Source organism: Sminthopsis crassicaudata, chromosome 3 (assembly GCF_048593235.1).
Source record: "Sminthopsis crassicaudata isolate SCR6 chromosome 3, ASM4859323v1, whole genome shotgun sequence".
Lineage (NCBI taxonomy): Eukaryota > Metazoa > Chordata > Mammalia > Dasyuromorphia > Dasyuridae > Sminthopsis > Sminthopsis crassicaudata.
This window is the reverse complement of record NC_133619.1, coordinates 347,582,674-347,654,762: the sequence shown is the minus strand read 5'-3', so window position 1 is coordinate 347,654,762 and position 72,089 is coordinate 347,582,674. Positions and strand designations below refer to the sequence as shown.

The 72,089-nt window shown below is 35.3% G+C and overlaps 1 protein-coding gene across 2 annotated transcripts; it reads right to left on the bottom strand.

The window, feature by feature from the left end:
- Positions 1 to 12,639: 12,639 nt before the first annotated feature.
- Positions 12,640 to 67,517, bottom strand: TRIM42 (tripartite motif containing 42). 2 transcript variants are annotated; one of them, XR_012488137.1, is made up of 5 exons: positions 67,077 to 67,517; positions 48,181 to 48,875; positions 41,205 to 42,058; positions 32,893 to 33,037; positions 12,640 to 12,877 (listed from the first exon to the last, which is right to left on the bottom strand). XR_012488137.1 is itself a non-coding variant. In XM_074301666.1 (5 exons), the coding sequence occupies exons 1-5, from the start codon at positions 67,418 to 67,420 to the stop codon at positions 12,791 to 12,793; spliced, it is 2,205 nt and encodes a 734-aa protein (XP_074157767.1). In that variant the 5' UTR covers positions 67,421 to 67,508; the 3' UTR covers positions 12,640 to 12,790. The 2 variants fall into 2 exon arrangements, 1 of the variants encoding a protein (XP_074157767.1); XM_074301666.1 differs by having other exon boundaries at positions 32,893 to 33,117; positions 67,077 to 67,508.
- Positions 67,518 to 72,089: the final 4,572 nt, after the last annotated feature.

Genomic DNA, 72,089 nt, shown 5'->3' with positions numbered 1-72,089 from the left:
AAGGATAATATTCTAAAACATCCATATACCACAATTTACCCAACCATTCTCCAATTGATGGGTAGTCATTCATTTTCCAGTTTCTAATCACTACGAAAAAGAGCTGCCACGAACATTTTGGCACATACAGGTCCCTTTCCCTTCTTTAGGATCTCTTTGGGATATAAGCCCAGTAGTAGCACTGCTGGATCAAAGGATATGCACAGTTTGATAACTTTTTGGTCATAATTCCATTTTGCTCTCCAGAATGGTTGGATTCGTTCACAATTCCACCAACAATGCATCAGTGTCCCAGCTTTCCCAAATCCTCTCTAACATTTGTCATTATCTTTTCCTGTCATCTTAGCCAATCTGACAAGTGTGTAGTAGTATCTCAGAGTTGCCTTAATTTGCATTTCTCTGATCAGTAGTGATGTTTCAAATCACTCTTTCATATGAGCAGAAATAGTTTCAATTTAATCATCTGAAAATTGTCTGTTCATATCCTTTGACCATTTATAAATTGGAGAATGGTTTGATTTCTTATAAATTATAGTCAATTATATATTTTGGAAATGAGGCCTTTATCAAAACCTTTGACTATAAAAATGTTTTCCCAGTTTATTGCTTCCCTTCTGATCTTGTTTGCATGATCAAACAAATCAATTTGCATTGTTTGAACAAAGGCTTTTTAATTTGATGTAATCAAAATTTTCTATTTTATGATCAATAATGATCTCTAGTTCTTCTTTGGTTACAAATTCCTTCCTCCTCCACAAGTCTGAGAGATAAACTATCCTATGATCCTCTAATTTATTTATAATTTCGTTCTTTATGCCTAAATCATGAACCCATTTTGATCTTGTCTTGGTGTACAAAATTAAGTGTGGGTCCATGCCTAGTTTCTGGCATACTAATTTCCAGTTTTCCCATCAGTTTTTGTCAGATAGTGAATTCTTATCCCAAAATTTGGGATCTTTGGATTTGTCAAACACTAGATTGCTATAGTTATTGACTATTTTGTCCTGTGAACCTAACCTATTCCACTGATCAGCTAGTCTATTTCTTAGCCAATACCAAATGGTTTTGGTGACCACTACTTTATAATATAGTTTTAGATCAGGTACAGCTAGGCCACCTTTATTTGATTTTTCTTTCATTAGTTCCCTTGAAATTCTTGACCTTTTGTTCTTCCAGATGAATTTTGTTATTTTTTCTAGGTCATTAAAATACTTTTTGGGAGTCTGGTTGGTATAGCACTAAATAAATAGATTAGCTTAGAGAGTATTGTCATCTTTATTATATTCTCTTGGCCTATCCAAGAGCATTTAATATTTTTCCAATTGTTTAAATCTGACTTTGTGTGGAAAGTGTTTTGTAGTTTTGTTCATATAATTCCTGACTTTCCTTTGGCAGATAGATTCCCAAATATTTCATGCTATCAACAGTTATTTTGAATTGAATTTTTCTTTGTATCTCTTGCTGTTGGATTTTTGTTGGTGATGTATAAAAATGATGAGGATTTATGTAGACTTACTTTATATCCTGCAACTTTGCTAAAGTTGTGGAATATATTATTTCTAATAGCCTTTTAGTAGAATCTCTGGGGTTCCCTAAGTATACCATCATATCATCTGCAAAGAGTGATAATTTGGTTTCCTCATTACATACTCTAATTCCTTTAATCTCTTTCTTAACTCTTATTGCCGAAGCTAATATTTCTAATACAATATGAACAGTAAAGGTGATAGTCGGCAACCTTATTTCACTCCTGATCTTATTGGGAAGAGTTCCAGTTTGTTCCCATTACATATGATGCTTACTGATGGCTTTAAATAGATGGTCCTGACTATTTTAAGGAAAAGTCCATTTATTCCTATACTCTCAAGTGTTTTTATTAGGAATGGATGTTGGATTTTATCAAATGCTTTTTCTGCATCTATTGAGATGATTATGATCATTACATGGTTTTTGTTAATTTGGTTATTAATATAGTCAATTAAGCTAATGGTTTTTCTAATATTGAACCAGCCCTGCATTCCTATTGGTCATGGTGTATTATCCTGGGGATGACTTTCTATAATCTTTTTGCTAATATTTTAATTTAAGATTTTTACATCAATATTCATTAGGGAGAGTGGTCTATAATTTTCTTTTTCTGTTTTTGTCCTACCTGGTTTAGGTGTCAGTACCATATCATAAAAGGAATTTGATAGGACTCTTTCAATCCCTATTTTTTCATTATTATTATTATTATTATTATTATTTATTTTTATTTTTTTGCTGAGGCAATTGGGGTTAATTGACTTGCCCAGGGTCACACAGCCAGGAAGTGTTAAGTGTCTCAGGTCAGATTTGAACTCAGGTCCTCCTGATTTCAGACCTGGTGCTCTATCCACTATGCCACCTAGCTGACCCTTTTATTTTTATTATTATTATTTTTTAAATTTTTATTTAATCCCTATTTTTCAAATAATTTATATAGTATTGGAGTTAATTGTTTTTTAAATGTTTGGTAGAATTCACATGTAAATCCATCTGGTTCTGGGAATTTTTTCTCAGGGAGTTGATTAATAGCTTGTTCTATTTCTTTTTCTAAAATAGGACTGTTTAACCAATTTACTTCTTCCGCTGTTAATCTGGGCAAGCTATATTTTTGAATTTAAGTTATAGAATTTATTGGCGTAAAGTTGGTCAAAGTAACTCCTAATTATTGCTCTAATTTCCTCTTCAATAGTGGTGAGTTCTCTCTTTTCATTTTAAAACCTAACAATTTGATTTTCCTCTTTCCTTTTTTAAATCAAATTTACTAAGGGTTTATCTATTTTGTTGATTTTTTTCATAAAACCAACTGAAAGGGACTGAAACTGAGTTGCACTGAGGTCTGAACACTTAAGGACAATTGGACATATTTTTGGAGAATGGTTCCGCCCAACTAATCTGTGCTGGCTCAATCTGTGGGTGTAAACAGAGAATTGTCAAAGGGATCAGAGGATAGAGTAAGCCAAGCGGGAGTCACTTTTTGGTGGTGGAGAGAGAGAAAGAAGGTGTGGCGATTCCTATGTCCATTCCTCTGACTGCTACCCAAAAAGACCAAGAATAAAGATCAAGGACTTTTGCTTATCCTGACTCTGGCTGATTCTAAGATATTCAGGGTGCTAACTTGGTCTTCACAACAAACTCTTAGTTTTATTTATTAATTCAATAGCTTTTTTTACTTTCAATTTTATTAATCTCTCCTTTTATTTTTAGAATTTTGTTTCATTTTTTTGGTTTTGCTTGACTGATTCTTGGTGTCTCCTTGAGTAATTCATTGCCATTTGTTCAATTCTGATTTTTAATGAATTATTTTCTTCACTCACTTAAAAAATTTTTTTTTCTAATTGTCCAATTAAGTTTTTAAGTGAGTTGTTTTGTTCTATAGAATTTGTTTTTCCATTTCACCAATTTTATTTTTTAGAGAGCTATTTTCTTTTTCCAATTCACTAATTCTGTTTTCCTTAAGTATATATACAGCACCTACGGTGTGACTCTTGTTTCTTGACTGTTCCAAGAGTAAGACCCTATATCTCTCAACTCCTAAGCCTATAATACTCTTCATCTGTTCCACATACTGATCTCCCTGGCTTTCTTTAAATTCCAATTCACATCTTGTCTTTTATTGGAAACTTTCCTCAACTTCTATTAATTCTATTGCCTTCCCACTGTTATTTATTTCCTATTTAGTCTGTATATAACTTGTTTTGTATATATTTGTTTGCATATTGTTATCTCTATTAAATGGGAAGCTCTTTGCCTTTTTCCACTTTTTGTATATCAGCATTCAGTAGAATGTCTGGAACATACTTGGCATCTAATAAGTGTTTTATTGATTAATTGATTTCTAGACACAGTGCTAAACCTTTTACAAATTTTATCTCATTTGATCTTTTCAACAATAATCCTACAAATAGGTTGCATTATTACCTTATTTTATAGTTGAGGAAACTAAAGAAACTATAGAAATTAAATGATTTCCCAAGATCATACAGATTGAGTCTGAAACTGGATTTAAATTTAGATCTTCTGGATTTCAAACTCTCTATCTATTGTGCCATCTACCTGGGATCTGAATACTTCCCTTTTGCAGTAGTTTCTGGAAGTTTTTGTTCTCCATTTCTCCATTTTCCTGAAAAATTCAAAACAATGGCAACAACTAATTTGAATATAATTTAATTTAATTTTGAGTAGCCACATGATGTTATTAGACCTAGAACACCTGGTTTCAAGACCCACTCCCCAAATACTAACTTTATTAACTTCTCAGTATTTTAGACTAACCTCTTATAGAAAAGGTACTGACCTGCATTGGTAGGTGCAGTTCACTATTCCTAATGAAATCATAGGCCTTGTCTCCATCCTCACTTTATATTTTTTGGGTAATTTTATTTATAAGGGGAATTTAGAAGAAATCAGGATTGCATTACAATATTTGTATTACAATATTAAATTGTTAGGGTTAATTTTCCATATTAATGCTTCAAGGGAAGATGTTTCATTAAGAAAGTTAATGACACGAAGCCAGTTGGAGGACATGCTAGCAAAGACAGAGAAATGTTCATTTTAATACTAATTTCTATGGCTAATGATTGCATAAAATAGATGAGCTTTAGATCCATAGAAAAGATCCATATTACCTCTCTTTCTCCACATTTTCTTTATAATATCATTTATTAATAAAAAACTTAGATACAGAGACGGAGAAGATTGATAATCTTTTTGAGACGTTAGTATAACTTTATTTAAAATTTTTTAATTGATGCTTTAAAAAATCAACTAACCAATACTGTCATTATTTCTTAAGATTCTTTCCTTACTATTTCACCTTTGTTGTAACAAAGAAAAGCAGTCAAGTAAAACTAACCAGTAGAATTCTTATATCTGTCAGTTTATGAAATACACAGCCTTGGCCTCTCACCTCTTTTTTTTTTTAAAGTATAGAAGTATATTTCATCATTTTTTCTCCAGAATCAAATTTGGTTATTGGTTGTTAATCTAAGGAATTATTTTATTTGCATTATTGTCATTAGTGTGCTTTATTCTCCTATTTCTGATTACTTTGTACTATATCAGCTAATATAATTTTTTTCATGTCTCAGCTTTTCTCATCTTAGTAGTTTCTTACAATGTGATAATATTTGAATACATTTATGTCACAATTTGTTCAGTTATCCCAACAGTTATCCCAATGAAATGATACTTATTTCAACCCTTCCTTTTTTTTTTTTTTTGCTATGACTATCAGTATATATATTAGCCTTTTCCCTATTTCTTTGACCTTCTTAGAATATATTCCCATCTTATACTTCCTGGTACAAGAGCTTAATATGAAATTACTTTTAGAATAGCAACCATCTCAGAAACAAGTATTTCCAGCCTTAAGGAAACAAAAGAAAAAAATAGTTGAATAAACTAGTGTTGTTTAGATAACAAACACTTCTGGTGCACTTAGAAAAATTCAATTTACATGTGATTTTCAGAAACACCTCTATAATATTTAGAGAGAAGGACTGCTATAATGAACCTATGACAGGAAGGGCTGATTTGTTGCTCAGTGCTCCAGGATCATAAGGATGCTCCCAAATCTGATAAATCCTCAAACAGAAAGCCTGTTTCTTAAAATAAGATATGTGACACCACATGTAGTTTGCCAAGGGAGCAATGATGAATCATTTTGAACTCATTATAGGAAAATACAGCTGAAGGACTTATTGGACTCCTTATATAGTTGCAATAGCTCTCCCAATGATGATAGTAGCTAAAGAAAAATACCATAGTAAGTGGTGTGTGTGTGTGTGTGTGTGTGTGTGAAAACATTCTAGTGACTGACTTCATAAAATGTCAGAATGGAAGGTGAATATCAGCAAAAAACAATTGTGTATCAATTAGTGATTATTTTTTGATAATTTTGTTTTAGTTTTTTCGAGTTTGCCAAGATCCTTATAGTATCATATAGTAAACATCATTATCCCTAAGTAATTAAAGATTTTTTCTTTAGCCATATACTTGAAAGTTATTCTTTTTTCCTTTAAAATTTTTTATGATGTCACACTTTTTATTTAGTCCCATATCTAAATGGAATTTATTGTGGTATGTGGTATGAGTTCTTCATTTAAACATTTTTGACCAAGCTGTTCTTGAGTTTCCCTATCAAGTTCTTATTGAACGGGGACTCCAGTAGTTTAAATTCTTGAGTTTATTAAGCACTTTGCTACTATGCTGAATTGATTCTGAGTTTTGCTTATTTAGTCTGAGGGAAATAGAAATATCAAAAGATTGTTTTCAACAAGGCTGATATTACATGTCAAAGAACAACCTGTAATTTAAGGGAATCAAGAAAAAGATCTTCTCCTCACCAAACTTCCCCTACCAGCTCCTTTTGCTGAAAATCTTTTTGAAAGGGACAGAACTCTTAACTCTACAAATAGATTCATGGAATTTCAAAGGTGAATGCAGTATCAAAGATCAACTAATTCTAAACCTAATCTTTAACTTCTACAATATTGCAAAGAAGTGGTCATCCAATTTTCTCTTGAAGACCTCTAGTGAGGGAGAATTCACTACTTCCTAAGGCATCCCATCCCATAATTAGACAGCTCTGATTGTTAGGAAGTTTTTCTTTATATCCAACATATAGACCTACCTCTGCATTTGACAACTATTGTTCCTAGTTCAGATTTCTGAAGCTAAATTGAGAGAGGGATGATAATGTGAACCTCCTGGGAGAATCATAGATTTATTGAATATTAGAACTGTGAGGGTTTTGTATATAGAGCAAGAATTCCTTCTACGAAAGCTGCATCATGTGGTCAGCTAGACGCTTTTTGAATTTTTATAGTGATGGGGAATACATTACCTTCTGAAACGGCTTAATTCCACTATTGGTTATCTCTAATTTTATGAAAAATTCCCTTCTATTGAATTGAAATCTGTCTCCTTAGAACTTCCATCAATTACTCCTAATTTATTTTTGAGGCTAAGGAGAAAAAAAAATGCAGTCTGTATTTCTCATTATGGCTATTGGAATATTGTGACTTTAATCAATTAATCAATAAATCTTTATTTGTTATTGTTCAGTTGTTTCATACTCTTCATGCCCCATTTGGAATTTTCTTGGCAAAGACACTGGATTGATTTGCCATTTCCTTCTCCAGCTCATTTTACAGATGAGAAACTGAGGCAAACAGGGTGAGGTGAGTTGCCCAGAGTCACTCAGCTAGTCATTCTCTGAGGTTGAATTTGAATTTAGGAGTGTCCTGACTTCAGGCCTGGTGCTGTGTCACCTAGTTACTCCAAATTTTTATTAAGAAATTACTATTTGTGGGGCAGCTAGGTGGCGAAGTGGATAGAGCACCAGCCCTGAATTCAGGAGGACCCGAGTTCAAATCTGATCTCAGACACTTAACACTTCCTAGCTGTGTGACCCTGGGCAAGTCACTTAACCCCAGACTCAGGAAAAAAAAAAAAAGAAATTATTATTTGTGCTAGGTACAATGTTGGGCTTGTGAATGGTATGAGGCATCATACTTCATATATGTATGTATATGAATATTAATTATATCCATATGCATTTATGGCTATTAATTATATCCTTTCCTGAGAGTTAGATTTAAATAATTGAAAGGTAGGGAAGGCAGTGAGGAAATAAATATTTAGTAACCAACTACTATGTGCCAACCATTGTCTTATATGTTTTACAAATAATACAAAATTTTATCTAACAATCCTGTTATCATCATCCCTATTTTATAATTGAAGAAATTGAGGCACACAGAGGTTTAACGTTTGTCCATTTGTCTGAGGCCTGCTTTGAACTCAGGTTTTCCTGTCTCCAGGTCAACAATCTATCCACACCTTCACCTAGCTTCCTCTAGGCAGGGTTGAAAGAATAGCAGGACTGAAGCCTCTAAAGGATGGTTTGGGGCATTGTCAATGGTTAAAAGGAACAAAAAGGTAAAGGTACATGAAGGCATCTTTCTCTGACTTTTGTGTTTCATTTAAGGCTGATTTTGTGATTACAGATTACGATCTTTTGGACATCTGGAGGTGATATTCAGAATTTTGCTGTTTTTGGAGGAACTGGGGTCTTTCTGATTCTTGAGAGCAGTGAAGTGAAGGGTAAATGAAAGCCCTGAGATTTACATATATATTAACATAAATTCATCCCAACTGAATGACTTTGCCAACATTAAAAATGCCAAAGAACATTGGGACCTTGAATTTAATGAGGCTTTGGGGAATACTTTCTTGCTGAGTGACCAACGCCTCTTTCACTGTACCCAGAGGGGTAAAATCAATTTGCTTTTGAAGAGATAGGAGCAGCTTTGGAAGGCCAGTTTGCCAGCTATGGCAGCATGCCAGCTCAGGTCTAAACAGTTAAGAGTTATTCAGCTTCTCCAAGCAACTTTTCCTGAAGCCACCTTAGGATGACATACAAGAGCTGGACTGCATTGTGATTGAAACATGTTCAACGATGAACACATTTGTATGGCTTCAGTATACACTTTAAGGCAAAATTGAAAAGTCCAAAAATTTTGTCTTTGGTATCTTTTCTTTTCTGAGCTCTTTTCTGTCTTTTTTTTATCCTTCTTCCCCCCTCAGTGGTGCTTCTAAGCAATTTGTGACAATAAACCACCAGACTTTTAAAAAACCCAGTGGGATGGGATTGATAGGCCCTCATGAGTCATCAAAAGATGCACATTCTCTGAAGCAGTGTGTTCACTTGTTGCAATTAATCAGTTATCTGACTACTCATATATTTACCTATTTAGGTTCTCCCTTAGTTAACCCAGTCCTTTTTTCACTTATCTGAACAAATCCTGGAGCTCTGAGTCCCATGGCGCTTTGTTTCTCCCTCTCTGCTCCCTGTTCCAACTCTTTAATTTTGCTGGATAATTTAGTATTTGACTTATATATGAGACCAATGTCCTTGCTCCTTCACTAATATTCCTTGCTAAAAGTCATTCACTTGTTTCCAACACTGAACAAGGACACTGTTGTTCTAAACTGATGCTAATGGAATTCGTAGACTTTCAGCTCTCCTCTGTTCTACTTTATATACACGTTTTCTAGTTCTGATTGGAGTTTTATTGGGTGAGAACTTTCTACAGCTCCTATTTCTCTTCTATCTTGGTTCCCCTCTCTGTTTTTTAATTATCTCTCCCCAAAACTATTTCCTTTTCTAGAATCCTATCACTATCAATTTATATTAGCAAGTTATGCTATACCTAAAGTGCTAATAATCTGATAATTTCCAAATAATAGTAAGAGAATAATTTTTCTCATAAGCTTCTGATTTGACCCAGTCCCTAACTCCAAGGCACCAAATGCGTTCACTTTCTCCATAAACTTCCTATAGAATCTTACTCCTGAAAAAGGACCTGACAAATTTATTTGAGGCAAATGGGAGTGATAAAGCTTTTATATATTTGCATTTTGACAGCCCAAAAGATCTTTTTGTCTTAAGACAAAGGAACAAAAAGCTCTAGAGAGTGGAATTTAAGCTAGAAGTCAGTTCAATATTTTTATATGATAAAGTGATCTCCCTACCATTCTCGAATTCTTCTGAATTCTGCCTAGGTAGGCAGCTATCTGATTTGCTCCCTCAAACAACTTTCTTTGCGTTAAAGTGAAGATGGTTGACATTTATCTTGATAAGAAGGCCCAATGACCTTTGGTTTTTCCTACAAGCATGAAAAGGTACAGACTAGTAGTAGCTAGGGTGAGGGAATTTTTATTTTAAAATTAGGATTGAGGTAAAGCACAAGGTGTCTGGAAAAATTCTTCTCTAGGTCAGTGTTTCACAGATTCCATCGTTCATGGCATATACAGAGGTTTGAAATGTATTTATGGAACCCGCAAATATTGATCTAAGAGTCTAAAGTTATACCTGGAATAAAGAGGGAGGTGAAGAAATTTTTCAAGCAAAATAGGGAGGTTGGGGAATGCAGCATAAAAGAAAGCAGTAGTACCCATTTGGACAAAAGGTTGCTAAACTGGTGCTAAACACTATGCTAAACCCTGGGAGTATAATCCAAAAAAAAAAAAAAAAAGTAAGATCAGACCTTACCCACAAGGAACTTATATTTTAATATTCCTGATATCAGAAGGTAGGTTTAAAAAGGTTGGTACCATAGGGGTACCAGATTCTATGCTTTTTACTTATGTAGAAAATGGCTACAATTCTGGAATACAAAATGAACAAAACGAAATTAAATATGCTGATGAAATTATTAGAATGTCTCCCTTTGACCTGTATGTGCCAAAATGTTTGTGGCAGCTCTTTTCATAGTGGCTAGAAACTGGAAGATGAATGGATGTCCATCAATTGGAGAATGGTTGGGTAAATTATGGTATATGAAGGTTATGGAATATTATTGTTCTGTAAGAAATGACCAGCAGGAGGAATACAGAGAGGCTTGGAGAGACTTACATCAACTGATGCTGAGTGAAATGAGCAGAACCAGAAGATCGCTGTACACTTCAATGCTGTATGAAGATGTATTCTGATGGAAGTGGATGTCTTCAACATAAAGAAGATCCAACTCATTTCCAGCTGATTAATGATGGACAGAAACAACTACATCCAGAGAAGGAACACTGGGAAGTGAATGTAAATTGTTAGCACTACTGTCTATCTACCCAGGTTACTTATACCTTTGGAATCCAATACTTAACGTGCAACAAGAAAATTGGATTTACACACATATATTGTATCTAGGTTATACTGTAACACATGTAAAATGTATGGGATTACCTGTCATCTAGGGGAGGGAGTGGAAAATTTGGAAAAATGAATACAAAGGATAATGTTATAAAAAATTACTCATATATATATATATACTGTCAAAAATTTTATAAGTATAAAATTAAAAAAAAAAGAATGTCTCCCTTTTTTTATATTGTAGAAAGTAAGCATTTTTCCTACTTCCCCTTTTATATAAACTCATGGAAACTGAATAATGATAAATTAATTTTCTCCTTGTTGACTTATAATGAGTAGAGAATAGGATGACGTAAGAGACAAACCTATGAAACTAATTTATAAAAACTGCCAGACCAAGGAGTATATAGGGGAATGGCAGAAGATTTGTCAGGGATATGTGAGGGAGAACAGTGGTATTTTGTGTGAGTGACAAATGGTATGAGGGAGATTTATGGGGATTATATGTGTGTTCCTGTCCATGAGGTAGATTGACATTATGTCAAGGGAATCTATAGAAGTCTGTTTGATAGGATGTGAAAAGAAAGGACACACATGTGTGAGGGACATAGCATGTAAAAGAGATTGTACAGAACATGGACCAAACATGGCATTAAGGCTACAGTGAGGAAATGTATGTGATGTGGATCAGATACATAAAATGAAGGAAGTCCATGAGTTGGGTTTGTTTATATATCAAAGAAAGTTACGGAATTATAATGGCAGTGTGAGGAGAAACTCTCTGCTGTGATGGTGACACAGTGTTAATGAAAGAAGGTATTATGGATGTGGTAGATATTGGGACTTCCTGTGTGTGTTTCTCCACTTGTTCTGTGTGGATGAGAATATAGATGGGGAAAGGGATGGACCTGCAGTAGGTAGAAGGCAGGGGCTGAGCTACGTTGTAAGGGATGGATCGTGCACCTGGCTTGGAATTAGGTAAGTTTGGAGTTGTAACCTACACCTAGTACTTATGAGAGGTAGAATGTGTTTAGGAAGACACATACCTCTGCTGCCGAGACTTTTGGGGCTGCTTTCCACCTTCCTTCTGTGTCCACCTTATCACTTTATTCACCTATGCTCCATGAAGCTATAGGACGCACAGCAGCCACACCTAGTAAGGGTTTATCTGGGGTCTGAAATGCTAAGGTGAGTTAGAGGGATTCCTACCCCAACCATGTAAGCACTTCTTCTGGGGGAATGGGCAGATGAGAACAATTTATTCCAATGGTGATGAAGGCAGCTGAAATGGGTGCTGTGGGGTGCTTAGAGCTTAGCCACTGAAAACACTAAGATCATCCACTACATCTTGAGCCATCTTGAGCTTGCTTTTTGTCACTGGACAATGAGGTGTCTGGCAGAAAGAGTGAGTTTTATGTCTTCGTACAACTCTGCCTCACTTAATTCTAATTTACTCATGAGTCAAAAGACTGGGCACTTACATAATGGCCATCCCATGGAGAAAATAAGGTTTGTTTTCATTTTTGAATAAATACTTATTGATGGAATGAATTCTTCTTTTACTTGCTGCCGTCTGTTAAATCTTCAGTAGTACTAAGAATTTCTCAGCAATCTGTATTTATGTTGTGAAAAACTACCAGGCTTGCATGGACCAAAGTTTGGAAAATGTGGCACCAAGTCATTCTCTTCTATTTTCTTTAAATTGGGCTTGAATCTCAAAATAATAAAACTTATATTTATATGAAACCTTATAGATTATTTAGTCTAATCCCTTCAGCTTAAAAGATGTGCCAAAGAAGTGGTGTGTTTAAATATTACATACCTAGTTGGTGGCAGAATTAAGACAAGATCACTTACTATAATATATCCCTCAGTGTGAATACAAATAAACAATACCATCAACTCTTACAGATTTTAGTCATTTGTTAATCAATCTTATATTCAAGATAATTAACAAGTGATGGCTCAGTAGATATACTTTTTAATTAGTGAATTAGAAGACTTGTATTACAAGAGCTTAGAATCAGCCTTCAAGGAATTCCAACCTGAAAAAGGAATGCTGTGAGGAATATATATAATGTGCATCTTTTAAACTTTGCTGTTGGGAGCTCAAAAACGTTTTTGGAGGACACACTGAATATTCTTCAGCAGCCCCCATTTTGCTCTGGACTTCCCACGGCCATCTGGTGTCACTACCTGCAATCAAAAAACAGAGAAAACGATGATACAGGAAAGAGGAACCAAATAGAAGAGCTCTCAGACAAAAGGTTATATCTAAGGGAAACCAGAAGAGTCACAGATTTAGAGAAAATAGCTAAAGGAATTTTAGACATTATCACCCACTCAGAACCTAGTTTTGGAGATTAGAAAGCTGAGGTCTAGGAAAGTCAAGTGCTCAAAATCACAGGTAGTTTAGTGTGCAGACAGGAAGTAAACCCAGCACTACTTCAACCATTAACTTGCAACAAAACATAAATGAAGTTTATGGAAAGGAAATATTTTATTGTGTTTTCCATTTTCAGGGTACTTCAGATAGTTCTGGGTATTTATTTAAGTCATTTTTTTCCATTAATTGCCCAGTAAGAAAAAATGATCATTGAATTTATAAACTATTTATTCAGTTTGTTGTTCTTTTGTTGTGACTATTTGATTCTCTTTTTTAAAAAAAATTAGTGAGACTTAAACTATGCCTGAACTTAAATTCTAGTATAGAATAATAGAAATCTGAAATTAAATATAAATAAATTGATTTTATTAATTCTTGTATTTCACTTTTGAGAATCAAACTTAGCCAATGAGTGTTGATGCAGTCATAGAAATATAGGGATAGGGATAAGAACTGGACTTATAATTTCACTGCTAAGGAACTTCTGTGAGGAAACTTCCCTTACCAATGTAAGATGAGCATCTTCTCTGCAACTTTTAGTCATAGGGTTGTCTCTAATAGTGAGGTCAAATTTGATAGAAATGGAGTAGAGGCACTAAACTGTATTGGTTCTGGTCTCATTTGGGAGTGTTGTAGTGGTCTGAATGTTTGATACCTTTGGCACAAATCACAGAGAGGTTAAGCAATTTGCCAAGGGTTAAAATAATCAGATATATATCAAAAGTGCGATTTGAGCTCAGGTTTTCCAGACTTGAGGCTTTTTTTCTATATCCACTGTGCCTTTCTTTGAGAGATATGACCTTATTTGACCTCACATAAAAGGGATTGGTCAAGGCAGTAAATCCTTGATTAGTTTGATGAGTTCCCAGTCAACCTGATAAAATTACAAGGCATGGACCTTTTTTTTGGAGACCTCAGAGAAGCATATTCCTGTGGACTATAGGTAGGCTCTGGTGCATTGTTAATAAGAGGTAGAGAACTTCTAAGGATTGTCTGACTGAGACATCAGAAGAAAAGATCCTTTAAAAATTCACCTAACAGATCATTTCTTCTTTCTTCTCCACCCTACTTTTCTTCTCTCTTCTCTTCTATTTTTCCTCCCTGTTCCTGCCTCTTTCCCTTCTTCCTTCTCTCTTTCTTCCCCCTCCCCATCATCTTCCTCTATCTTCCCCTCCCTTTCTTAACAGAACATAAAAGAGTATATTTGCATTTTAGGGGAAAAGAAATTTGTACCCATGCATATTATATTCCAATCAGGAGCAATTGATGGATTGTGGTAAAAACATACAGTAAAATTGACATATGCACTCATGTGGTCTGATATGAGAAATCCTGAGAATGAAGCACATGACAGAGATAGACATGTGCATGTTTATTGGAAAAAGGATTTTGAATTCTTTAAGCCAAATGATTCTAGAATTTACCCTTTTCAGCCAGAGGAGAGAAATTTCCTGGACAGTGCTTTCTGGGTAATTCCAAATTTAATCATTTCTGAGTTTGAGAGTTCAGCATTTAGGCTTGTTAGAGAATAAAAGGTATTTCCTGATTTAGCATACTCCTTGGAAAAAGAAGAGGATTTCCTAACCAATGAAAAGTAAAATTTTTGAGTTTTTTAGATAGTATATGTCTTATAGGAAGGGGATTATTTGTTCAGCAGCCCTCAGAATGAAGGAATTTAAATCATAGGTTTAAACCCAGAATAGCGTGTGGTAGGGTCAGTAGGAAGGAGACTAGAATGTCAATGGGTTACTCTGTGTGTGTATGTACATGTGTGCATATATAGAGATATCCTCTATTTATCCCTTTCTAAGGGAGATGGTGAGCTTTGTGAGTGCTTCATATATTTTCTCTATGTTTATGGACTTCCATATGTCCTTTGCATCATATAAGTTTTCTCTGGGATGAAATAATGCCTATTCCATAGCTAATTTGCATTTGTTACCTTGATTGTTTCTAGGGACACTTTCACTCAAATTTGGGAAATAGATATACGCTCTAGGGGAGTTAGGTGGAATTAAGCTGGAGTTAAGATTGCTGATAGAGCACTGGGTCTGGAGTCAGGAAGATTTATCTTCTTGAGTTCAAATCTGGCCTGAAATACTTGTTAGCCATGTGAACCATGGCAAGTCATTTAACCTTGTTTGCCTTAGTTTCCTTATCTGTAAAACGAGCTGGAGAAGGAAATGGCAAACCACTTTAGTATCTGTGCCAAGAAAAACCCAAATAGCATCAAGAAAAACTGGGGTGAACAACAACAATGATGAAAGATATAAACTAACCTAAGTACAATTAGAAAATTTCCCTGTAGTGAATCCAAGTGGAGACAATAGGCAAAAATGAGAAAATGGCCCTTTGAGGTCAAATATCCAGGACAAGACTCATTCATTAACCCAGTGCCTTTTGTAGTGTAGGGTGGGCCACAGATAATACCAACAGGTTATTGGTCTTAATAAAAATCTGATCTACAGTTAGACATCCTGGAGAATAAGGTCAAGTGGCTCTTAGGAAGCATTGCTAACAGTAAGGCTAGTAGAAGTGATAGAATTCCATCTAAGCTAGATCCGAAGATGATGATGTTAAAGTGCTATACTCAAAATGCCAGAAAATTTAGAAAAATCAACTGGCCACTGAATTTGAAAAAATGTTTATTTCCTAATTTTTAAGAAAGACAATGTTTAATTAATGAACAATTATATTCATTTCACATTCAGCAAGGTTATACTTAAGATTGTGTAAGGTAGACTTCAACAATGCATAAACCAAGAATTACTAGAAGAGCAGGCTGGTTTTCAAAGAAGCAAATGAATTAGAGACCAAATTGCCAACGTTCCCACTGGATTATAGGGAAAACAAGAAAGGTCCAGAAAAAAAACAACCCAAGAGTTAACAAAAAACCTTCTACTTTTGCTTCGTTGACTACATTAAAGTCTTTGATTGCATAGATCACAACAAAATATGGCAAGTCCTCAAAGAGATAGGGGTATCAGATTATCTTATTTGTCTTCTTGAGGAACCTGTGTGCAAGCCAAAGAGCAACAGTTAGAACTGAACATGGAACAACTGATTGGTTTAAGATTGGAAAAGGAATATGGCAAGGCTGTATGTTGTCACCCTATTTATTTAACTTATATGCAGAACACATTATATAAAATACCAGGCTGGATGAATCAAAAGCTGGGATTTAAGGTTGCTGAGAGAAATATTTTAACAATCTCAGATGTGCAAGAGATATCATTCTCATGGCAGAAAGTGAAGAGAAATTAAGAAGCCTCTTGATAAGGGTGAAAGAAGAAAGTGTAAAAGCTGGATTGAAAATTAATATAAAAGAAACTAAGATCCTGGCAACTGGTACCATCACTTTTTGATAAATAGAGAAGAAATGGAAGAAATATCAGATTTATATTCTTGGACTCAGAGATCACTGAAGACTGTGATTGAAACCATGAAATTAAAAGATGTTTGCTTCTTGCAAGGAAAGCTATGGAAAATCTGGATAGCATACTAAAAAGCAGAGATATTACCTTGCTGACATAAGGCTGTTTAGTCAAAGCTATGATTTTTCCAGTAGCAATGTATGACTGTGAGAGTTGGAGTACAAAGAAAGCTGAGAACTGCAAAATTGATACTTTCAAATCATGGTGGTGAAGACTTGAGAATCTCTTATACAGTAAGGAGGTTAGATCAATCAATACCTAAATAAATTAGTACAGATTATTCATTGGAGGGTTGAAAACTGAAGCTTAAGGTTAAATACTTTGGCCACATAAATGAGAAAATGAGACTCATAAGAAAAAGACCCTGATGTTGGGAAATATTGAAGGCAAAAGGAAAAGGATATGTCAGAGGGTGACTTGGATAGATAGTGTCATGGAAACAATGAACATGAACTTGGACAGTACAAGAAGTTCTGGGAGATAGTGGAGGATAGAAGAGCCTGGTATACTATGGTCCATGGAGTGATGAAGTGATAGATTAAGATTGAACACTATTATCATAAAGAGAGATATGATAGACAAATGGAAGTCCTTTCATAAGTGGAATGAAGCCTTACATAGAATCTTGATGCATGTTGTTCATTTGGTTCACTTGAGTGTCACAACATTATGATTAGAAGTATGATAAAAATGAGTTTGGTCTGAGTGAACAGAAAATGAGCTTGGGGTGAATTTCATTTAATGACCTATGAATATAACTGGAGTCAGGGAGCTGAGGAAGTTGTGCTCAAGGAATAGGAAGCCAGTAAAGATACATACTTCTTCCATTCTGAGGTTATCTGTATATGACCCAATGTGGAAAAAGATGAAAATCTGGCTATAAGATTTACACAGAAGAGCTTACATTTTATTTTGTCTTCAAGTGTTGGGTTGTCTGAAAGATGTGGCAACATTTGGGCCATTATGGTTTTATCCACAGGATCATATTACAATCATGATTTTGTTTCTTCCTGAGAAAATTAACCATGAATTATAGTTCCCATATTTAAGAAAGTCTAGTAAGGAGTAATAATATGTACATAGGCACAGCAGGTACTTAAGTACTTATATATCTAATATCTATTTTCTGTAAGGTCATCAGATGAGGCAACTGAAGCAAAGAGAGAATAAATGGCTTTCCATCAACAATTAACCTGTGATAAAACTGGGACTAGAATTAATGTTTTCCTATTTCTAGTCAGTGCCCTTTTTACTACATAATACACTATTTTAACTTATCAACTAAATAGATCAAGAGTGGATGATGAAATGGGTGTGTGGGGGGGTGGGTGGGTAGGAGTGATATTCATCTTATAAGAAAAATCTTAGCCAAACAAAAACATCCATCTTTAAATTAAATTAAATTAAAATTAAATTTAAAAATTTAAAATTTAATTTAAATTAAATTAAAATGCTTTTAAATAGCAAAATCCTCTGCTAAAATAGTATTTCATGTCCATAACTTTTTAGGAACATATCTACTACTTAAAGTAATGCTTTGGAAACCTGAATGGAAGGAATATGTCAGAGCAGTAAGGGCTGGATTCCTTAGCATCTACAGGATGGGAGGCACACTGATTCTTCATTAATTTTTGCTAAGACGTACTAAATCTGTTCAACTCATGCTTCCAGGTCTGTGATGCACTGTGCTTATTTGCCTGAATGTTGAAGTATATGTTGCCTTTGTCTGTGTACCTCCTATCAGAGCCATAATTAACCAGGTGCAACTCAGGGCAATCCAATGTTGTTGTTATGTTTTTGCATTAAAATGGGATGGGGAGATTGAAGGATAAAAGTAAACCACTCCTGGGGAGATCTCATGGGAAGAATGGTGGGAAAGTAGTGTGAGGTAGGGCAAATTGTGGAGAAGTTCACAAGGGGTCCATCGGAACTAGTTAATCTTTCTAAGTAGGTCATATGCTCAATTGTTTGCTTACAGCAAAAGGAATGAAAGTGTTATGTGTCCATCCACTAATTTTAGGCATCTTAAGACATAACCCTAATGATTCCTAGTTGTTTCTCTGACTAAAGTAAATGAACTTTTGTTCCAAAGAGAATTCCTTAAAAACAACCACCAGATGTGAGATTGTTAATAATAGCAATTAAAAAAGTCATGCATTCTCATTTCTTTTTCATAAATCAAAAGTGATAGAAATATAGTAAATTCTGATAAACAATTCTGTACTCTCATTGCAGCATTTTCATAAAACCTTTCAGAAATATTTTTACAGTATTGATGCCAAGGTAAAATATCCTGACTGTAAGGGAAAGAACTGAAGTTGTTATTTGTAAGAAGCTTTATTAATGTCATTCAAACATCCCATCTTATTTTCATTTGCTATTGAATTCTTTACTTAAGCAAATCATGACAAATACTCTGGAAATTCTTGTTTCCATGGAATGCTAATAAAATCACAAAGATTGCAAGAGGAATTAGTTCTGAAAGAAAAATCTATATTGCATTTTGTTGTGTCAGATAAAAATGAAGCTACAGGAAAACCTCATTAATTTGGACTCAACTCATTGATAATTGATAATGGGAAACAGGACTGTGTGGGCTGATTGAGTTTCCTTCCTTCACAGAGAATACAGCAATTGCAGGAGAAATGTTTTTTATTGATTAATTATGTCTTAAATATTTAAGAGAACAAGCTGTTTACAAGTACCCTCTGGTCTTTTAGAAGAACTCATTTCTTCATTATTTTCATCTATGTTGTTGCACAATAGAAAAAAACAACAAACATAAGACTTACAAGATCTGAGTTTTATTCCTATCTTTCCTTAGATGGTTTTTTAATCCTTTAATTTGATGGATTTTTTAAGTCTCCTGAAAGACCTGTTCCTTTCTCTCATTATGCTATGGGATTGATTGTTCTTGAAGGCTATACCTGTAAGCCCATCTCTGATAGGTTCTACCATACAGGAGGGTTTTCAGTATGGTTCCAAAAAGTCACCGAGTGCTTTCCAAGAATCAGCCTAGCTAAGTACAACAAAGTTCACCATCAGTAGTCACTTGCTGATAAAAGACAACCTTTGAAAGAAAAATAAATATAAAATGACTTGCAGTCCTGTGTAGTTCTTTCTTACTTCTACAGAAATGATAGTAGAGTGGTAGAAGTGTAGGTAGTAAGAACTACAATATTTAGATCATCTATGGATTTTAACTTAGTTATTGGTAGTCTAAGAGTAAAATTTGAAATTACTTTTGTACACCAAATTGACATAATATTAGAGGAACTGAATAATGTCAATCTTGACTTTCTTAACAATAAATGAAATTAGAAGAAAGAAATTTTGCCTAAATGAAAAGATGTCTCACAGGTTCTCTTATGTAGCTAAAGTTTTATTATGTATGAAAAGGCAAAAAGAAACATCTCTTCATAGAACAGTTGGTGATCTTGTATTGCTTTGTTTATATTATATTCACAAAAATTTGCAAAAAGATGACCATGAAAATAATCATAGTTTATGCAGAGGATGAAGACAAAAAGAAATTCTATGGAAAATTCCACAAAACCCTCCACATGAAATTAATATATACTTGGAGGCAAGCAGGTAGGTGGGATAGTGGAGAGAGTGGCTGGCCAGTAGACAGGAAGACTCCTCTTCCTGAGTGTAATACATCCTCAAGACACTGACTACCTATGTGATAAACCACTTCAGAATCTTTGTTAAGAGAGTCCTAAATGGTCACAAAGGATTGGACACAACTGAAAATGACTCAAAAACAACAAAATATTTTGATGCTTAGTAATATCAACATGAAATATGGCAGGCAAAAGGACATCTGCTTTGAATATAAACTCATTTATAAAATCATATAGAGAAGACATACTCCAAAGAGGTCAATGGCTAAAAAGACAGGCTTCATATACACCCAAGATATTTATAGTCACAATTTTCGTATTATCAAAGAATAGGAAACAAAGCAGCTATCCATTGAATGGGGAATGGCTAACAAATAACAAAATATGAATGTAATAAGTTATTACTAGGTTATAAAATGCTGACTATGAATATAAAAAAGCATGTTAAGAGGAATATGAACTGAGGTAAAATGAAATAAGCAGAACTAGAAAACAATATAAACATTGGTCACAACAATATAATGGGAAAGAAAAATTATGAAAATCAATTGAAACTGTGAACTTATAATTATGAAGACTGGTTCCAAAGAAGATCTATGAGAAGATAAAACTGTATAAATTATCAGACTTTTCGGATATGTTGGTTAAGTTTTGCTGAATTTTTTTTTCTGTAGAAGTCTTAGATCTCCAAGATAGGTAGAGAGAAAAATTGGAAAATGTGAAGTAAAAAAAATTTATAAATTTTTATTTAAAATCTTATGGATATAAATGAAGAAAGATTATGAAGAATATTACTTCATAAAATATTGGAAAGAAGGGGAAAACAGTTTAAGAAAAGCTGGGTTGAAATATCCAACACTAAGCAAAGTTATTTTGAGAGTACTTAAGAATAAAAATTGAAGGATAATACACAGAAAAGATGGAGAAAATCTGAAAATATTTTATAACCAACTTTTTTACTATTGAAAACAGCAGAATCTTCACACTTGGATTCTAATATCACAATCCCAGATATGCTTTGAGAAGATGTAGAAATGGCATTAAACAGTACAAAAATATAGGAAAAACAGCTGGACTAGCTCATGTAGATAGAAGAGATCCAAACTGGAGGCAATGCAGTTGTGAGGACATTAATGGTGCTGAGGCAGGGAATGATGCCAAAGATGTGGAAAAAATCTGGTGCCTTGTAATCAAGAAAAAAGATGATCAAGAGAATATTAACAGCTACTTACTGGAATACCTGCTTTTCCCATATCTATTTTCAAATTACTTGTCTTTACAATGTTGCTTTTTATATCATCTGTTCTTATTGTATCATCTGTTCTCCTGGTCCTATTTCTTTTGTTAACAGCTCATACAAGTGTTCCTTGGTTTCTTTGAAAATATCTTTTTTATCATTTCTTTTGATATAAGAGGAAATGATTGATTTTGACTGAGGTAAACAGTCAACAGCTTCAGCATTGATAATGGTTTATTGAAAACATTATGGAAGTGTTCAGCTCATCTCTTTAGGATCATGTCCTTATCATTAGTCAGTGTGGTTCCATCAGTACTGAGTAGTTGAGATGCATCTTAAGACTTTGGCCCATAAATAGCCTTCAATGAATTATAGAAGTGCTTTGGATTGTTACTATCAACATAGAACAGAATTCATCTGCCTTCTTACTAAGCCAAAAGTCATGCATCTCTCTAAGTTTCTATTGCACTTATTACTTTTGATGAAATTGAATGCTACTTTCTTAGAGATGGATGCATTATCCTGCTGGTACACCCTGTGGACTTCTCGTTTTTCATTTAGCAGCTTCTGAATTTTCCCTTCATTTTTGTCAAACGAGTTTTGATGTTTGCTTGTGTTCTGACCCAGATGAGCAAATGCAGTGCTATATACTAGATCTCTGAAAGCTGGTCACTCCTTTTCTGCTCCATTGTTGCCAACTGTATATTTCCTCAACTTATCCTCAAAGTTGGCAACAAACTGTTCTCCTCTCTATTCTGTTGACATTAATTCTTCTGGTAATCTTTTTTTTTTTTTTTTTTTTTGCTTTGGGGCCTCCACTTTTGTTAGATGAGAATATTCAATCTGGAGAGAATGTCTAAGATCAGTCTAGCAACTCTGCACTACACTTTGCCTTCATCATTTTCATATCCTGTCTGTCTCCTTCTCACAATCACATAGTCTATTATGTGCCAATGTTTGCCGAGAGTGTATGTTTTATTGTATTTAGGTAAATGGAATTCATGCTATTTCTAACTAATCTTTCTAAGGACTTCCTGCCATATCTGGTAGTCTGACCCTATTCTAGCATTAACATCACTCATAATTATTAGCTTGTCCCTTTTGACATATTGATGATAAGGGTTTTTAGATCTTTATAAATTTTTTTTATCTCATCAGGGTTTGTCATGTGGGAATATAGGCACTGATACGGCATTTTCCTGCAAGTGGCAATCATATTGTCATGAGCCTATCGTTCACTTCTTTTGAAAGGCATACGTGCTTGTTTACTAGATTAGTTCCAGTTGAAGAAGTTTTGAATGCCATTAGACTACTTTTGTGAGGCAAAGCACCTGGTATTGATTCTATTCCAACTGAGGTTTACAAGGTGAGGGGTCCATTGCTCATATAAAATAAAAGTTGATTGAAATTTTCCAGGTGATATGGCAAGAAGAGTTCAAAGTCCCTAGGAGTTCAAAGATGACTCTATTATTCATCTCTATAAAGGTAAAGGGACAATCACACAGAGTCTCTTTCTTAGTCATTGTTAGCAAGATTCTTGCCAGAGTCTTCTTAATAAGCTGATCCTACACTTGGAAGGTCATCTACCTGAGAGTCTGTATGGCTTCAGAAGCAACTGAAGAGCAGTTGATATGTGTTTGCTGCCTGACAACTCCAGGAACAATGCGGGAGCAGAAGAGAGGTCTGTATATATTTGTGGAGCTGATCAAGGCCTTTGATACCATCAGTCATTAGGATTTGTGGGAAAATATGTCAAAAGTTGGTTGCCTAGAGAAGTTAATCAGTATAGCACATTAATTTCATGATGGTATGTTTGCCCGGGCTCTAGATAATGGATAAGGCTCTTAAACCTCCCCAGTCACTAATGGAATGAAACACAGCTGCGTGCCTGTCCCATGCTTTTTAGCATGATCTTTCTAGCCATGTTGTCAAATGCCTTCAATGAGGACCAGCATAATATAGAAATCAGCGACCGCACTGATGGAAACTTCTTTATTTGAAGAGGCTATAAGCCAAAACCAAAGTGGAGGAAGTGTTGGTGCATGACTTTTTGTTTGCAGATGATTTGGACTCAGTGAAGCATCTGAAGCAGAGACACAACAAAGTATGGGTCAATTCTCTGCTGCTGGTGCTAATTCTAACCTAACAATTAACATCAAGAAAACAGCTTATCCATCAGGCAGCACCACACCATCTATAGGCAGACTCAGAGCAAACGGAGTTTTGTCACTTATCTTTGTAACATGCTTTTCAGGGATGTCCACATTGTTAATGAAGTTGACACATGCATTGCCAGAGCTAGCTCAGTGTTTGGGAGAGAAGTTTTAGGATGGCTACCAAACTGAAGGTCTACAGAGCTCTGGTGCCGATCTCATTATCCTGTGAAACCTGGATACCAGTGCCATGCCAGGAAACTGAATTGCTTCCATTTGAATTGTCTGAGGAAGACTCTGAAGATCGCCTGGCAGGATAAGGTACTAGACACTAAGGATCTTTCTTGAACTAAACTGCCAAACATTCAAACTCTGCATCAAGGAGTGCAACGGCCACATTGTTCAAATGCCATATGTATGTTTGCCAAAAAGACAAATATATGGAGAATTCACATACAACTAGTATTCACAAGGTGGTCAGAAAAATCAATATAAGGACACTCTCAAGGTGTCTCTAACTTTAGAATTAATTGTATGACACAGGAGACACTGCACAGGACCTCCCAGGATGGCATGCTCTCATCAAGGAAGGCGCTGTGCTCTCTGAGCAAAGCAGAACTGAATTAGCTCAGAAGAAACATTAAATGGGAAAGGCTGGAGAAGCTACCCCAAATAATTCATTTTTGTGTCTGACCTGTGGCAGAGCATTCTGAACTCCTTTTGCTCTGATCAACCACAGAAAAACATACTAACTTGATTCTTAACATAGTGATGTCATTTTGGTCTTTTTTGAGAACAAAGGACAACAACCTGAGTCTTTCCCTTTTCTCACATCTGTTCCTATGTATAGGTTTCAAGACTGACAATAATCAGAATATTCGCATCCTTCCTAGTATCTTGGGCTCTCTATTTACAAAGTTAAAGAATCCACACCAAATGTACATAGAGATTATACCTTTGTGCTTGATTTATGGTGGAGCATTCTGAGCTCTTACTGGTCTGATCATCCACAGAATAACATACTAACTTGATTCTAACATAGTGATGTCATTTTGGTCTTCTTTGAGAATGAAGGACACAACCACCATAGGGCAATGCTATTCCATTCCATTCATAGATTATAATTTGTTCATCTTTCCCCCAAGGGATTGGGGTCTTCCTTTAAGTTTTCTGTTCTTTGCTGTCACAAAAAACACTCATCACATAATCTTGCGTTACTGTATATGATGTTCTCTTGATTCTTCATTGAGCATCAGTTCATACCAGTCTTTCTAGGCTTTTCTGTAATCATTCTACTGATTGTTTTTTAATAGAATAATAATATTCCATAACATTCATAACTTGTTCAGCTATTCCCCAACTGAGAGGCATTTATTTGCTCAATTTCCAATTCCTTAACACAACAAAAAGGGATACTACAAACATTTTTGTACATGTAAGTCCTTTTCTCTCTTTTATGATCCATCCATCCATCCATCCATCTCCATCTATCTATATACACATATACACACACACAAACCACACAATATCTTTCTCTTGTCCTTTTTTTCTTTCTTTGATCTCTTTGTGTTGTAGGCCTAGTAGTAATATCACTCGGTTAAAATGTAAATTGGTAATTTGGGGGGCATAGTTTCAAATGAAAAGATTTGATTTGATAGAGCAAAACAAAATATTAAAGACTCTCTTCCAACAAGCTGTCTCTTTATCCACAGATATATTGGTAAATGTTTAACAACCAGCATTTCAAAAACATAAAGTTTAATCTGTAGTATTGGAAAATTGTAATTGTAATAGTATTGTAAATTGGAAACTAGTATGGCGAAAACTAGGCATTGATCCACACTTAACACCATACACTAAGACAAGGTCAAAATGGGTTCATGACCTAGGCATAAAGAATAAGATCATAAATAAATTAGAAGAACATAGGATAGTTTACCTCTCAGATCTGTGGAAGAGAAAGGAATTTGTGACCAAAGAAGAACTAGAAATCATTATTGATCACAAAATAGAAAACTTTGATTACACTAAATTGTAAAGCAATAAACTGGGAAAACATTTTTACAGTCAAAGGTTCTGATAAAGGCCTCATTTCCAAAATATATAGAGAACTGAGCCTAATTTATAAGAAATCAAGCCATTCTCCAATTGATAAATGGTCAAAGGATATGAACAGACAATTCTCAGACGAAGAAATTGAAACTATTTCTAGTCATATGAAAATATGCTCCAAGTCATTATTAATCAGAGAAATGCAAATTAAGACAACTCTGAGATACCACTACACACCTGTCAGATTGGCTAGAATGACAGAGAAAGATAATGTGGAATGTTGGAGGGGATGTGGGAAAACTGGGACACTGATACATTGTTGGTGAAATTGTGAATACATCCAGCCATTCTGGAGAGCAATTTGGAACTATGCTCAAAAAATTATCAAACTGTGCAAACCCTTTGATCCAGCAGTATTACTACTGGGCTTCTATCCCAAAGAGAACTTGAAGAAGGGAAGGGGACCTGTATGTGCAAGAATGTTTGTGGCAGCCCTCTTTGTGGTGACAGAAACTAGAGACTGAGTGGATGGCCATCAATTGGAGAATGGCTGAATAAATTGTGGTATATGAATGCTATGGAATATTATTGTTCTGTAAGAAATGACCAACATGATGATTTCAGAAAGGTCTGGAGAGACTTACATGAACTGATGCTGAGTGAAATGCACAGGATCAGGAGATAATTATATACTTCAACAACAATACTATATGATGATCAATTCTGATGGATGTGGCCATTTTCAGCAATGAGATGAACCAAATCAGCTCCAATAGAGCAGTAATGAACTGAACCAGTTAAACCTGGTGAAAGAACTCTGGGATATGAATATGAACCACTACATAGAATTTCCAATCCATCTATTTTTGTCTGCCTGCATTTTTTATTTCCTTCACAGACTAATTGAATACTATTTCAAAGTCCGATTCTTTTTGTACAGCAAAATAACTGTATGGACATGTATACATATATTAAATTTAACATATACTTTAACATATTTAATATGTATGGTCAACCTGCCATCTAGGGGAGAGGGGAAGGAGGGGAAAAGTTGGAACAAAAGGTTTTGCAACTGTCAATGCTGAAAAATTACCCATGTGTAAGTAAAAAACTATAAAAAGTTACCAATTTGCTTAGAGTTAAACAGCTAGCAATGCCCTGAGACATAATTTAAAATCTGATCTATCTAAATCTATGATCCTATAATTCCCGATTCTAAGACAATGAGATTCATTCATTCATTCATTCATTTATTGGTATTTATTCTGCCATGCTTCTCCATCATGTTTGTTAATTTATTCTTCAATTAAAATTAAGTATATTCAAAACCTTAAAAAAAGAAATTATGAGCAGGCTGATTTCAGAAAAGCCTAATATTAATTGATGCTGAGTGAAATGAGCAGAACCAATAGAACATCATATATAGCAACAGCAAGTTTATTTGATGATCAACTGTGGTGGATTTGGCTTTTCTCAACAATGTTGTGATTCAAGCCAATTCTAACAGACTTGTAATGGAAAATGCGAGAGAGAGAGAGAGAGAGAGAGAGAGAGAGAGAGAGAGAGAGAGAGAGAGAGAGAGAGAGAGAGAGAGAGAGAGAGAGAGAGAGAGAGAGAACACTATGGAGACTGAATGTGGATTGAAGTATAATATTTTCACCTTTGTTTGTTTGTTTCCTTTCTTATGGATTTTTCACCCTTTGGTCTGAATTTTCTTGTACAAAATGACAAATATGGAAATGTATTTAAAAGTATTGCACATGCAAATTCTATACTGGATTGCTTACTGTCTTGGGGTGGGGAAAGTAAGGAAGGGAGGAAGAAAAAATTTGGAAAACAAAGTTTTACAAAAACGAATGTTGAAAACCATCTTTGCATGTATTTGCAAAAATTTGGAAAAATAAAATGCAATTGAGAAAAAACAAACTGATCCACTGTTTTATATCACTAAGAGTCCTGGAAAGTGGTGTCCTGGTAAATATTTAATAAGTGGGTATTTTAAAACAGTGTAAACATGATAAATTTTAAAATCTAATCTGAATTTTTTTGTCATTGACATTTTTCTACCTTTTTTTGGTCTTTTTCCATTACATTTTTTACAGCTAGACAATCAACAAAATAATAAATCAATCCCTGACTTGTAGCATTTGCCACTTTCTACATTATAAATGTTCACACTGAAAATTTAGCAATTAGCTATTCCAAACTAGTTTAAGCTGGAACACCCCATGAAAAATCATGACATAAAAATTAAAGATGACTATCATTTAGAGAACAATTGAAAGGAACATGGTGGGTACAAAATACAAAATACAATAACTAAGGAACTTTAGAAGAAAGGATATCAGAGAAAGGTATAATTGAAAAAGAAGTTGGGTTGGTTTCACGGTTATAGTTAAGGACTAGATTAATAGATTAAGTATTTATTAATCACTCTTGGCATGGGGAATAACTTGTGTAAAGGCATGGAAACAGGATATTGAATGTAGCATGGACGCTGATTGGCTAAAATGTAAATTTCTAAAGATTACTGATTCTGGAGTCTGAGGGCTTGGGTTCAAATCCTGGTTCTGACATTTATAACCTATGTGACCCTGATACCTTGGACAAGTAACTTGATTTCCCTAGTCCTTCAGTTCTCTCATTTGTAATGTAAGGGCATTATACATGATGAACTCTGGACAAATTCTCTACTAATATCCAGAATCTAAAGTCTATTATCTTTCAATCAAGAAATAGATAGCACCATTACTCCTCTGGAACTGTGGTTGGTCATTGCACTAATTAGAGTTATGAATTCCTTCCAAGCTGTTTATCTAGTTCTTGTTTTATGTCTTTATTGCTATTAAACTATGAGTAATGTGTAATTATCCTGGAAAGAGAGGCTACAATGGGATTCTAAAGGACTTTAAGGGGTCAACAATTTGTATTTTATTTTAGAGGTGACTAACTAAAATAACTAAAGTTTCTTGAACAGTTTGGTTATTCCACTAATACCCAATCAACATCAGGAAAAAGTAGAGAATGTCCCAACACATTAGAAAGCTTCTCCTTTCCTCAATCCCACTAAACTCCTAAAATGAACTTAAACAGTGAAATGAAAAAGAGTCCCTGAGAAGGTGCCAGCACGGATCAGTAGGAATCTTTTTTTCTGGAGAAAATATCCACAGGTTGATAATATAAATTCCTTTGGGTAAGTTTCAGTTACTTCAGTAACTGTGGGGCAATTAATTAAGCATTAATTGCCCCACAGAGTTATTTTAAGCAACATAAAACAACATGGACCATTTTTATATTTAGAGACAGCATAGCCAAGAGAGAGAATGCTAGATTTTGAGTCAAGAAGAAATACATTACTAGCTATGTGGCACTAAGCAAGTTACTAAATATCTCTGTACTCCTGGCTGATCGATAAAATTTACTTAAGATTATAGATGCTTTTGATGAGGTTGATTTAAGGAATTCCTCACATTGACAAAAGCACAGACACTTTTATGACTTTTTACTTGAACCATCATCAGACTTTTGTGTTGTGACATAGAGTGTCAAGTATCATATATGAACATATTCACAGATAGAAAGAGGCCAGAAATCATAGCTGACCTCTTTTCCTTTCCTGATTTCCACCTCCTCTTGCAGATCTCTATCTATTAGCTTCAACTTAGTAAGTCAGCCTTTCATACCTAGTCTGCACAGATGCTATGATTTAAGCTAACATGGGGACACAATTCTTTCTTCTTACTGTTTTCCAAAAATGCAAAAGTAATAAAAAACTAAAATGACAAAAACATATAAAGAGATAAGTTTATAGAGCACAAAGCCTTCATCAACTGTTAATCTTAAAATTCAATACTAAAGTTAAGCCAGAGTTTGGTTTTATTGACCATCTTACTGGACACCCTTATCCTAAAGCCTTATTTTGTCAGCCTTGGGTAATATTTTCAAGACAAGTCAGAGACTTCCTAAGAATTGTCAATATACAGGTTACTATTTATGGTACTTATGCTGGGATAAATGATGTGGCCAAAAAGAAGATACAAAGCATCATTAAAAATTGTACTATTCCAGGGGAAAAAAATCTGAAGACTTTGGGGAAAGTAGATGGTATTTGCAACCTATTACTGAGTGAAAAGAGACTGATAAGAGAAATACAGATCTAGGAAGTAAACAATGGGATGAAAAGGTATTTGAGGATGGGATTTGGATGGCTGGAGCAAAGCTTAAATTGTAGGAATGAAGGGCTTTTCAGAAGAGATAGGGTATACCCCCAGCAAGAGGTAATAAAAACACATTTTCTAAGCATCTTGTGATTCAAATCAAGGGAGCATTAAAATGAATATAGAAGGGGATGTTAAAACTTGCCAAGCCAGATATCAAAATTGTATGAATGTAATGAATAAAATGATGAATATGAGTATAAAGGAAAAGTGATTAATTAAGACAGTATTCAGGAAAGTAGTCAGAACTAAAAAAAAATCTATTGTGTATGTAGCATGCATAAAGTATGGGTAATAAATATGGTGAAATGAGAGCTCTTGACCAACTCAAATTTTAAAATATATACGTACAAAATGGAAGCAAGGATAGATAGCAGAGGACAAATAGAAAAGGATAGTGTTTTTATCGAATTTTTTAAAAATAGTGTTAGAAGAATGTAAAAACTGAATGAATTGAGGCTAGTGACAAATATGAAGAACAACAAAAGAGGGTTTTAAGATACAGCAATTTTAGAGACTAAAGTAAACTCAAAGAAGGCAAAGGAATAATAGTTGTAGAGAGCAGAACTCAATCTTTCATTTGCTTTTGGGTTTTCTGCCGGGGAGAGTGATCTCTGGACAGGAAAGGATAAAACAAAAATAGTTAACAAAGAGTTAAAATAGAAGCTGTGAGAAGACGTAAGAGAGCACAATATGTTTTTTAAGTCATCAGACCCAGCTGAATTACATCCCAAGGTAGTGAAATGAACTGAATGATTTTATTGTTGAGCTTTGAAAAACCAGGAAGGGTGAGAGGAGATGTAAGATTAGAAAAGGGCAAATATATATGTATTTTTTTGCTAGTAAATTTTATGTGATTTAAGATTATTGGTGGTACTTTCTCTTTTTTCCTTTTAAAATATTTTTATTGCTCTCTTTTGTTTTTACATGACATTAGTTTCAGATGTTTCCATCTCTCATCTGAAAGCTGTCATCAGCTATCCTTTATGACAAAGATTTTTTTAAAAAGTAAAATTCTGAGAAAGAAACAACTTCTGTGCACCTGTTTCTTCATCTGTTGTTGTTGCTCATCCTTCATTATTTAAGAAAACTGATATCATAAAGGTGATGTCTTCATATATGTAGGATTTAAATGAGATAGAGCTAAACAAAATCATCACACCACCTACCTCCCAAGGTTTTTGTGAAGATTAAAATGAGATAATTTTCACAACATGTTTTTTGGTATCATAGTGCACAGAGTATTGGAATATATATTATATATTATTATTATCACATAATAAATTATTATATTAATAAATATACATGATCAAAATAATATATCAGTATGATAATAATAACATAATTATGATTAATAATCATTATATATTATATATGCATATAATATATATATATAATAAAGAGGGCAGATATTGACCTGATTTTCAAAATGTAAAAAAGGGTAGAGTTTACCAACTCCAGTGCTGGTGAGTTTGACTTTGATTCCTGGAAAAATTCTGTAATGAGTGAAAACAAAGAATTTCTTTATGATTATTTAGAAAGGAAAAGGAAGAACTGGCATGACTTCATCAAGAAAAAAATCAGGCCAGACGAATATTTTTTTTTTCCTGACAGAATTACTACCATTATTGGAAGATCAGACCAATGTTGTGAATATCATACACCTGGATTTTTAGTGAAGTGTCTGTTAGGAGAGCCTTCTGGACAAGGTAGAGACATATGGTCTTCTAGTGCTGTTAAATGGATTCAGAAGTGGTTGAGTGAATCCCAAGAGAAGTCATTAACAGGCTGTCAACTCTGAAGATCTTTAAGGAAGGAGAGCAGGGATCTGCCCTTACTATTCTGCTATTTGACATTTTAATCAGTAGATGTATAAGTGCACACCTATCAGATTTTTAGATAATACAAAGTTGGGGAGAATAATCAATATTTTGAATGACAGAATTAAAATTATTTTTTGTTAAAAAAGTAAGTGGGTTGAATTAACAATCAAAAATGGGTTGAATCTAGTAAGATAAAATTCAGTAGAAATAAATGTAAAATTGTTCTTGTGGGCTTAAACATTAACTTCACAAGTCTTTGGCTAGATAAGAATCTGTGTGCAAAACTACACATGAACTTAGAATGACATGGGATAATGAGATAATCAAAACAACTAGCACTGTTTTAAGCTATTAGGAGAGGCAGAGAGTGTTCAGGATGAGGAAAGGGATAATCTTATTCAACTCATCCCTGATCAGACTACAATTGGAGAATTGCATTCAGTTCTTGGGTAGCATTTTAGGAGATACCCTTGAAGTCTGGGACTAACTTTTGCTTCTTTTTTGTATCCCCAGGGCTTAGAATAGTCTCTGGCACATGCTTAATGTTTATTTACTGATTTGTTAATTGACAACCTAAAGGATATTCATAAGTGGGTGATTAGAACAGATGTCCTAGAAAGGATCAGTTGAAGGGTTGGGGATCTTCAGCCTGGAGAAGAAAAAGTCTAATGAGAGGACATGAAAGTTGTCTTTAAATGTTTAAAGGGCTGTTTTGATGAAGAAGGAACGTACTCAATACACTTGGTACCAGAAGACAGTACTATGTGAAAGATCCAGAGGAATAAAGTATCAAGAAAGGATCCATTTCATAACAATTAGAAGTATTTGAAAATTAAGATATGAATTGGACCAGAGAGTCTTCACTGTCCCTTTCCAATTGGTGAGATTCAGTAAATTTTGTAAATATTTGAAAAAGAGCTCGGGAGGAAGATTCTGACTCTCTTGTCCTTTCAATCATATTATTTAGTTTCATGTAAATTTCTGTAGATCCTCTTTTCTTCATATATGAAATGCAGAGGTCAAACAAGAGTTTTTGAAGTTTTTTCTCACTCTAAATATTTTATATTTTATTACTATTCAGCATTTTTTGCCTAGGGTTGAAGGGAGAATCATAACTAAAATCACTTAGAAGTCTTTTAGATGGGAACAATCCAATCATTTTGGAATAATTATCTGATTTCCTGTTCAGTTTGCTGAAGGTACAGACCTCTTCCTGTCCCAGGACCAGTGGAAGGTAAGGAGCTGGATAAGGAAAGCCAGCAGAGAGAGATCACTCACAGTACCTTACATATATCGCTCCATTCTCCTGGTCCATTTTCATTGACTGCACGGACTTTAAATAGATACTCTGTGCCAGGAGTTAGATTATGTAGTTCCAGATTCTGTTGCATTATATCTCGTATATGTCCACAAAGTTCTGTCCGGATGCTATTGGGAGGACAAACAATAAGTTCATAGAATTCCATCTCAAAATAATCCACGTCTTCTGTGGGACATGTCCAGTAAATCTGTGAAGGAAAAAGAAATCTGCATGGCTCTAGTATGAAGGCCAGGGTTTATTCTTTCCTATCCCAAACCCTTCCCACAATTTATAGAGCTTATATTTTTTGATACTTCTGGTTTAATTTGAATATCTATGGCACTAAGCTATTGGCTACTCCTTCCAGAATAACAAAGACTGACATAATGAAGATTTAATATATGACCCTTGGAATGAACACCTAATATTGTGAAACCAGTAAGCTAGCCTTTTTGTTTTCAATTGTTTCATTTGTAAAATGGAGAATAATAGCACTTTGCACTATCTGCATCATAAGGCTTCTGTGCTGAAAAGAAATCATTTTGTAAACTTTGAAAAGGCTATGCAAATGTGTTAAATATACTAATAATATTACTTAGCATGTCCCAAATAGGGCCAAAATAGTAGCATTTTAAAAAGTGTTTTGAGAATGCATGAAAATGCTACATTGATTCACATTCATGAGCTATTGAGCTCAGTATTTTTTCTCTCATAGGAGCACCAATGAACATGTTTTGAAATATTCTTTCTGACATCAACATTAATCGGTTAGGCAAAAACCATTTTATATAGAAATTAAGTTCTATCCCCTTAAAGCTAGTTTTATTCTTAATGTCTATACCTCTTTAATGGCAATTGGATTTCTGTAGCAAAAGAATATGCTGTTTACAACTTACTGGTAATGAGTTCATTACTTAGCTAGCTGCTCTTCAGACATCAGGTATAGATACTTGCTCAGACTCTATATTCAAAGCCATTCCAAGTTGGTTGAACATGCTAGAACTTATTCGGGCATAATCTTGGAGAACTGGAGCTAGCTCTACATTACAACAGCAGAATAAGGATAGGTACAGGGCAACTTCCTCTTCCATTGCAGGTTGCCACCTTTTCTGCAACTTACAGCCTTAGAGTTGCCTAGAGCATTGAGAGTTTAAATAACTTTCTCAGAAAACATAACCAGCTATATATGTTAGAACATATATGTCAGAAATGGGATTAAATACAAAGTTTTCTTGACTTTAAGGTTAGTCCTTCATGGAACTAAGTTTTAAGTTCCATTAAGTCCTCCTTAATAGGCAGTGACTTGGCAGAAGACGTTCTATTATAGGTGGTGGTACACAATGGCCCTGAATTGCCATCATTTCTCCAGTATGTATTGAAGAACTCGAGGAATGTGGAATGCCTCAGGCTCTAACTTAGCCTTTTCTTATTTTTCATCTCCACAACATCTGCCACATCTGTCATCTTTCTGACCTCATACCACAGGCAACCTAATTTAGGCCTTTATTACCTCTTGGTGGGACTATTGCCATAGCCCCTTATCTAAAAGGCCTTCCAGTATTCAGTCTTTCCCTGACTAAGTCATCTTCCCCACAGTGACTCATTTGCTATTTCTAAAGAATAGTGTGACTATGCCATTTCCCAGCTCTAGAAGCTGGAAGGGCTCCCTACTATCTCAAGAGTAAAAGACAAATTCTTCTACCACTTAAAACCCTTCACTTTCCAACTCCAATCTAATATATTGTTTCAGGTTCTACATTTTTCCTACTCTTGATTTATGATTCCTTTGCTATGAAGTTGCTTGAGGCTGTCCTTCATTCTTGGATAATTTTGCTCTTTTTCCTTTGGTTTGGATCTCTCGCTCCCTTTGAGGCTCAGTTCAGATGCTACAATTGACCTCCTACAAGAGGTCTTTTCTATCTTCCCCAACTTGATAGTGCTGTTTCTACCCAGTAATTACTTGTATTTATTTTATATATGGCTTGCTTTTGCTTATCTGGGTGTATATTGTTTCCCTATGATAGAACAAGTTCCTTGAAAGTAGGAATTGCCTTGCCTTTTACTTTGTTTTCTTCAGTGCTTAGCACATTGTAGGTATCTAATTAATGCTTGTTGATTTTGTTGATTTGAGTGATCCTCAAAGAATTGATACTGAATGGAAGTTATAGTATCTGAAATTATTACATGTTTCTACCATGTTCTTGAGGGTGAGAAATATATTATTTTTGGCTGTTTCCCTATTGCCTGACCCAAAGTTTTTCTGGCTAATAGTGGGTGCTTAATAAATGTTTGTGGAAATGAATAATATTAAGGAGAGAATATTTTCTGTTGTGTATGAAATCTTTCCTGATGATGCTAAATCCCTTTAGCTTTTTTGGCCTTAGTGACACATCAAATCAGTATATTCAGGGAACAGAAAAGAATAATACTTAATTCCTAGATCTTAAATATACAAATGAAGCAAATTATAATTCAAGCAGCTTTTTATGGAGGCAACATAAAAGCCTCTCACAATATGATCCCAAACTACTTACATATTACCATCAAATGAGATCATGTCTGAAAAGTACCTATTATACTGTTTGATTCATTAAAACGTGCTTAATAAGTGCTTGTTCCTTTCCTTCTTTGTACTCTTAATTCAACCAAACTGATTTTCTTGCTATTTCTCGTACACAGATATCCATTTCTGTTTCTGTGCCTTGTCATTAGCTGTCCCTCATCCCAACTCAGCTCTGCCTCTCAGAATCACTTAAGATTCTTTCCCATGACACTATTCACACAAAGCCTTCCCTGATTCTCCACTTCCACTCACCTTGTATTTTTTTTAAACATAATGTGAAGGTCTCTGAAGGCAGGCAATGTATAGTTTTAGCTTCCCTAGCTCTCTTCCCCTTCTATTCCTCTCTCTGCCCCTCAATACCAAGTAAAATATCTGGAATATAATAAATGCTTACTTGTTGACTGATTGATTGACTTGATTGATATTGATCAGGAAATTTTCTCTACCAGTGCAGATAGTCAACTGTTCTGCAAGTTATGGTTTCACATATTTGCCAAGGACATGGAGAAATTAAGTTAAATGACTTGTCTGAGATCACAAAGCCAAACAAATTAATCCCAAGCCTTCCATATTCCAAGGTCAAATCTCTCTATTCACTATTTCATACTGTTTCTTGTATTCCCTAAATAAAACTCTTTATACTTGCCCATATTCAGGCTTGGTTACCATTTATAGATCCACTCTTGCCTTCTTCCTATATTGCTTAATCCCATTTAGCTTTTTTTTTTTTTTAAATTGTTAGGCGAGTTTATCATTTTCCAATTTGGAGAGTTCATGATATATTCCACCTTCCAAAGGACTTTTGCAAATATTATATAAGATTGGAAAAAAATAGTATAGTAGAGGTTTTAGAGTCAGAGAACCTGAGATTAAAATTCTACTTATATGATCCTAAGCAAGTCACTTCAACACTGGATCTATATTTCCTCTGTAAAAGGAAGGAATTGGAACTAGATAATTTCTTAGATTCCTTCTAGCTTCAGTTTTATTGTTTGTTCTTTTCCATCCAGAAAAATTTCTATTTATCCCTGTCTTTTATTTCTTGACTACAAGCCAATTTCTTCTTCATGATACTAATTTTTAAAATAATATGGAATTTATTAAAAATAAATGATGACTATTAAATGAAAATTCTATAATCTTCACCTCAGTATTAATGATTTCACATAGGAATAACATTATAAATTCAATGCTCCTTCTTTTAACCTTATTACACATATTTTTCCATATGGCAGGGACATTTTTTAAGGCAGATAGTACCTTGAATACCCAGCAAAATATTGCTTCAGACAAATTTATTTCATACAATCAATGTACATAGGCTACTCATGAGGATCTCAGACCATAAGAATCATTAATTTTGATCTAACACCAGTGAATAATGTAACTCATGATACTGGCAGTTAAAGTGAGGCAAAATGGAAGAATTATGTCATTTCCTAAAGTTCAAGCAGTAATTTGGAGGTAGATCAGGAACTAAAGTGACCTTTTGGTAGGTCACACTATTTTCTGCTGTATGGAGCTCAGGGATTTGAAATGATTGATTGCTTCTGTACTGAGAGAAGAGTGTGTTTTCACACAGAGACACATAAAACAGTTAAGAACATTAACAATCAGAAAATTAGATATGAATTCATGATTTTTTGATAAACACATTTTCTTGATTTAAAAGCCACTGGCTTGGAGTAGAGACATCTAGGTTCAAATCACACCTCACAACTGGACTACTGCAACAGCTTGCTGATAAGTCAGCCTGTCTTGTCTCTCTGCTCTAGTCCATTCTTCAGTAAACCACCAGAGTGATTTTCCTAAAGTACAGGTCCAAAAATGTCATCCTTCCCTCCTCAATAAACTCAATAAACTCTGAGGGCTTCCCAGAATCAAATGCAAAATGGTCCATTTGACAACCAAAGTTTTTCATAACCTGGCTCCCACCTTTTATCTTTTCAGCTTTCTTACACCTTATTCTCCTACATGTAGCCTCTGATCCAATGACACTGGATCCTAGCTGTTACCGAAGAGGATAAGGCATCTCTCTGTTCTGGGAGATTTTCTTTGGTTGTCCCCCATATCTGGAACACTTTTTCTCTTTAACTTCCTTGGTTTCCTTTAGTTTTCAACCAAAATCTTCTCTTTTATAGGAAGTCTTTCCTAATCACTCAATTCTAGTGTCTTCTGTTAATGATTTCCTATTTATGCTATATCTAGTTCACTTTGTATATATTTGTTATTTTGCTTGCTTAATGCTTGTTGTTTCCTTGAGGACAGAGGAACTTCCTCTTTTTATATCCCATTATGCCTGCCATATAGTAATTGCTTAATAAGTATTGATTAATTATGATTCATTGACTAAAAATGGCACCAATGTTTTTTTTTTGTTTGTTTGTTTTTCCTACTTAAAATCCCATGTCCATAGGCAGGTAGAAGGCTTCCTCTTTGACAGAATGCAATCAGACGTTAAAAGATAAATTCATACTTCCTGAATATTTTTCCTTGAAGTATCCAGGCTTCTACTGACTTTTGCTATAAACCTGTATCTTTATTAGGAAAGGACTTTGTTAGCTGTAAATCATCCATTGATATTCATTAACATTTAAGTTACTTGGCTGGTAGGGATTTTTTTCATTCTTAGTTAGTATATGTATTACAGAACCTTGCATAATAACTCACACAAAATAAATGTTTGTTGATTGATTCATCTGAGCTTTTTTTTTTTTTTTTCTTTTTTTTTTTTTTTTAATGACGACTTATCATGCAGTCCTAAAGCCTAAAATGGCACTTTGGAATCCTGATGAAAGGGAGCTTGGAGGGAAGCTTTGACAGTGGGATTCCAGTAGTGAATGAACCAGTCTCTAAGCTGGCAGTTGTTCTCATGATAAGAATTACTTGGCTCTTATAGCAGGGTTATCTTTTCTTTGCTCTGATTCTATTGATGAAAAAATTAAACAATTCAGTTCATTAAACATTTATTGAATCTGACATGTGTCTCCAGTAAAAAATTTCGAGAGTTTCTGGGTAAATTGTAATCAATTTTTATCAACTATTGCTAGCAAGTAGGTCAACCAAACGGGCTCATTTGTCATCTTCATGATCCCAAAAAAGCTAAACTGTGAAACCTTCGATACTTATAATGCTTAGAAAAAGGAGAGGTATACTTGGTGATGGAAATCAATTCTGATTGGTTAACAAGTAATGAGAAGAATAAATATTTTAATAAAAGATGGGCTTATTCTAATGAGAAGCTGAGGGATGAGGACTGATCACTCAGTTTTGATCTAAGAGAATTATCTATATCCCTATCATCTATTTGATAAAAGGAGGAGTTCACATTTATCTAAGTAAAACACTGTTAGGGGTCTCCGCCCTAACTCCCAAGTAGAATAGGCCTTATGTAACTGCCATGTGAAATGGTGGAGACTATGAGTAATGGCAAGAGCCAGGATAGTGTAAGACTCCATTTATTACAAAGACTGCAGGTTATTTTATCATCTTGGTGCTTGTTTCTAGTTACTCATACGTAATCACATTCTAGCCCATAGTCGGTACATGATTCTCTATAGGAAACTACACGTAAATATGCTGTGTGCTTTCCTTTTCTAATAAGGATATTCAAGGTACTCCCCTCTAAGGTCCAGAACATCTCTCTTGGGAACTGCTACATTGCTCCTTAGGGTGGGACTCCCTTCCTCCTCCCAGCACCATCTTGTTCACCCTTACAAGGCTACCCTCAGATTACCTGAGCAGGTGGGTGGTTGGCAGGCCCTCTTACAAAAACACTATGGACCAGAATCTATTAATTCACCTAATTTTGCCTTTTGTACCTGTCAAAAAGGGAGCTCTTCTACTTGCCTATCAGAAGGATGTGGGATTTTTAAATGGGAATAATATTGATGCCAGTTTTAGACAATGAATCATAATCAATCAATCAATCAATCTTTATTAAATACCTACTATATATCAGGAATAATGCACTTCCTTTCAGAATCAGCCCTATACTTCAAAGGCTGCCTGAGGAATTTCTAAATGAGGAAATAAAAAAGGAGGAAAACCTTGGTCTGAATTCAATAATTAGTTATTAAATACAAGAGAGAAATGATAATTTTTCTTATGTGCAAGGCATTATATATCAAGGAATTGGAATAGAGACAGAGTTGAAAAATAACTCAGTTATTTCCCTCAAGAAACTCACAATCCACTAGGGCAGACTTATACAAGTAAGTATAATACAAGCTCCAGTACAATTGGGCAAAGATGAGAACCAGGAAAAAGGAAATTTGAGGAAGGTGTGAATTAATTGTTGGGAATAAGAGAAGACTTAGGAGAGAAGACAGGGCCTGAGTAGAATTTTAAAGAAGACATGTTTTAAAAGGTAGAATTGAAGAAGGAATTCATGGGAATCAATAGAGATGGGAGAGCAGGATATGACTACAGAATAACCAGTAGTCTGATTTGGCTGGATTATATTTGGTGTGATGGGAGCTTCTTGGAGAGGAAGATTGGAGCCTCATTATCTTATAGGTATTAGGAAGCTACCAAAGGTGTCATATCAGGGAAGAAATGTTTTCACATTTTCCAAGTAGAAACTTATCTCTTTAAGTACAATTGTTTTTTAATCTTAACCTTTTTATTTAGAAATATTTGGAGGATAAACTCTCTTGCTTTCTTAAAAGTGAATGTTTAATCTTTTTTTTTTTTCTTTTGCTAGTGATGCAGCCATCCCTAAAAAAATAATGTACAATACATTGATACTAAGAGCTACAAAAAAGTATAATGGGCCAAATTCTCCCAACCCCTACATTAAATGGTTTTATATTGATAAAACTGCTGAGTTCTTGTGTTTGTATTTTTTCCCCATTAGATTTGATGCATTACTTTTTGCAATTCTTTCCTGTTATTCGTCAGTGTCTTTGCCTTTAGCAATATCCTTTCCCCTCTCTTTCCTTTAAGATTTTTTTTTTTTGCTAGAGTTCTAGAGTGGGATAGCAAACATAGCTGAGCTTTGTTTATAAATGGGTCTAAAGTTAGCACTAAACCAAACCAGCTCAAAGTTCTGAGCAATGATAATACCAGGAGTGAGCAATAGATCATGAATCAGAAGGCTGAGGTTTGAATTCTAGCTGTGCCACTAATTAAATGTGTGATCTTAGGCAAGTAACTTAATTTTTTTTGGGGGGGGGAGGAGATCTTAGTTTCTTCACCTGTAAAATGAGAAGAGTCCTGGGCAAGATGACTTCCAGCTACAACTTAGGAATATTTTCACTTTTACTTTGTGATATATATTTTGTCTACTCAGGAGTCTGTTGTTGTTGTTGTTGTGTTTTTAATTCTTAGCTATATTCCAAATGGATGAGGTTCCCAAATAATTTATTTAAACAACCTGCTGAGATTGATTTACTTTCCCAAATAGGAAGGATGACCTACTTGAGGAGAAAATGGTGACTGTTTTAATGTCTGCTAGCTAGCAATATTTCTCATTGTAAGTGAATATAAGCTTTTAGGTACAAATTAGTTTCTGAGCAGCTGTATAATGTGGCAGATTCTTCAAAAGCTGATTTGATATCCCATAGGTAAAGTGATCAGGGAACCTTCTCTCTGGAAGAACTTTAGAGAAAAGACTCTGTGTGTGATATAAAAAGTCCCAACCATTTTTCCTATCAACCAATACAAGCATATTGATCCCTTCCTACTGTCCCAGCACTAATCTCATAAAATGAAGAAGAGAGAAGACTTACTTTGGCAGCTCTTGGATACACCAGTGTCTGGTAGATGACAAGCAGCCCTGGAACTTTCAAATTCGCTTCATTGCAAATATACCAGTTGTGGAAACTGCTGTAGGACTGGACTTTTGCACCTTCTGGAGGGGTGGAACAAAAGCTCTGATCTTCAGTAGGTGCTACCCAGTAAGTAAAGAAGCCTTCAGTGCCCCTGGGAGTGGAGATGGATTGTGTTCTTCCATACATTTCAAAGCCTGCTTTATTCTTCTCAACAGGGCATCCTGGGAGGGACTGTGAAGAGTAGCTACGTTGAAATATTTGGCGATTGGTAACATTTTGGGTACTGAAGGTGACTTTTCGAGTAATCATCATTTCAGAATGCACAGGATAGGGACGGGGTGAAAAATCACCAGAACATGAATCTTTTAGTTGCTGGCTAGGGAAAATGGCATGTAATGCATTTGCTAACTCTGTGAAATTCAAATGAAGGACCTCCATGCTGTCCATCTTAAGCTGTGGGTCAGGCCTATATGTATTTTGTATTCCCTCCTCTATTTGGTCTACCAAAGATTTAGCAGACTGTAGAAATGCCACCTGACCCGTCTCTTTCAAAGCTTCTTTACAAAACTCAATAAGTCCATCCATTTCTTTAATTTTAATAGTCGTGGTACACACATATTTTTCAATTTCCTTTTGCCTGCATCCTTCCATATTCTCTAGTTGCTCCACGAGGGATTTCTCTTTTTCTTGAAGAATACGTCTCAGTCTTAGGAATCCACCTCGAATTATTTTCCTTTTTGACTCTTTGTTGACTTTAATGTTATTCTTTAAAACATTGAATTCTATCAGGTCATTATCAATCTCATATCGGACTGTAAAACAATATGAGGCAGTAATTTCAACTTCAAGTCAAATACTTTTTAACCTTCCCTGATTTAGGAGGCATCCCCAGATTATAGCCAGTCAGAACAACTGCTCTTGCCACTAGCATCTGATTTCTAAAACATTACTTAGCATCCGTGAGTAATATACAATTTTTTCTATAATACCATCTCTCTCCCTCTCCTCCCCTTAAATTCCTTCAGAATGTTTACTGTTCCAGTGTGATTTGTGTTTCCAGTGGTCGATCAGAAAATGAAATGAAAGTGGAGTCAAGAGACTTGAATTAAAATTCCGACTCACCTTAGAGAACATGGGTGAGCATTTAACTCCTCTGAGTCTCAGTTTTCTCATCTATAAAATGAATATAATAACACACTCCACAACCTCACAGGACAAGTCATTTAATCTCCCTAGATCTCCAGTTTCATTATCTATAAAATGGGGACAATAAGGTGGAAACAAAAATGCATGAGCTGTCCCTATTGATCAAGACTTCCCCTGATAATCATTTTAACCACATTTCACTTGTATCAAAATCCTTGGGGGAATGGTAGAATAACCCATTGGGATATTGCTGTCTGTTTTTAGAGGCAGCTATCTAATTATTTTAAGTTAAAGTTGCAATAACATCCACACCTACCAGAAAATTAATCACCACAAGACCTATTTTCTTGAAAGATTTGGTCGGTTCTTAGCAAAATTGGGAATTTGCTGGTTTCTTTAGTACCTCCAATTCACTACATTTTTTTTTCTTCCACCTGTCCTCTTTTGTTATTTCCAATTCTGATGCTTTTAAGAAATCGTCTGTTAGCATAGAATGTGATCATAGCTTTAGAAGGGACCTTGAAGGTCATTCATCTAATCTAATCTCCCCAATTAAAAGATGGAGGAATTCTGGTCTAAAAAGGCTAAGTGACCCAACAAGGTCACATAAATAAGTGCTGGAGTCCAAATTCAAATCCAGATCCTCTGGTTTCAAGTCAGACATTCTTTTTGCTATACTGCAATTAGTCAGTAACATCTTAGTCTGAATTCAATCACAAAGCTCCCCTAGATGAAAGGATGGGATAAGGTGCATATTATTACATTTTAGGTTAGTTTATTTCACTGGGGAAAGAGTGCTTTTGTCCTCATGTGAAATGGGACAGAAGTTACTACCGTGTGTGTGTGTGTGTGTGTGTGTGTGTGTGTGTGTGTGTGAGAGAGAGAGAGAGAGAGAGAGAGAGAGAGAGATGTCATTTTTGTATCTTTCCTATCCACCAAAAAAAAAAAAAAAAAAAAAAAAGAATATCAGGAAAAAAGTGTTACTGTAACCCAAATCTTTTTTCTGGTCCCCTATAAACTGGTACCTCTGTTACTTACTATGGGACTTTGGACAACTAAGGTCATTTTAGCCCTCTGGATCTCAAATTCCTTAACTATAAAACGGAGAGTTTAGATGAAATGATTTCTAAAATATCTTTTAAGGCTAAAATCTATAATTTCTAAATGGTCAATATTTTAATAAATATTAGAGCAAAAATAAATTTTAGCAATATCCAATCAATGGGGAAATCTGGGGAGGGATTTGTGCGTTAGGATAAAAAATAAAATCTTGCCTTTGGAGTTTCAAAGGTATATCTAATAACCAAGACACCCATTCTTGCAAGAATGAAAAAGAAATCTTTTCTTCATTTATTAAAAAAAATAAATTTTAGACCTTTATATTCATAAACTAACAAAATGACTTTAGCTCTGTAAAAGGTGTTAAACAAGGGAAAGCACTGATTGCCTAGATTTGGGTTCCCAAAGATTTTAACTTCTCACCTCTATCAAGACCTGTGAGTGGGATTACACGCACTCAACTATCATTTTCTAGAAATTTTAAATCATTGGAGAGGAGATTTATGGCTTCCTTAGTGTCGCTGAAATGCTATGATATGGGTGGCTACATAATTTTTCAAAATATTCTAAAGTTAAATTAGTAAATTGTCTCAAAAGAAAATCATGATGAGTTTGTCAACTAAAATGTTAGAATAAAACCAGTCTTCTCTTTCTGCTCTAGCTCATATACAAAATTATTCCATTTTTAAATAGAGTGGTCATTTTTTCAGATTGTCAAATAAGGTACAGTATCACAGAGATAGAATTAGTTTGGGTTTAGTATTGAATGAAGTTATTTGAAGAGCCCAAACCACTTTTAATGAGTGAAAAAAATTGATCAGGACAAGAAGATAGCAAAGGCAAATTAATGAACAAAATCCATTGATTTTGATTGACTTGGTAGGAGGCTAAAAAAGAAAAAAATAAAATTTAAAGTTTATATTAGGTTAGTAGGACATACTACTTTAATCGACATTTTCTAAATCACTGCTATTAGACTCTATAAAAGTCAGGTTTTTTTGTTTGTTTGTTTTTTTGCCAAAGCAACAACAAAAAAGAACAGGAAACAGTTACTTTACACATAGTACATACTTAAATGTTTGTTTAATTGAATTGAACATAGAATTGAGCTCTCCTTTATACTAACTTCCTATGCCAATTTGGGAATTGATTTTTTTCCACTTGCAAAGCTCCTCCCTAGAGAAAACTTCCTCAAGTGATTAAACCATTATAAGGGTAGGTTAGTCATCTTTCAAAACTCTTATCACTTGCAGTACTTTAAGTTAATTAAATAATTACTGGCTGATCTTTAGCCTTAATTTACAAAGGCCTTTGATCTAACCTAACTCATTTGACACTCTGAAGAAGATAATACAAAAATATTATAATCCCCTTATTCAGATGATCTCTTTAGAGAAATCAAGTGATTCACAAAATCAGAAAAAGAGGCTGTGTTTTTTTGCTTTTTAATAAAAATATTCATTGTTTTTTTCTAAACAATAACTTTCCTGTTGAATTTAAAAGAATTCATTATTTGTCACATATCTTTTCAGGAATACAGTTTCTAGGCAAAATGGAATATATCTATAGCTGGCAATGGGTATTGGTAGTACTGGATTCATAGTGAAAGTTTTGGAGTTTGGAGTAAGAAAATTTTGTTTTCATAACATTTAATGATGTGAAATGATTATATATCATATGCAGCTGGGTGGCATATTGGATAGAACACTAGGTCTAGAGGCAGGAAAACCTAAGTTCAAAAACGGCCTTAGACACTAGCTGTGTGACCCTAGGAAAGTTACTTAATACCCTCCTTTCTCTCCCTGTTCCTTCATTTGCCTCAGTTTCTTCATCTGTCAAAGAAATGGCAAACCACCACTCTAGTACCTTTGTCAAGAAAACCTCTAATGATTTCATGAAGAGTTAAATATGACTGAATAATTACATAATAATAAATAGCCTATTAATATATTAGTAAAAATCTGCTATATATATATATATTTATATATATATATATATATATATATATATATATATATATATATATATATCAGGGACAGTAATAAAAATAGTAATTCTTGTTTTTATGGTGCTTTAAAGAATCAAATACTTTTCCTACAACAGCCCAAATGATTGCTGACATTTCAGTCCACTTGGCAAAAGGGAAGAATTTCAGGGGGAAGATGTTTTGGAGCAAAGAGATTGTCCCATGTTTCAACAAATTTCTGTTAATGGACAAGCCTGGCCCTGGCCATAGGTATTAAAAGATTACATAGTGTTTTGTGCAAAATACTTTGAATATAACATCTCATTTCATTTTATTCTATTGCCAACCCTGTGAAGTGAGTACTATGGCTACTTCTATTTAATAGATGAGGACACTGAGGCTCCAAAAGTTTAGTGTCTTGTTTGTGGGCACACAGTTATTTAGGTTTGTAGGAAGAATTAAAACCTAGGTTCTCCCTGACTACACCCTAACCTAAAATTCTTTCCATTGATAAAAAGATGTTGGGTCTTTGAGGTAGAGGTATAAAGGGAGATGTGACAATAATAAAAACAATAACTGATATTTATATAGCACTCTTAAGATTTGCAAATATTAAATCATTTTATTCTTCAACTCTACAGGTAGATACTGTTGTTATTATCTCTATTTTAGGTTGGGGAAAATGAGGCAAAGTTGAAGTGATAAGTAGGTCCACAGGGCTTTTAAATGTCTGAGGCAGGATTTGCATTCCAGTCTCTCTAACTCAAAATCCAATGTGTGGTCTCTTTCAATATCCAGTGTTTTATCCACTCAATTACTAACTACTACTAACTAGTTGTTAAAGAGGATGCTGAATTAAGGAGGAAATTGTCTTTCATGGTGTGATTTTCCCATTTTAAGGTAATTACTTTTATGTTTTCAAAAAGATTATGGGCTTAAAGCTGAAAGGGCAATCTAGACCAACCCTCTCAAGTTACTGATAGGGAAACTGAAGTCTGACAAAGGTCCGCAAGGTGGTAAGTACAGGCAGGATTCAAATGGAAATCCTCTAACTTCAAATCTAATTCCCCATTCATTAGACTCTGTCACTTTCCTGATTGTCTTGCTCCAGGATCCCTTAATTCCCTGTAATCTCCAGGATCTAATATACATAGATACCCTTGTTTTTCTTTTCAGACCATTCATTACCTGGCTCCTCTCCATCTTTTCAGTCTCTTTACATATTGTTCTGCTGCACACACCCTCCAATGCAATGAAATTAGCCTTCTTCACACAATATTCTCTATACTTTTAATACTGCATCATTTCACTACCTGTCCCCCCATTCTAGGAACACTCTTCCTCCTCATTCATTTCTATCTTCTGGCTTCTTGCAACTAAAGACACATCTTCTACAGGAAATCTTTCCTAGCTCCCTTCTGATCTTTCCTTTGAGAACATCTCTAATTTACCCTTTATATATCTTATATATAGGCAGCTGGGTGCAGCATTGAGCCTGGAGTTAAGATTACCTGAGTTCAAATCTAGTCTCAGACACTAGTTGTGTGACCCTGGCCTTTGTTAGCTTGGTAAAATGGGGGTAATATAACACCTATCTTTCATATTTGTAGAGGGTACCAATTGAGATAGTATTTGTGAAAGTGATTAGCATGAGAATATAGTAGGTGTTATATGCTTATTCCCCTTATTGCACACAGTAGGTATTATAATATATGCGTATTCCTCTTCTATGTACTTAGTTATTTTCATGTTGTGTCCCTCATTAATTTAGGAGCTTCTTGAGGGCAGAGATTGTTCTCACTTTTCTTTTATCTCTAGCACAGTGCCTGGCACATAGTAAACACATGATAAATGCTTGTCGATTATTGATTGTTAATGACAAGGATCTATTGGTATAGAAACCTGCTTTTAAAAAATTGGTCATTAGAAAACCATTTAGTCTACCTTCCAGATGCCTGAATGTTGTGAATCATCTGTTATGATTGACTTTTCCCCTCTACATCTGAATATTGTCTACTCTTTGCCTCAGGCATTTCCAATGCAATTCTTGATTCCTTTTGTCTTTGAACAGAGCATTCCCTGAAAGCGCTATGAGGGCTCCAGACCCCTATTCTACTGACCTATACAGATCAGAACAGGGAATCACTGAAATTTTTATTGATTAACTATAATCCCAGCTCTTGGTTGATTTGGGAGTCATGGGATGGAGGCTTAGAGTAAAAAGTCTAAACACCAGTTATATCTATGTGAAATAGCTTGTTTTGGGCGGATATATCATTTAATAAGTTTTTTTTCATGTTATATTTTAGGCACTTATTGAATGATTGCTGAATGTATGGGTGAATCGATGGGATGAGTGAAATTCATTTGTGCTAATGGAAGATGTTCTTTCCCACCTCTTTTAGCCTCCAATTCACTACGGTCCTTAATGCAAGCATTTCCAGGAAGAGCAAAACAGCTTTAGCAGCATGCAAACATCCCCGGGAAGAATTGGAGGTAGCCTTAGATGCCATCAAAGTCCCAACCCCTGTATTTTATTTATTAGATGAGGAAACTGAGGGAACTTAACAGAGAAGTTGTGATTTGCCGTCGGTCACACAACTAATCTGAGATAGCATTTGAACTCAGCTCTTCCTGGATTCCAAGTCCAGGGAAGCTCTATTCCCTATGTCAGGCTGTCTCCGGGTTTTCTTAGTGCCGAGGCCCCACCCGAGGCCCCATTAGGGAAGTGGGGGATACAGGTGGGCAAACAAAACTTCCAACCTGATTTGAAATTGGCGATGGCGCTGAAGAGAGCCGCGGACAGTTCAGAGCAGGCTTCCACGAGGCTAATGACGTCGTGTCCATCGTGGTAGATGTTCCTGCAAGTTTGACAGAGCAGCTCGTTGTCCTTCCGACAGTATTCGGTGATCTTGTTGTTTGGGTGATAGACGCAGATTTTCTCCTCCTGTTCCTGGCTAGTGGCGTCTACGAAAAGGTGGTCGTGCATCGCTGTTTCCGAGTGGATGTTCTTCAGACACTCAATGCAGAGGTTCAGGCGGCAGGTGATGCAGTGTTTGTAAGCCAGCCGCCGCTCCCTGCACACCTGGCAGTAGGAGGGATTGGTGGCCCTGTCGAAGCGCCAGGTGAGAAAGTCGTGCTGCTGCATATAGCGCCGGGTGAGGCGGCTCCGCAGGTAGTTCTCAGGGAGCACCACCTTGCTGTTGGGCAGGCAGTGGGCCCGGTGGCAGATGGGGCAGGTGAAGATGAAGAAGCTCTCAGTGATGTCGGATGTCTCTTGGATCTTCTGCAGGCACTTCCCACAGATGCAGTGGGCACAGGGTAGTATGTAGGAGTGCAGCCTCAGCTTGCCGCAGGTGGGGCAGACGAGGTGTTCCACCAGGTTAGTGTTTGTTTTAGTGACTAAGGAATCGCAGCTTTCATTCTTCCAGATAGATCTTGCACCAAAGAAACCCCGGCTGAAAGTACAATCATGGAACCATGGTATGTCAGAGACGGAGGGGACCTTAGTCTTCCAGACCATAATCCAACCCCCGAGTTTAACAGAGGAAACAATAAGGAACTTGCCCAAGAGAACACGGGATTCAAACCCAAGTCCTTTGACTCCAAATGCAGTAGCATTCTTTCCACTGCACAGATGTCAGCTCCTTTATTTTAAGGATGAAAAAAATGAAGCCCAGAGAAGGAAGTGGTTTTCCCGAGATCACATAGCTAGCTTGTAGCTGATCTGGGACTAGAATCTTGAGAGTCTATAGAACTTCTTATAGCATATTATGTTGACTCTAGTTAGGCCGTGACCCAGGAAGTATTTATTTTTAATTAGAATAAGAATATAGCCACCCTGTAAGGTAGACTGGAGTCGAGGGTAGGAGTTATTTTTGTTTCTTTGTATCTCCAGTGATTAGCGCAGTTCCTGGCAAGTGTTACTTTTTTGTTGGAATGGATGCTGAGGAATACTAAGTTGCAATGTTGCTTAATATTATAATAGACCGGCATTAGATGAGGGACTCAAATCCAGGTATTGTGCTGCCGAATCCTGTACACTTCCATTGCTCCACATTACCTTTCCTTTTACTAGTTAATATGAGGGTTATTGAAGGAGAACGTGCTATCATTGCCTTTGAGGATTTAATTGAAGGCACTGCTAGGGACCTACTGTACATGAAACATCGAATAAAATGGTAACATTCCACAAAGGGAAAACAATACACACACAGGCAAGTGTAGAGTAATGGTCACTTTATGAGAAATCATGCGTCTACAACATCAACTCCTGTTTCGGAGCCTGGGACAGCCTAGCTGGGGCAGCCAAGTGCCCTGAGGAAGAGACAGGAGGCGGTAAGGGCCAGGCAGTTAAAATCATCACTGCCATCTTGGGCAACATTCCCCCTCTAACTTTAATGGAGATAGCCCAAGACCTAGTGTGCTCAGGGCATTGTTCTTACAAACTAGTCACAGGTCATGTGTATAGAGTACTGTAAAATTTACAAAAGGGCTTCCTTGAAACAACATGTGAGATGACTTATGAAGAAACTGAAGCTCATTCAGGGAGTTTAATGACTGATTCAAGGTTACCTAAATCTTAAACGTAGCTTTGCTCTTGTCTCCCGACTCTTAGATGCCAGTGACCTAAAGATCATTATCTAGTTCTCTCCTTCACTGCTTCTTACTACTCAGGCCACTAAACTGTTGGGATTCTTTCATTTTTGTTTATGTTCAGAACCTAGCACAGCCTTCATTAGGTTCTGCTGCATTGAATTGATTACACTCAGATTGATTTTTCTAATTGCTTCCTCCTCACCCTCATTCCCAATATCTGCTAGTGATATTTTCTCATGACATCTACCTCTTGATGTTCCTTCCTCATTTCTTATCTAAATCTTTGTATCTTTGGAGGATTGGCTCAAGTCTAATATCCACTATGAATTTTTTCCCAACTATTTTGTGAAAAAAGCGACTTGAAGTAAGGAATCTTGGGTTCATATCCTGGCTTTATTACTTGCTAGGTCTGTGATCCTGGGTAAATCATTAACTTCTCTCAGACTCAGTTTCCTCATTTGCAAAATGAGAATAAAAATACAGGCATACTTCATTTTATTGGCTTCACTTTATTGCACTTTGAAGATATTTTTTTGGGGGGGGTATGTGTGGTCTCTCTCTCTGTGTGTGTGTGTGTGTGTGTGTGTGTGTGTGTGTGTGTGTGTCTGTGTATATGCTTAAACAAATTGAAGATTTGTGGAAAACTGCATTGAGCAGGCCTGTTAGGGCTATTTTTCCCAACATCATATGCTCACATCGTTGTCTCTCTGTCACATTTTGGTAATTCTTGCAACATTTAAAATTTTTTCATTATTATTATATCTTTTATGGTGATCTTTGATGTTATTATTGTATTTGGGGTACCATGAACTGAGCCCATGTAAGACAGTAAAACTAATAGATAATGTTGTATATATTCTAACTCTTTCATTGACCAGCTGTTCCTTGTCTGTCTCCTTATACTATAGCCTTTTTTATTCCATGAGATATAGCAATATCGAAATTAGGCCAGCCAATAATCTTACAGTGCTTCTAAGTGTTCAACTGAAAGGAAGAGTTAATTGATGAGGCAAACTTCATTGTTTCAATAAATGAAAATTGTCACTCTGGTCAGCAGCCATCAAGCACTGAGTCAAGACCCTCCACCAGCAAAAAAGATTGTAATTTGCTGTAGATGATGGTTAGCTTTTTTTAAAGCAATAAAATATTTTAAAATTAACATAAATAGATTGTTTTTAACACAATACTATTGTATACTTAATAGACTATAATATAGTATAAACACAACTTTTATATGTACTAGGAAACTAAAAAAATGACATGTATTATTTGCTTTATTGAGGTAGTCTGAAACTGAACCAGATATGAGGAATGCCCATACATGGTAAAGTGGACAGAACTCTGGCTCAAGAATCTGGGTTTGAACACTACTTGTATCACTTTGGAAAAGTCAGTCAATCTTTCCAGACTTCAGTTTTTTCATCTGTAAAATAAGATTGGACTGGATGGTCTTTAAGATGTTTTACAACTCTATAGATCTGTGATCCTAAAATCCTATGACTTTATAACCACCTCAGCTCTAAACTTAGGATCAAGTTGTGATCTTAAATAGAAGTTGTCCTATATATTTCACAGGGTGGTTGTGACAAAAAGCTGTAGAAATCTAAAAGTATTATAAAAATGGGAGATATTATTATTACCACTGCTGATCACACTGTTCTCCCCTTTTTCTGAATTCCTATAGTACTTATAGTATGTACTACATAATTTATCTTTAATCGCTCCCCCATTAGTTAATAGAATGATAGAAATTTTAGAGTTGGAAAAGACCATAAACACTTTAAAGACTCCTGAGGGAGATGATGGCAGCTTCAGATAAAGAAAACCATATGAACTAGGAAGGACCACTGATAGTCAAAATCAGGAAGGGAGGGTAGGATTGTATAAGGACAGAATCTAGGAAAGAAATGAAATACCAGAAATGAGCAAATAGTGATAATATTTCAACAGAAAAACCTTGATGAGCCAAGTCTTCAAGTCCTTCTCTGTAGGTCTCTGAACTAGTTGGTAAGATCTAACTATTGGCATTTGTCCACCTCTGTAAGAGAAGGAATTTGATAATAGCCACAAAACTGGAGCCAGAGCATGCAAGGAAAAAGGGATCCTTTATCTGGATCTCTAATTTAGTGACTGGTAAAAAAGGTACCCAGGAATTCTGGATGAAAGATGGGAGATGGATATGTAGTATAGTCCACCTTCCTCATATCATGGCTCCTGAATCTTTTGAATCTTTTTAGGTACAATATAACTATTTTGAGATAATTATTTTGTCAGTTCATCTATCAATTCTGTATTGCCAGATGAAATAAAGAATACATAATTCCAAAAGCAAAAGCATTTAATTAAAACATGAAAAAATCTTAAAAGAAAAATAGTAAACCCATACTTAGCATCTATACATGAACATGTCCTGAATATCCAGAAGAGTTATAATCTGCTTCTTCAATAGCTTTGATCCCTCAGTATAATGGAAAGGCTACAGTGGCTTCAGGACTCATGATTCCAGTGGTAAATGCTTTGGATGTGATGCCATGTGTTTCCTGGAGTTCTTTGCAGGAGCATCTTGAGACAGTCTGGAAAAGGGATGAAATATCTCACTTCAGTTCTGGAGTCATCAGGACCCACTGTGATTCCTGGTTTTGGAAACACTATGGCACACATTTGCCAGGTTCATTTAAGTTATCCCACTTTCAGGTGTCTTTTCTTCTCTTTCCTTGTTCATGCTACCCACATGACTCCAGAAGCTGTGTTTTTAAAATTGCCTCCCTGAATAGCATTCCCCACTAGAGCCCTTACTCTGTGATAGTATAGGATTGCTAGCCCAAGCAGTGTACAGGAAATGAAATCTTACGGTCATTGGTACTACTACTAGAGGCCTCAAGATTGAAAGAACAATGTTGCTCCTGTTTAACTACATTTAGGAGTGGACAAGGGAGGGACAATGATGAGAGCAGCATTTTTAGAAAGATTATCATAATGTTGGTATGTAGGAAAGATTGAATGGGGTAGAGGCAGGAAATTCAGTTAAAACACTATTGCAGAGGCAGCTAGGTGGCTTAGTGGAATGGCCTCAGACACCTACTAGATGTGTGAACCTGGGGAGTCACTTAATTTCGATTGCCTCAAAAGACAAAACAACAACAACAACAAAACAAACCACTGTATTGCAGTAGTCAAGGTATGAAACGAGGAGGGCCTGAGTTAGAACAAAGCAGTCAAAACAGAAAAGGACAGATGAATGAGATCGTGAAAGAAGGTCATATAAAACTGGGTGATTCATGATAGAAGAGGAAAAGGGAAGAGTCAAAAAATAATTGAAATTTTGAACTTGGTTCAATATTAGGAAAGTGATAGTAACTTGGAGAGGAACAGAAAAATAAGAAGGAACTAATTGGAAAAGAGAAAAGGGTTTAAGGGATACAGCCCAAGATGGTGGAATTAGTAAAAAATAAATTAATTTTAAAAAAGAAAGAAAAGATGATGCATACATTTTTGGAATTATTTTCAATTTATATTTTCCCTAATCTATTGTTTCATTTTCATACCACACTATCCTATATGGATTTCTCACTTTGTCTTCTTCTCCCCTCTTGATGTCATTTTCTGTCTCAAATGTATAGCGTCTCTTCTGTGTCACTTATATGTGGTATAGGGAAAGAAAGCTGTTTGGAGTCAAAACACCTGTGTTTGTTATGGGCTATTACACTTTATAGATGTGAGATTAAATGTAAACCACATCATCTCTTTTTATACCTCAGTTTCCCCATCTTTTAATGGAAGATAATTCTTGCACTCAAAGAATCATGAAGAAAACATTTTCTAAGCTTTTAAGTTCCATATAAATGTGGTAGTTATAATCTACCATTTCAGATTTACTCCATTCTTACTTTTTCACTTATATTTTATATATGTTTCACTTGCTGCTTGTGTTATTCCATTAAATTGAATGAACGTTTTGATATGCATACAACATATACACATATACGTGTATGTAGGTGTACTTGGATGTTTTGTTCCCAGTATAAGCTCCTTAAGGGTAAGAATCATTTCATTTTTACATTTAGAACAGTATTTCATATATAATATATATTTAATAAATGTATTAAGATTCTTAATATGCTGATTATTTAAATTTATTAGTTTATTAATTAAAGCTTGTTAATAAGTTATGATTAGTTAATTTATCCTGATACTGTATGTAGTACCTTGCTGTTTCTCTCTGTGTACTTTCTGTATGTCTGTATTTTGTCACTGTGTGTTATCTCTGTCCCTATTTCTGTCTCTTTGTTTTTGTCTTCCTCTTCTCTCCTTTCCTCTTCTCCTTTTCTCCCTCTTTATATGATAAACAGTAGAGTAGACCAAAAATCACAGCTCTTTATTGAAATGGATATAGTGGCTGGTGGTCTAAGATGTAATGAAGAGTCTGTAATAATAATGACCAAGAAGCTATTTTGGCATATTTTCATATTTGTTCAGTTAAATTTTCATAATGAGGAAAAAAGGAAAATGATGAGGAAAATCATTATAATGTGGTGGAATGGCTATTGAATGTGGGGTTTGAGGACATGAGTTGTCTTCTATTACTTACTAGGGATATGCCCTTTTACAAGCCACCTTTGTGAGACAGTTTCCTTTTCATGTAAAGGAAATAATAATACATGTACTTCTTTATCTCATATGATTATGGTGAAGACTTTAAAGTGCTTTGCTTATAAACAATTGTCTATTTTGTTTTAAGTTGTTATGTATTTGCTAGATATCTTTTTTTTTTTTTTTTTAAAGTGAGCCTTCCTATGTTGCTTATGTGAGAAGTGCAGAGTATAAGGATTACTCTCAGGCTCAGATCTTACTCTTATTGGCATAAAAGCTTTGACCAGCCCATTTTCCAAACTGGTCTGATTTACCTACAGGCCACTTATTGGGAGGGACTCATCATATAATGCTAAACTTAATGCTGATATCCAATTGACCTAACTGTACTGCATTCTCAGAACTTTGGCTCCCCATAAAAATACTCAATATTCCTTCTGCTTTTCAAATATCAGTATGTGTTTGATATCTTTATTCTGCGTGTGTGTGTGTGTGTGTGTGTGTGTGTGTGTGTATGATAGGTAAGGGTGAGGAGTTAGGTCCATAAAAAATGTCTTAGGTTGTTATTGTAGATCTTTTGATCCTCTCCATTTCCACTGTGAATCTTTCCTATTCTGACTTGATATAATGGAATAAAGTATGATTCACTATGAGTAATGCTTGGTTGGTAGTCAAAAGACTGGTGCTTAAATCCTGCCTCTGTCACTTACTATTGTGTGACTTTGGGCAAGTCAATTGAACTCTTAGGGTCTCAATTTCTTCATCTGTGAAATGAGAAAATTGAACTAGATGACTTGTCAGGTCACTTTTCAAGTTTTAAATTTATGATCCTGGGATCTTTTATGGTCTTGAATCCTGTTATCAGCCATTTTAATAAGACTACTAATCTTCCCTCTTAAACTTTTCTTCTCTTTAAGAGCTCTCTGGGCTTCAATACTTGCCTTCATTGAATCTTTTGTTGGGCTATTTCATAAGCTTTTGAAGGAAATTGTGAAATAATTTTATGACAGCTAAAAGAAATTTGTAATCTTACCTAAATTTGGCTCTAACTACTTCATTGAATTAAATTTTTTAAAAATTTATTTCCTAACACAGTCCACATAGTGACTTCCAACCTTCCTATAAGCTCTCAACAAAGGAAATATTCATTAATACCCAATATGTTCGAGGCACTAAACTAGGCCTTGGGGATTAAAAGCCAAAGCATAAAGAATGAAAATATTTCTACTCTCCCTGAGCTTGAAATTACCTTTCCTTCTCATATCATCCACTTTACAAGTTTTATTGTACATTACACAGATATGGTGTAGTAGAGATAAGAATCCTGGGCTTTGAAATAGAATTGACCTAAATTCAAATCCTATCTTTGACACTTACTGTCTATGTGAACATGGAGAAATTATGTAATTTCTTAATATCCCTCAATAACTACATGAAAAGGGCAACTACCCTACAGGAGTTATTTTGAAGATCAAATGAGGTTATGTAAAAAATACTTTGCAAACTTTAAAGCACAATATAACTTCTTATTGTTCTTATTCTTATTGTTCTTGTTCTTGTTCTTGTTTTTCCTTCTTGTTCCTCTTCTTGTTCTTCTTCCTCAATAAACCTTCAACTATCTGCATTCAGGTTTCCATTCCTATGTCTATTGAAACTGTTTTCTATGAGTTTGCCAGCAGTCACCTAATGCTAAATACAATGCCTTTTCTTCATTACTTAGGTGTATTTTCTTCTTGATAGGCTCTTCTGTTTGCTTCAATGTTATTACTGGTTCTCCTGTAATTTCTACAACCAATATATCTTAGTGTCTGTAACTGGTGGTTTTGACTATTCTTCTATTACATTAGTACCTACTGTCTTAAGGGAAAAACTGCAAATTCTTTGACCTGGCATTCAAGATCTCCATATGTTGACCCCAACTGAACTTTGGTGATTATCTTAATGAACTCTATTTTCCAGCTAAACTGAACTCACCTTTTCCCTTATCTCATCTTATATTCTTTTGTCTACAATCATTTGCATACGTTGTCCATACTAGTAAATACTTCTACATTTCTATTTTTTCTTCCATCATGACCCAGATCAAATGCCACCTTCTCCTTTGAAGTTTTCTTTCAATTTCAATTTCTATGGTACAAAGTTCATATAAAAGAAGCTATGGAATAAGATATCTCATTCAGAGACATATCAGTGGAACGGATCTTGTCTAAACTTATTTTACAGATGAGGAAAATCACATTTTTATTCTCTAAACCATCTTTGCAATAGAATCCTTATAATTCTATGGCACAAACCAGCTATTATTACTAAGTCAATGAGAAAAATAGAAATTTCTAAGTAGATTTAAAAATTTTGGTTTGTTTATCTTCTACCTTGAACTGGTAGCCAATCCTTCATACTTCCCCAAGCGTCTCATACAAAGTGCTAGACATATAGCAGTCATACAAAGAAAGATGAATGACTGCATGGAGAGTAGTAAAAGTCAAGCTAAAATATATTTTGTATGACTTCACATGTATGCTAGGTAGGATATTGCTTGCCTTAATGAAAGAGGATAAAGGGAGAGAATTTGGAACTCATAATTAGAAATTAATGTTAAAAATATTTTTAAAAAGTCTAAAACTTTTCACCTGAGAAGGAAAATGAGTCATTACACACAAAGAGAAAGTCAAAGATACAGGGTCCAGAGTGGGAGTCAGAGAATCAGCAAGTAGAATTGAAACATATCATAGAAGTTAGTCTAAACTTTATCCCAAGCATGAATCTTGGATAGAATTTTCCTCTTCCTTTTTAACTTTACTTTAACATTGACGTCATACATTATATATTTCCATATTGATCATGGTGCAAGAAAAGAAATGTCTAGAATTTCCTTGAGAAATCATCCTTATATCTCTATTGGAAGACCTCTAATCTTAGGAAAGTTGCTCTCTTCTGAAAGAGCCCAGCTCACTTTTGAATAGCTTTAACTACTAAAAAGTTATTCCAAAGAACCATTCAGGATGACATAATAGAAGGAAGAAAATACTTCAAATCAAGTTTTGATCAAGGGATCCAAGAAAAAAAATCACAGTTACTCATTTTTTCCAGCTCAGGAGGGCATTGAAAGACAAAGGTATCATGGACACTGGAGATGGGGCTTATGGAGTATGCTGTGTGGAACCTTTTGAAAACTAAACTAACAATTGTATATTCAGGCAAAAAGAGGTCTCAAATGCAATGCAAGGCATTAGGTTTTATTAGGCAGGAATAAATGCCAACTAGTTGCAATGTTGTTCACTCCCTAATTCTGGATCTTAGATTCCAATGCAGACTGTAATATGTAAATATGAAAAATATTTTTAAAAATATGTGATAGGTACAGGAGCCTAGGCTGAGTACTAGTGAGAAGCGAGTATAGAAGCAAGCAGCAGTTGTGTGACTGACTCTGGGAACAAATCTGGATTTCTTATCTAGCCTTGATCCTTGCCTGAAGCCTGCCCCAGGATGGATGGGGTAGGAATCCCCCTAAAAGAGAGAATTTCTAGTTCTGTCACTGAACCAATATAGCTTTCAGACAGTTCTGTCACTGTCAATAGAGCTGACTGTGGCTATCTAGAAGCAGTCTAATGGAGTTTCTGCTAGGGAAATCTCACAGGTATGTGAGCATCAGGATTTACAAGGACACAAAATAGGACCAAGCAAAGTCCAGACAGTCCAGATTCACATTAGAGGCTGACCCTAATATGAAGTTCTAAGTCAAGAAGACCAAAAGAATGGATAAAGAATAGCACCATAAAGAGTTATTACATTAATAGGGAGTCTAAAGACTTAAACTCAGCAGAAGAGAATGACTATAAAATATTTATAAGTGAAATCTCAAAAAAAAAAAGCCACACACACACATATACAACTTAGCTACAAGTTCTACTAGAATTTTTTGAAGATATGAGTGAAGAATTTTTTAAAAGACTGAAAAATGATCTTATCAATGAAATGTGAATGCTATAGGGAAAATTGGAAAAGAAATGAGTGGTATGGAAGAAAACATTCAAAAGAAGATTAGCACAAATGATACATCATCTTTTGTAATAAACAGACTTTTTGAAAATCAAGATGACTCAATGAAACACAAGAAAAAAGTATGAGGTATCACACATAAAAAAAAGCAACTGACTTGAAAAACAGATCAGAGAGATAATTTAGGAAACACTGAAAGTGTGATGGCACACATGTTCCTGTAATCTCTTCCACTGGGCAAATTAAGACTGGTCAATCACTTGAGTACAAGAGTTTTGAGTTGGAATAAGACTAAAGACAGTTGAGTATGTCTGCGTTAAGTACAAGACCAATATGATGTTGGAAGGACCTCCTCCAAAAGGGGAGGTTAGGAAAAATCACAAGACAATCTAAGGAGGCCCAAGCCAGTTGTAATTTAGCCTAGGTGAGTTAGGATGATTCACTTTAAAAACATTATCTTTGACCTATCTGAAAGTCACAAACAAAAAAGGAACCTAGATGTTATATTTCATTAATCCAGATTTCTTACATTCAGAGGGCAAAGTGAAAATATAAAGGATCTATTTGTCACATCCTGAAAGAAATCCCCAAATGAAAACTTCTCTATGGCCCATTCAAAGCTTTCAAATCTAATGGGAAAATTGCTGCAAGTAGTCAGATAGAAAGAATCAAGTACCAACAGCAACAGTCAGAATCATACATGATTTACCAGTTTCCACTATCAAAAAGTAGAGTGTTTAGAATATAGAATTTCCCTAGCAGAAACTCCATTAGACTGCTTCTAGTCAGCTCTATTGACAGTGACAGAACTGTCTGAAAGCTCTATTGGTTCAGTGACAGAACTAGAAATTCTCTCTTTTAGGGGGATTCCTACCCCATCCATCCTGGGGCAGGCTTCAGGCAAGGATCAAGGCTAGATAAGAAATCCAGATTTGTTCCCAGAGTCAGTTAATGAGTTAGAATAATTTGTGCAGAAAACTTAGTATAATTCTATGGGGGGGGGGGAGAGGGAATATACCTTTAGTGAAATAAGAGACTTCCAAGAATTCCTGCCAAAAAGACTAGCCTTATTCGGAAAATTTGAAATACAAACATAGGAGTCAAGAGAAACATAAGTAGTAAATATAAACAAACAATCATAAAGGGACTAAGTTAGAATGAATTATTTCCATTTTGATATGTGGAGGTGCTACATAAGTCTCTTTTATGACTGGTTATTCATCATCACAGAGAGAGTCTAATAATATAGAGGGTCTGGGAGTTGTTTTGTTTTATTTTTATGAAATTATAAAAGAAAAAAAGCATAGGGAAAGGAATACAGTAGGGAAGTAAAAAGAGAGGAAAGGTGGAGGAAATATCTCCTACTATTGGTGTAGGCAAATAAAAGATTATATGAACAAAGAGGAAAAGGAAGGAAGAGCAATGGGCACTTTACCTTCCTTTACTGATCTGATCAAAAAGAGGAAAGAATATACAAATATATATATATATATATATGTATATATATGTATATATATATATATATATATATATATATATATATATATATATATATATATATATATATACGCAATTAGGTAAATGCATTCATTCCACTCAACAGAGAAATAGGAGGGAAAGAGAAGAAAGAAGAATAGGGAATGAAAAGGAACATATATTAAGGGAAAGAGAAATCTTAAGCAAAATAAATTCTAACCAGGGATGGCGAGTCATTAATATTTAAAAGAAAAGAATGAAAGGATACAAATCTATGAATGATCTCCTGGTGATGAAAAAGAAAGAGGCTCAAAGGAATAGTTGCATATTGCATCAGACCTAGTACTAGTACTGGTATACTCCTTTATCTCACCATATTCTTCTTCTGTGTGAAGAGGGGGTAGAAAATTTATCATGAAAATGACAAACCATAATGCCAAAGGAGTTGTGATAAAACATGTTGCTTAGCCACAGCAAGAGAGGGGATGGAATTGGGATGCAGATTGAAATACATATTTTTGGATATGGTCAATGTGAGAATTTGTTTTTCTTCTTTTATTTGTTAAAAATATTTTTGCTTTTCTTTCCTTTTAACAGGGATGGTAAGAAAGGAGGCTAATTTTTTCAATTAAAAAATTAAAAGATCAATGTAGAAAGAATGAAGAAGAAAAAAAAATCACTAGGAAAAAACCTTTGCAACAAGTTTCTCTGATAAAAATTTAATTTCTAAGATATATAAAGACAATTTAAATTTATAAGGATATAAGCAATTCCCTTTGGCTCTTGAAGACCAGTGATAAAGATTTTATCTACTTTCTGACAAAGAGGTGATGTATTCAAAATGCAGAATAAGAGATGTTCTATATGAACAATATGGGAATGTGTTTTGTTTGAGTATGCACAATTCTTTTTACAAAGGTTTCCTTCCCCCTCCCCCAATTGTGGGGTTGTGTTAGATTAAGATAGAAAGTAAAATGCGTGTTCATTTAAAAAAAAAAAGAAAAAATAGTTTTTCCTTAGAATTCTTCCAAATTCTCCTCATGGCTTCTAATCATTAGATCTAATCTTCTTCAATAGGTCCAATTAATTGAAGAAAAGATACCCCAACAAGAGGTAGAATGGGATCAGAATTTTATGTTTCAAAATATATATTTTCTGATTGTTGTGATATTTGCATTGGGACAAAATAAAGCATTGTCAGATGCCTGCTAATAACTTATTCTCACCTGAGATCAAAGGAAATTAGAACTTCAGTGAAGAATCTTTATGCAACTACATTACAATAACCGTCCAGATATAGGCATCTTGAAGTTGGAATTATCAGTGGAAGCCATACAGAATCTAAGATTTTATATTTAAGAGGTATTGAAAGTGAGGTAGCTGTTTCATTGACTTGTGGGGGAATGTACCATGTTTGTGTTTCTTCTAAAGGTGCATTATGTGTGAACTTTTCCTTGCTACAAATGAAGGGAAATGGGTTAAAAGAACCCTTTTATTTAATGAACATTATTTGATAAACCTTTTGATTTATTAGGATGAGCCATTCCTAGGATAGGTAGAAGAAATGATTCAAAAGGAAGATGATGAAGATTTTGAAGACTGAGAAAGTAATTCAAACAAGTGTCAACAGTTTGGAGAGTGAAAGAATTTATTACAGGAAAAAAAACAATAGTAGCTCACATTTGTTTAGGAATTTAAGACTTGAAATACTTGTTTTTTTCACAACAACCCTGTACAATAGATAATGTAAATATTTATCCATGTTACAGATGAAGAAATCTAAAGATCAGAAAAGTTAACTTGCATAGGGTTGGAGTTGGGATTCAAACCAAAGGCTTCTTTCTCACATGGAGACTAGTGTCGGTTATATTACACTTCAAGATTTTTGCTGTGGATTTTATAAAGTTGTACTTTCTGAGGAGGAGGGTTTTTCAGAATGATAAGGATATACAGATGCTAAATGTTAAGTGAAAATCTGTTCCTCACTCATAAAAAATACTACTCATTGTGGTATTTAGTATATAAAGGGAGCTAGATATTAATGAGAAATGGCAAATTGGAAGGTATGTAGTTTCTTCAGGGTGTAATATCTGGTAGATGGCAAAACTTGGGCTTGCCAAACCCGAAATTGTGATAAAGTTCTTGTGATAAAGTTCAAATGAAATATACCACTAAAAGAAAGCTGGGGAAAAAATCTATAGGTGCTATGACTTTTTGGTCAGGGAACTGAAGGTCTTGGGGACACAAGTAGTAGTTACATTACTAGCTTCAATCAAAAATAGATATGTTAAAATGGAAAGGAATATGATAAGGAAACAATAATGGATCCTTAATCCATTAAGGAGATGCCTAGAGACTTAAATCTGGAATAACAGGAAGAAAATAGGATTGTTTTAACAATTCCTGAGAATAAGCTAGTTTAGTGTTCCCATCAATAATAGCTAGCCTTTCTATAACCCTTCAAAACTTGAAAAGGGATTTACTAAAGTTACCTTATTTTAATCACACAGCAATCCTGTGAGGCAAGTGCTATTACTAACCTCATTTTATGGATGGGAAAGTTTATGCAAACAAAATGAAACTTGACTACAGTCACACAGCTCACAAGTTTCTGGAGCTGTTATTTGAACTCAGATTTTCTGAACTAAAGGGCCAATGTTCTATCCATTCATTACACCACTTAGCTTCTTCACTAGAATGGATTCTAGACTAATCCATTCATTTTATAAGTGAGGAAATAAAGAGAAAGGTTTGGTGATTTGCCCAGGATTATATAGTTATTAAACATAAGAGGCAGGATTTTAATTCAGGTTTACTGACTATAGATCAATACTCTATGTTCTCCCCTTGCCTCTTCCCTTACAAAACTAGAAATATGGCCAGTTCTAAGATGAAAACAATGCTGCAAAAGGAAATATTTAAAAGGACTTGAGCCTTTAAAATGAAAATAGTTTTTCATCTTTTTTTTTTTTTAGTAAGGCAGAAGTTTATTCTTATTTTCCCCCTGGACCATAGTTAAAATAATGAGTTTTTGGTCAAAGATAGATTGCATCTAATGAGATTTTATATATGTATTAGTCTGGTGAAATAAAAATTTATTGAGGAAGGCTTTAAAATGAGTTCATATAGAAAGAGATAGAAGGTAAGGTAAGAAGGAATCCTATTGATAGGCATTATTTGAAGATTGTCCCCTTGCATGATCTTATTGATTTGTGGTGGACACAGTCTAATCATCATGGTTTTTAGTTTTGGGGGTGGGGTAAGGACTGGAAGTCACTTTTAAATTGCCTTTCAGAATAAAGAGAATTACAGTAGTCTTCATTAATGTCTATTTGCAGGGTTTAGAAGATGAATGGGAGAACAGATAATGAATGTAGGAGGGAAAAGAGGAAGAAAGGAAAGAGTAAGAGAAAGCAAGGAAAAGCAAGAGAGGGGAGAGAGCTAGAGAGTGAGAGGTATAAAGAGACAGAGAAATGGGGAAGGAGGGAGTGAAAGAATAAAAATAAGGAACATCAGAGGAAGAAAAAAAGAGAATGAAAATCAAGATAAAAGCAAGGAAAGGGAATCAAAGAGAAAGAGTTTAGTTTTATAGAGAAAATACACTTATCTGTTTTTGTACTCAAAATGGACATCCTAATGAATGAGGACATTAGTGGCAAATCCAAAATCATGAGCTATACAATCCTGAGAACACTTCTCTGGGAGGTATCTTTGTCATATGCCTACAGCCTCCCAACATTAGTCAGATTAATCAATAGCCACCAGAAAACAGGCAAAAGATAGAATATCCACTTGGGAATTCATTGTTTTTATCACTCAAAGGGTACACAGAAACATTAATCTCTGACCATTCTGAAGAACAATTTACTCAGCTCAGTCAGTAATCAGGAATCCTGAATTTCAAATCATCAGCACGATCTTGAAACATGAAGAAGGTAGTTTATCTGTAATGGCCCTTGATATGCCTTTATTTCTGTTTTTAGTGGTAGGCTAATAGGGTTTCAAAACTGGCAATGTCCTTCTATTAAAGGGAGAAATAGCCTGATAAATTCTAGGTTTATTCTTTTTCTAACTTTTTTAATGATTTATTACATACATTTGACTGTTCTTCCCTCCCTCCCCCAACCAGAAGTGTTTCAATTTTAAAAGAGGATTCTGAATTCTACCCATTGAAGTAGCATCAGAGGGGGATGCTTCTCTTCTGTTCCTCAAATCACATCTCTTAGACAGCCACCCATACTGTGAAAAGAGGCAACTGAGCTCTTAGAAATCCTATAGCTGTGAGCTCCTGCCTTTATCCTTCATGTTCTGGAGAAGCTTCAACACAGATGAATCATAACTCAACCACCATATCTGACCCTTTTCTTACCTTCCTTTTCAATCATTTATTCATACTTTAATGTTATGGGATCTCTCTACCATTGGATCACCACTAGGTGTTCCTTCTTATTATCTGTGATTTTTGTCTATATACTTCCATAAATTCTCCATAGATACTATGCCCTTCATGAAAAAAGATCTTCTAAGACTTTTAATATTTCATATATACTCATGCAATATTCAGGCCATCTATATATTAAACTGGTATTAAAAAGGTGGATTTCAATACCAGGTAACAATTTGAAAGTGCTATGCAGTTACCCATATGCAACATATTTTACTCTTCTCTCATTCCATTGTGTGTTCAGTTGTTTTCAGTCATGTCTAATTCTTTTGGCCCCATTTGGGGTTTTCTTGGCAAAGATATCAGTGTGACTTCCCATTTACTTTTCCAACCCATTTTACAGATGAGGAACTCAAACCAGACTAAGTGACTTGGTTAGGGTCACACAGCTACTAAGTGTTTGAGGGCAGATTTGAACTCAGAAAGATGAGTCTTTCTGGCTTCAGACCAACACATTCTCTACTAAATCACATAGCTGCTCTTATTCAGTTGTAGACCTAGTTTATTGTCCATCTGCATTCAGTGCCTTCATGAGATATAGGTACTAATATACTAACCCAAGTGTTGCCCATCCAACTATATGCCCTAATAAGGACAACACTTGTTCTTCCTTTTTTTTTTTTCTCTGTGTGTGCTAATTTCTTTTAAATGCCCATGAAATCTCACTGAGAAGGCCCTTGATATTATTGACCCTTTATTGATATTTGATAGTCCAAAACATGGGACTAGGTATGATAGGTAAGACCAAGCAGCTTAAAATTTAGATGGAGAGAAATTTGTGCGCTTAACACAATTAGATGTTCTCCAAAGTTGCTCTTCAGTATCCTTAATACATTAAAAATCAAATCCAACCCTAATGCTAGAAACTCTGCAGTTAGGTTTGGGGATCAATTATTTAAGACACAATTCTCCTACATAAGTGTCTTTAATGTTTATTTAGAAAATAATTGCCAGATGGGCTCAGGAGGTTGCATAAATGAATCAATCACAAGGGGATAGTCTTCCCGGTTCTTTCTCCCCTTCTTGTGAAGACCCTGAATGAGGAATGAGACATGCAGAATTTTTGCTTTCTCCTCCTATAGAGATAAATAGTGTTTACTCCATTCCCTAGTATTGTGAGTGAAGGAATGGAAAGGTTTGAAATTGTGGGAGGTGAGGAGATTTGCTAAGTGAACATGACAGGGACAAGTAGAAAACGGTTGATCACTCCCATCTTTTTACTGGCTGGGTGATAATCACACAAAGCCTATGGGATGAGAAGTGGGGAAATGGAAGGAAAGTTGAGTCAGTAGTGCTGTTATGAAGATGGATATAATAGAACCTTAGGATTCATCTAATTCACATCTAGTTCAACCTTCTTGTTTTGAAGATGAGGTAACTGGAGCTTAGAGAAGTATGTTGACCAGTGTTAGTGTCATGAATTGTAAGTCAAACCCAGATCATCTGTGCAGGACCCTCTCTTCTACATTTAGAATTTTATGTCTCTAAGATCTTTTAAAAGCTTTTGAAACCCAAATTTTGGCTACTCTGGGATGTATCTCTAAAGCATTTTGAACATTGTTCCTGTGGCACTAAATGCTCCCAACAATTATGTTGAGTCTAATGATTTGCTTTTATGTCACAAAGTGGGAAAGACTTAATTTTCAAATAGAAACATTAAAGTTATGATTATTTAATTGAATACTTTTGGCATACAAGACATTTTCTAGAAAATACAAGAAATCTAAGGCATTAAGCTTGCGTTAGAGCACATTCTATATTTTGGCTGGAGAGACAAAATATAAATATACAAAAACAAAACAACATTAAAAATGGATGCCACTGGTAAGATAAGACAAAAATTCCAATATATTTGGAATCAAAGGGCCTGGATTCAACTCTTGTTTAGTGACTACTGTATTACTTTGGGCAAGTAGAATAACTTTTCTAGGCTTCCTCGAATTTCTCATCTGTGAGATGAGATTAGATAACTTGCCATTTAAAGCCTTTTAAACTTCTAAACTTGATGATCCTATAAAATTTGCAGCACATTAGAGGGGTTTGGGCTTGCTTCTTTGCATAATCTTGGGCAAGTCACTTCCATCTTCCTGGGTCTCAGTTTTCCCCATATGTAAAATGAGAGATTTGGATTACATTGACCACCTTTAAGGTCTTTTCTGACTTGAAAGTCTGTCTCTCAAAGGGGAGAACGGTGCAGCCTTGGATGGTGTAGCGAGACTTCATAGAGGGGAAGGAACCAGAGCAGGTCCTTAAAGGAGAGAGGCCAACTTGGAAGAGTGATGCATTTGCTAAGGAGAGAGCAGTAGGGAAGTGTCATGATTTCTAAGGCGGGGAAAGTCATGGAAGGGAAGTTGTTTATGAAGCAGATCCTGGAAAGTTTTACACAACTTCACATCTGCCTTCTCAATGAAAGGGGGAAAGGAGGGAAGGAGAGAGAATTTGGAACTCAACGCTTCCAAAACAAACGTTAAAAATAACAACATGACAGATTTTCGGGAGGCTAGCCTGCAGATTATGCCTCCCCCTGCACCTAGGTTCCCAGGATACTTACTGGAGGCGAGGGAAAGGTTTCTGGTAGCAGCACCGGGACTCGTAGTAGTGGCAGGAGGACCGGCCCCGGGGACACACGCAGCAGCACTTGCAGACTGGGTCATTGGCGCAGGAGCAGCAGCACCAGTGGCAGTTGGGAGTGTCGGAGCAGGTGCAGTGGCAGCACTGGCAGGTCCCATCGTCATCATATGGGCAGGGGAAGCACGTGCAGTTCCTTTCTGTGGTGAGAAGAAACCTCATGCAGAGGCACATGCATGACTTGGGCAGAGCCCTCTGCCATGGGCAGCATGGAGAGCAGAAGCATACTGGCTCCTCTGAGGACCAAACCTGGTTGGTGACTTCCATGGGTGGTTCATAACGTCCCCCTGTGCAGAGGCTGGCTTGACAGCACTCTCTGTGTCTCCAGCGATCAGCCCTTTGGTGCCTGCTGTTACAGGCTAGGGTACCCAGGCACAGCCTGGCATGTGCCTAGGTAAGACTGAGTTCATTGCTTATGTCACAATGCCTCTCTTCCCTCTTTCATTCACCTCTCTGTGGGGCTGCAGGTAGGTACTTTCTTCCCACATGGTCAGCCCTGGTTAGTAGGGCTGCAGGCAACAAAACACCTGGGGATCTTTTGCTCTCACCATGTAAGGAGTGAATCAAAAAGCTTGGTTCTGTTCATTCCTCCTCAGGTGTAGGCCTGAATTTCAGGTAAAATATCTCTGGATGCCATGTGAGGCAACCTGGACCTATGACTTAATGAAATGAATGTCTAGACTCCCCATGTGCAGAGTCACATGGCATAGAGGGTGCCTAGTTCCTGGCCATCAAGAGCTAATCATTTCAGTTCCCTGGGCCTCAGTTACTCATAAGTAAAGTAAGGAGATTGGACTAGATCAGGAATTTTTTCTTTTTTATTTTATTTGTGTGTGTGAAAATAATTATATCTATAATTATGTATGTAATTTACATACATGCACATATGTATTTATATACTTATGTACACATATGTACAGATATGTGCATATATAATTGTGTGTTTATACAGATATGTATATATGCTTGTATATATGGGGTTTTTTGGTATATATATGTGTGTGTGTATATATGTGTGTGTATATATATATACACACACATATATATATACACACACACATATACGTACAAGTTCAGTTACAGTAAGTAAAAAACCTCTGATTTGGTCAAACTCTCATTTGAATAGGAATTCTCTTTTCAGCATTTTAGACAAGTGGTCATCACACTTCTAGCAGTAAATACATTATAGAAGAAGCCACAAGGCGCCTTCGCAATCATGTTGTTGCCTCATCATGCAAAAGAGGAAAATGAAATTTCCATTGAGCTGCCAAAGTTACTTTCCTAAAGTACAGATCTGTAGATCCGGGATTCTTAACCCTGTTTGTGTCATGGACCCCTTTGGCAATTTGTAAAGCCCATGAAGCCCACCTCAGAAGCATGTTTCTAAATTCATGAAGCAAAATGCACAGGATTATAAAATGAAACACTACATTGAGATAGTTGTCAAAATATTAAAACTTCCAAGTTCATGGACTCACTCAAATCTGGGGCAGTCTAAGAGATGGACACTAAGCTAAGAATCTTTTCACTGGAATGGGATCTCTGAATCTAATATCATATGAATTGAAAATATAAAAACCCTCTAATTATTTTTATTCTATAGAAATATAGATTCATTAAACTATTGAGCCAAAACTTCAACAGAAAGGTTCAAATGGACAGATTGGAAACGTGTCAGCAATGTGATCCAGGAGGGAATGATCTGTGTGATACTTTCAGATGCTCTCAGAAAACAGTTACCAACAAGTCTTTGCAAAAAGCAACCAGAACTCCAAACCCAAGAAAGCCATAGTCACACCTACCTGAAAAATCAGCCATCACCATCATATTGTGTCTGTTGATTCTGGCAAAACGAAAACTTTCCAAATGTTTCCAATTTGGATAAAACTGATATTGATCAAAATGTTGGTGTCATATTTTAATAGACTTGTGATGAAAAGAGCCATCTGCATCTAGAGAAAGAACTATGGAGTCTGAATGTGGATCAAAGCATCGTATTTTCTCCTTTTTTGTTGTTTGCTTGCTTGTTTTTTCCTCATTTTTCCCCTTTTGATACGATTTTCTTGTGCAGCATGACAAATGTGGAACTATGTTTTAAAGAATTGTATATGTTTAACCTATATTGGATTGCTTGCTGTCTAGTGGAGAAGTTGGGAGGGAGGACAAAAGGAGAAAAATTTGGAACACAAGGTTTTGTAAGGATGAATGTTGAAAACTATCTTTGCATATATTTTGAATAAAAGAAAAACTTTTATAAAATTTTTTAAATGAAAAAAAAACATTGATGTCATTCCATGGAGAACTTACAGACTGGATGAACATTAGTTAATTCATGAGTTTTATCTCTGATGTATGAATATCACAATGCCAAGCAAAGGTGCATTCTTCAAGTTTTCCTTTTAGAAGAAGTTTTTTTTTTAAAGAATAATGGAGTAAAATATATTCTAAATAAAACCTGTCAGTATTTAGGCAAACATTTTGGCTTCTTCTTTATGAAGATAAAAAATTTCCTAGAGTGGAAGTGTACTTAAATACAGTGCTCTATACCTTAACTTGAGACTCATTTCTGTGGAATGTTCTGATTTTCTTTGTAGGATTGTATAAGATACCTATTATATCTTGGGGGAATAAGGTGGTAGGTTATAGAATCAGAAAGTGCTTTGGGGAGATCTAGTTTCAGGATTATAGAACCCCATATTTCAAAGCTAAAAATCAGAGGTCATCTAGTCCCTAGCTTCTTAAACTGTGTTTTACAACCTCATATGCGGTCTTGTAATTAAATGTGGGGGTTATAATACATAGTGATGATACATGATAAGTACAAACCAAATTGATTTTATGAGCATGGAGGAGTCCAGAAGAAGGGTGATCATAATTATTGATTATTGTAATAGATAGGAAATGTACAAACATTTTAGCAAGGCCTTAAGGAACAGGTAAGATTTCAATAGTCTGAAGGTGATTGGAGTAGGGAAGGTCATAGATGGATGGTGGGCATAGCAGCATATAAAATATGAGCAAATGCATGGAAAGCACAATGCAAGACATAGGTATAGGGATGGCAACTTAAATTTAAATTAAATGACAAGTTAAATTTAAATTAAATAGAAGAGTTTAATTTTAATGGTATATATATAAGGTATATATATATATATATATATATACATACATATATATATATATATATATATATATATATATATATAATGGTATATAAGATAAGGATGGAAATCTTGTCATCACCCTTCTTCTGGACTCCTCCATGCTCATAAAATCAATTTGGTTTGTACTTATCATGTATCATCACTATGTATTACAATTATTTTCACATTCTTCATGCATATCTCTATTAAACTCCTTGGGGCAAGAATCTTCTTTCATTTTTATCTTGCATCAGCCCTATTACAATTATCTGAAAAAAAATCATACTTATTTGTTGAAATTGATTATTTCTCTTTATAAGGGACAGATCTTGGTGGGGTAATTCTTCCATCTTCATATTTGGTTCTGTAAATGAGATAACAATGGAAGGTGAATGCATCAAAAAAAAAAAGAATCTAGGGTGTGGTAAGTTTGGAAAATCAAGAAATCTCCGAAGATGCCCAACACTTTGGTGCAGAGAATCTGCCTCATCAACTCATAGAATCCCAGAATTAGAAGGAATATCATTTAACTCCTTGCCAATAGATGCATTATAGAATTTTAGGAACTAGAGTTTCAAAAGATCTTGAAAATCAACTGGCTTAATCTTCTTTTTACAGTTAAAGAAATAAGGTCCTCAAAGGTGACATCATTTGTCCCAAGCTACCCAGTGGCCAATCAAAAATGAAACCCCAGATCTATTGATTATCTGTCTCAATTCTCCATTCACTGCATTCTATAATACAAATTAATATGGTGCTTTCTGAAAATGGTTTCCTCAAAGATCCCTAATTTGTCATCATCAATATTTTGCATATTCCATTCTGAGTCAAGTGCTCTTGAGCTGGGAGAGCCTCTCACAGTCAGTTCCATGTAAACAAAGGGCAGACATGAACTTTTGTTTTGTTTACAAGACATCTGAAAAGTCACTTATGGACACTTTACATTTACAAGTCTAGGTTTTAAGTTGTGTTACATTTGAAAGCCTTTAAAACTCCCTGATTGTACATTTACATGATGTCAGGAAAGTAGTCCCTCCTGTCAGAAGCTCACAGATACATAGCTCATTTAGATTTTATTTAAGATGGGGAAAAATTGATTAGCCTGAGTTAATGTACATTTTGAGAATTTTGAAAACCTCTAAGCCTTGCCACAATTTGCCACAATGGTTCTTTATAATCCCTTCCTCACAGAGGTTTTCAGTCACTGATGTCATAATTACTAGATTAAGAGGGACAGGGAGAGGGAGCCTTGCTGAGCCCTTCCTTCCAGAGGCTGAGCTAGCCTGGAGGTGGACTCCACAGCTGGACTGAAATGGAAAAAGGGGTTCCTGCATATGTGGATTGTATATTATTACTTCTGGCACTCCAGGCCTGGATTTCTCATTTTCCAGCCCATTTTTGAAGTATCTGTTATTCACATTCATAGATCTAGTGGGATTTTTGTAACTAGTGTAAGTTTGGGGAGAGGGATTCAGGAGGAGGAGAAGAGAGGATTCTGGTGAGAGGGATCCAGCCTAAAGAGGTGTTCCAAACACTTAGTGAACCTCAGATCAATTTACTTAACACTCTTTGCCTCAGTGCCCTTATCTGTAAAGTGATTTAGAGAAGGAAATGGCAAAACACACCAGTATCTTTGCCAAGAAAACTCCAACTGGGATCACAAAGAGTCAGATGTGACTGAAATGACTGAAAAACAAAGTGCCCCTCAGTTTATGCTTCTCCTATGCTCCTGAATCAGTCACTAACCCTACAACGGAGCAACTTCAGTGAGGGCTTTCTTTCCCTCATCCCAC

Excerpts from the sequence above, each read along its gene's own strand:
- TRIM42 (XM_074301666.1), bottom strand. The coding sequence starts at position 67,420 with ATGGAAGTCACCAACCAGGTTTGGTCCTCAGAGGAGCCAGTATGCTTC. Across the intron at positions 42,059-48,180 it reads CATCGCCAATTTCAAATCAG|TCCGATATGAGATTGATAAT; the intron begins GTTGGAAGTTTT and ends ATTGTTTTACAG. Across the intron at positions 33,118-41,204 it reads TGTATCCAAGAGCTGCCAAA|ATTTACTGGACATGTCCCAC; the intron begins GTAAGTCTTCTC and ends TTTCCTTCACAG.